The following is a 57,745-nucleotide window of genomic DNA, read 5'->3' on the forward strand; positions in this document are numbered from 1 at the left end:
AATAATAATAATTATTATTATTATTAATTAACCTTGCTTTTTTATTCATCTATCTTGCCACTGATTAATCCACAATTAAATACACATTTTGAAACAAATATTTGGATATTGTCATTTTATGAATTTACATTAATATCTACTAAACAGTTATTTAAAAACAATTATACCTTATTCTAAACCATAGCTAAATATAAATAATTCTAATCAGTATATAATCTTCTTTACTTAATGGGAATTAGTAGATAGAATAATTAGAGATATATATATGTTGAAATGTTATCATTAAAAGCTTAGACTTAATATTAAAAGATAATTTGTTCAGGAAGCAGGTAAATTTTTAAAATTGGGTTGGATATCCTATATTAGAGTACCTTTGACTTATATTGTAAAAAGTAAAAAGTAGAAAATTAAGAAGAGCCTGTTACTTTAGCACTCATTCTCACCCTTACATCAATGAGCATAAACTTAATCCGTAATAAAATTAACGTGGCTAACTCTCTGGTGCTTTAAGTATTGTAATAGTCTAAGTGCGGGTATACACGATCCGGTTTCAACGGATGCGGTAGAAACGGATGCGTTTCTACCGCATAGGATATACGCGATACACACTGCGTTAAAAACGGATAGGTATTAAAAAAAATTCAAAAATTTGATTGCTTCGAGACTTTCATCGGGAAATAATGTTTTCATTGCAAGATTCTTCATCAAGAATTATTTGTGGTCTTGAAGCAAAAGATTTTTTGCGAGAGTCAGTATAACGTGAAAACATTGAAGGCATCCATATTTTGAAAGTGGTTTAGAAAAAAATCGACAAATTTCATACAAATATTCGGCAGTATCATAATAAGTTTTTTAATTATTACAGAATGTCTAAAAAATCATTTGGCGAATTGTTGACTGTGTTAAAACAAGATATATAATGTAATAATTTGGGTGAAAATAACTAAAAACGCGCGTTACAACCGGAACGTATATCGCGATACATTGAAGTACGTGTGTTGCCCAGGATGATCCGGTTATCCGGCGCGCGGTCTTGCCGCAGCAAGCTGCGGCGCTGATCCGTCGATCCGGCATTGACGCATTCATGTATCGTCTTCTATTAAAACCTATGTGTTGTCGTGACGATCCGGCGCCGGACCGTTTTCGCCGGACCGTTCATACCGGATCGTGTATACCCGGCCTAAGAGCTAGCAAAAGGAAACTTTACGTTATCGGGAATGTTGATAAGAGTAATATCCATGTGTAAGTTGCACAATTAATTATACAAACAAATTTGCAAGGAACTTTCGCTGTTTATAACAATTACGGATGTTGGTGATTTTTTTTACGATCTTACCCCAAAAACCAACAAAAAATATGTGTGCAAGTGTATGTCAGACGGGCTTTAATCCAGGGACTTCTTACCATATCTATTAATATTTTATTTTCCGTGTCTTATTATCAATCGCGGATCATGCAAGTAATTTGATATATAATTACGATAAACTGCACAGAATTGCTGTTTTTTCTGTACTGAATTATAAACAATTTTGTGCACTTTAACGTAAATATATTTTTTAATTAAATTGATACGACATTACTGCAATTAACATTTTCCATGTATATTTTATTATTGCAAAATTATATATATTATTTTTTAAATTCGCCATTTGAGAACCATTTTAGTCAAGTTCTTACTTTTCCGATTTAGGGGTCGTTTAGTTTATATTCTCAAATATTATTCTCAATTATTCTTCAATATTAAAATTGAAGTTATATTATTTGTCCTATTATTCAAAATTTCATTTGAACTTCCAAAATAATAGAATTAATGGAACGGCCTCCAAAACAATATTATGACAGAAGTTTAGCTCTAAGGGCATTTGTAATTAAACTCATTTTCAGGAGAACATAATGAATATTATTCTACTACCTTCATTATGACATTCCTATGCACACTACTTTACTGCAAATAGTCAGTTTTGCAAGTTATAGTTATAGAACAGACACATATGTCTCTAGTGAATATCCGTGATGATGCTGGGATAACTACAAGCAACCCTTTAGCATCCTTACGAGGGTGGTTTAGATAAGTTTACATTATTCTTTATTATATTCTAAAATCAGATTTAATTTGTCTTTTTGACAAGCATGCTCCGTTAGATGATATAAAGGATAAATAAAACTAGGCCATACGCACGCTGCACAGAATATTCGCCTCATGATAAAATTACGCAATAAAGCTCTTAATAAATTTAGAGTGACTAAAAATACGAATCATTGTTGATATACGATAAAGAACTTTGTAACCTGACAACCTCTGCTATATTAACTAAAAAAAAAGCTGATCTAAGCACGACTCTTCAACAGGGCAGTACTAAAAAATAACAAAAGCTAAAAAAACTAAATAAAATTAAAAATAAATATTATAGTATTCCTGACAGATGAACTAAATAAACAGTTTTAACACTAACATATTTTCTAAATAACAAGGTAACAGCAAGTTCGTTAAATTCTCTGAACGGTATGGATATTGTAAAGATAAATAAAAATATTAAATCCAATGGAATCGGCCCAGATAAATTAAGTATAATTATGTTTTGTTACCCATTTTTAATCACTGATGTAGTTAATTAATGTTAATTTAGTTTTAGGGTGTTTCGAGAAAGCCTGGAAGTAGTTAATTTTTTTAATTAGTAAATCTCTTAGAGTGTATCCTTCCTAGTTATAATAATAATACTTTAACTGCCTAAGAGTATTTTATATTTTCACCTTTTTTTTCTAGAATAGTTATCCTATAATAGCTATTTTTGCAAGTGCTAGTATTAGGATTCGCTTTAACTTTATTTAAAAAGGCTTCTTAAATTTGAACTATGCGTACAGCTCGATAATAACATGTTTATTTAGTGTCTATTAAAATCTTATGTTGTTGTTACATGCCTAAACGTAGCCACCCGAGAGAATTCAATTCTCTTAGATATATGTCTATGTATTGACTTCTATATTTGTTACAATAATGTTTTACCTAAGAAGAAATCTGGCTTTAGACAGTGGCATAGCTATAAGACTGCATTGCCTGAGGTAACACATGATATTATACAAAATTTGGATGAAAATAGAGGAATTGATACTCGTAATGCTAGATTACTCCAAAGCCTTTGACACCTTAAATCAAGAGATGTTACTTGCTGTTTTAAAATATATTAAGTTGTCTTTCGTATTGGATCTAATAGGATTGTCTTTAACTAATCAGGTGCAACGTGAAGGGAGTCGTATTAAAAATTATTATATTTCGGATAAGGTGAAACTAGCAGCTGCTGTTCTCCAAAGAAGCATTTTATATTCTATACATACCTAATATGTACAAGTATCTTGAGTATCGTGTTTATCACATGTATGCGGACGATATCCAATTAATTTTTAATGTTAATGTTTTTATGTTTTTTTAAATACAAGGAGCCAATATAAATTTAAACAGGAATCTTGGGAGGTTGTCAGGGAAGTGTCAATTTGGGTTTAATACTAGGTGATAAATTATGCTCTAAGTCAGTTTAAGATTCAGAAAAGCTTATTCAACTTAATGATATTATATTGAAACAGATATTAATTAAATCGAAATACGAAAAAAACATTACATGAATCCTTTGTTGTTATCATCCTGCCTCGATACTGTAACTAAGCGACGTTTTTAGGTTATATAAAAATCTTGTCTTATATTTATATTTGGCACCCGTAGACCCATATCTTTTTAATAAAATAAAATACAGAACATCAGAACATACGGTAAACATTAGACATAGATATTTTTTGGATTTCGAAAGCTATAAAGAAATAAAATATAATAAAATTTAAATGTCCATTTTCTTTTAATATGCGTTATGACCAGAAATATATTATTTATAACTAATAATAAAGTATATAATACCTAATAGAATAAATCAAGTGCCTTTTTTCTTTTTTCCTATTTTTTCTTTAATTCACTTATTTTACTTTTATATTTATTACTTTTTAGTCTAGCAGAAAATAGATTAATTTTTAAATTTTGTTTATTTTGTAACCTTAACAGAATCTTAATTTGTTGGCATCCTGAGAAAGTGACCCTTAAATCCGAATAATTTTATTTAATGCTTTACAGTTGTACATGTGGATTAAAAAACGTAACATTAATAATAATAATAATAATAAATATTATTTTCATATATTTTTTATCGTGGTCTGTCGTGACGTCGTGAAGGTTTTACGTCGCTGGCTCTTGGACTATAAAGAAAATTACAAATCGCGACGTTAGTCTTAAGCAAAGCAAAGCTTACAGAGCTTTACTTAAGCAAAGCTTACAGAATATAATATATATAGTATATTCTGTAAACTTCGGTCACAGAGACACCCAACGTAGAAATTCACAGTATTAACAGTTACCACAGTTGTACCACGGGCGCTGTAATGTTTTTTCCTCCGTTGACGTACGGTATTTATTATATCACAGCTACATGCTTGGTTTTTATCAAGCCAATACTTGGTTGTCAAAATATATCCGTGCAACTTTTTTATAGTGCCAGTGGAGAAACTGAAGAACTTACACGGTCGGAATTTTTACTCTAAATGTTCGTTCGTTCTATGTCGACGGTGTTTAAAAATCTGGTAGAATATTAGAAAGTAGTTAAATTAGTTTGTCAATATTTTAAAATAAAAAAAAAATAAATTTATGAGGAGGCTTAGTCTTCTTTGACAGCCACTGTAATTGCTGACTTATTACCTGAGATAAAAAGTTTGTAAACTGTGCTTATACTTAGTGATTTACAACGGTTAACTCTTAAAAATGGGCCACGCCAGATTCTCAAAACCGTTTAAACATGATTGTTAAAATAATGTTAACCATACTTTTTATCATACTAAAAAAATATTCAATTATACCAAATATAACAAAGAAAAAATATTTTTAGTAGCACCTTATAGGAGCCCTTATGTCCTTAGAAAGACAATTTTTTTTCTTTGAAAGATTTCACACCTATTTCACCTTATTAAATTTAATTAATTTAAACTTTATAGAATTTTAATTTAATTGTTATCTAAATATTATTGAACCCTTTTACGGTCTATCTTGGGCCTAATCCAAATCATAACATCTCAAACAGTTTTATGGCTGAAATATATGTCATTGTATAATTTTTGTTAGTTTTTATTAATTTTTATTAAAAATCAAAATATTTAAAATAGGAAAAATTTTATGATGGTAGTTTATGGGTGCTAATTTGATATGAATTTATATAGGGTGTACAGTTTAAATAATTTATTCTTACTTACAGTCAATTCATTACACAAAAAAACTGTTATAACACAAGCTTTAAGTTCATTTAAAATTCACAAAGACCCTTAACGTGCACCGGTACCATGCAAGAGAGCAATTATTTAAAATATGCCAACTTTTTATATATATATATATTTACAAAAACCTGTTCGCACCCCTACTCCTTCCTATATTACTAAAAAGACGGTCTTGTCGCGGGATTTTTTTTGTCAATAAACCATAAATATGTCAAATACTTATTTATCGATTTAATGACCGGTAATAAAATTCAACCGGTTGTTACTTTTTATTTAGCACGATAGTTTAAATAAAATGAGAATTACTACAACCGCGGTTAACCTAAATTAAACTGCCTATATTGCGGTGTTTGGGTGCTTTTATATAAGTCGATAATAAATCGACTATAGTAAAGGACGACCCCTACTAACAGATAATTTCATAATGATAAAATAATAATTATCATTAACATTATGCGTATTTTATGGTCGGCTTGCTTTGTCAACGGTTTATCATCTGCCGTTTGCCGTTTTTCGTTTAATGAAAGTTTGACGTTCGTATTTTTTTCATAAAATCATGACGTTCGACGTTCCTCAATTCGGTTACATTATTACATCATTTTGTTTAAAAAGATTTGAACAGAAAATTAAAAATCATAAAAGTCAATCAAAATTTTTTTTTTGTTTCACGTGAACATGATTTTTTTCATTGAAATTTGTCTCCAATCATGTGATTTCTCATTTTAACTTCCCGACTAGTTAAATGAACAAAAATGAAAACGCTAAGTTGCCAACCCTTCCGTTTTTTCAGTTTATTGCTAAAACTTTTCTTCATACAATTGACGTTCTTTGATTTCGTTAGTAACTGTCATGTTTTCAGTTGGCTCACTTATGACGCTGATGATCGTGTCACGAGAAAGGATTTGCAGAATATCGGGGACATATACCCAGACAGCACAAGTACATTGCATATGCCCAGGATATCTAATTGGCATATTTATATCTGCCAAGAATATCTTATATCTCTCTTGGCATATGCTAGATATATTCAATAGATATCCAAGGTCACCATAAAATATATGCCAAGAATATCTTTTTAACTTCTTTAATATATGGTAGGCATATCTCTCGATAAGAATGATAACAATTGAAAAAATGCTGTATTTAACAATCATAGAGACTGGAAAAACTACCAAATTTTTGTCCAGGGGTGAGTTCACTTTTAAGTATCCCCGGCCCAATATTTTTAAATGGTATATTAAGTGCAAACATGAAATATAATTGACACTACTCTCCATCAACGAAATTTTAAAAATGCAATGCAACTGGAATATTTCGCAGATATGGAAATTGAATACTCTGCATATGTGTTAAACATATGCCAGGAATATTGCTTTTGCTTTTATTCGGATATAAATTAATTTTCTACTTACTTTCTACTTGCTTAGGTTTCCAAACATTTTTGCCGAGAATTGAAATAATTTTCATTTTATTCCAGGGTTTGCTGATTTGTTTTTTGCGTATCTCAAAGAAATTTAAGGAGGTTTTTCACTTTTTCCAGGTATTTGGTTTACATTTTTTCCTGGGTATAAAATATATTTTTTTAAAGAAAAGGACACTTGGAAGAAACACAAAAAAACACCTGAAAAGAATAACGGAATAACGTCAAATTTCTGGAAGATACAAAATTTACTTTAATTAATAACTTAACTTAAATTAACTTAAATTTACTTTCTCAAGTTTCCAAAAATCTAAAATTAACTAAAACTAAAATAAATCCATGTTTTCCAGAAAATTAAAAAAAATATAATTTTATTCCAGGCATTTGTCGTAATTTGTTTTTATAACTTCAACTTGGGTGATTTTTCATTAATTTTTTGCTGGACAAAATTAAAGGTTGGGTTGAGTTGGATTGGAAACATACCAGTCCTTACACTCTTAAATTTTACATATCAAATAAGAGATCCATTTTTATTTTAAAAATAACCATTTTCAAAAAAAATATATATAAACAATTACTGCGTGTTGTTATAGTGTAATTATTTCAATATTTTTATAAAAGTGATACGAACATTGAGCAATAGGAAATTTACTTATAAGAAATTCGAAGTAACAACCAGAATATATCATCGACTTTGTTAGTAACTGCCGACTTTTACCTAAACTTTTTAAGCTTATGAAGTATGGTACCACTAGCGAATATTCTTGTGAAAAATTGACATATTGGATAGTATTTGCATTGCAAAGTTTTGAAAAAGACGTAATTTTTTATGATTTTTTGTTTTTTTTGTCCAAAATATGATTCTTCCAGAAATGTTTATGTTAAAATGTTCTATAGACCATTTCTACTAAATAATTATTTTTTTTGGAAAATCGTTAGATCTTAAATTGCTCAAGCATCTTCTTGATGTATTTAGACTTTTTTATCATACACAGTTTTAATCATAACATACACAAAAAAATGATAATACGAAATAAATCATAATCATACATAATAAAATTCAGAAGCAAAACAGCGAAACGTCATTCACTGTCCAACAAAACAATTACTAAGTTTATACGTGACATTAATGTGAATTAGCGGCTAATGCAAATTAGAGCAAAAACTCTTTGGCTTGTGTTTACGCAAGGGTTTTAAGAGGTTTTCACGTTGACGTTAACCAGCTTAACCATGTTTTTATTGCCAACCTAAATAATTTATTGATAAATTTTAGGGTTTAGGAGATAAAAATATATCTAATAAAAGAATATAATTATTTAAATCTTGCAAAAATATTTTCTCCCCGTCTCGGTTTTCAAATTTTTGTTAATTGGCAGCACTGAAAATAAATGCGAATTTGCATCTTGTGCCATATACACAGATCCTTAATGCGCATTACAGTGAGATCATCCACATATTGAAAACGTTTTAAAATAATGTGAATTAGGAACGCTAAAATGGTTTACGAGTGTCTAAACATGCGTTTTATTTTAATTGGTATTTCTTTAATGCGCACTAAAGGTTGTGTGTAAATATGGTAAATAACAGCAATAAAAAAATGGCTTGATAAAGCACATGACTGACATGCTAATGCAAATTATTGCTTAAAACCTCCATAAAGGACATTTCTCTATTAGTATTTAGTGGTTGCTTTATGGAATTTTGGATCTATGGTAAAACTGGTAAAAGATTGTCGAAGGAGACAATAACTTGGGTCCTCATCCCAAGACGAATCATTGTTTGAAGTCAATAGGTTTTTTAACAAAACAGCCTTTTTTGGAAATAATAAGTATGGATTACTATTCTGCAAATATCGTGTAACCGCTTTGGAAAAAATATCAATTTTTGACGACCTGCCACCCATATTTTTTACATATAATTTAAAATACATCTTGACTTTATTGGACTTGATTTTTACGTAAAATCTGAAAAAATAATAATATAATATAGAGTATTCTATTTAAATTAACGAAGTTGATATCTATTTCTAATATACTCAAAAATGCCAAAACTATCAAAATATTTGAGCTCTCTCCCTTTCTAATATCCCTGCTATATATCCGATTTATTTACTGTCGTTGGCCTGGTGATGCTAATAATCCCTGACTGAGTTAGTAAGCTTTTCACACATTCAATTTTTTTGTTTCACAAATTTGCTATGTCAAATTTTAAAAAAAATATAATCATAAATATTTATTTGGATTAAAAAAAAATCTCCTTAATTAAATAGTAACATTTATAATAATAGTATGTAATAATTCCACGTGCGGTATAAACAAAAAATTAGAGCACTTAGTAATTAGAAACAACATAATTATATATAATGAACAAAATCCGGTTTTAAATATAGAAAACAAATTATTTGTTAACTTTCTTTAAAAACCACAAGTTTTTTAATTTAATGGAAATATAGCCAATACATTTTTTATTAATTCAATTGAAATATAACCTTTTAACTTTATACTTATTTTTTATTTATTTATTTATTATTATAATAATAATTTATTTATATATTTCATATTCGTTAAGTATCTTGATAACCATCATTTACTTTTAAATGCTACCACGCTGAAAAAATATTTACAACTATTACGACTTATAATTATTTTATTAGATTTAAGCTTCTGATTGTCTATACTTTTTAATTTAAAGCTAAATAAAACAATTTTTTGTTACTTATGAGTAATAAGCTTTATTTGGTAATAATGTTTTTTCCTTCTAGTGTGTTTTTTTCTATACTTATTTTTTTAAAATAATTTGTAAAATAGTGGTATAGATACCCTGGTTTTTTTTTTATAATGCTGTTTTTATTTAGGATATAGGGGAAGGTGTCCTAAAATGACATACTTTTTATTTAAATCTAGTTTATGCAAAAACCATTTAAGATAATTAACTCAAAATAAAACACCACGTTGCTTTAAATATACTTTATTGACAAACATAAACAAAAATATTGCAACTCTATTTAAAACTTGTAAGAAAAATGCATTTTAAAAAACGTTACACTATGTCACTTTACAAACATATTATATTGTAAAATGACACAGTCGTGGGGTATAAAATGACATATACTTAAAACAAGTGATAACACAAATAGAACTTATAAAATATAGTTGAAGAAAGTAAGCTAATAAGTAATTAGTCTTGGGAAATCTCGCAAATAAACTTTTTGACTTTTGGAGAAACTCCAGCACATTCGCAATGTGCCCAATTGTGGCACTTCATACAACTAATCCAAGACTCCCTGGATCGAGAATTTTTGAATAGATCGTTGCAATACAGGCATGCCACTTCATCCTCATAATCCTCGGTTGCAAAATGATCTTCTTCACTTTCGCTTCGTGCAACAAAACTTGTCTCACCTGAAAGGTTCTTTTTAAATTGACGCACATTTTTTCGCAATTTCTTTTCTTCCTTTAGCTTTAACTCTTCTAAATTGGGAGTAGTTGTTAAGACTCCGGTTATAAATTGTCTGGTCTTCCTTCTTTTGGTTCCTCTTGCTACAGGCACTGGCGAAATTTCCTGTAGAGAAAACCTTTTCCTTAATGGTTGATTTTGTTTTATATTGCTTTCTGTCTGATCACCTCTCGGTTCATTTTCTTTATCGACACTTTTGTCTTGTTTTTGTCGCATTGCTTCTTCTGTAACACCAATTACTGTTATTTCATTGCTTGTTGATAGTTGTTCTGGGCGATGGGATGCTCCCTCTTCTATGGTCGGTTCTAATAATCTATTTGTTGTCTCAGCCGGCTCAAAAAACTCTTCTGGGAAAATATGTGGATTAAATGGATAAATTCCTGTATTTAAAAATGTACTTGTGGCATTTTTAATTGTAGCTGCTTTCCTGTAAGCGGGCGTAAACAGTTCACCAATTTGATGTAGTGTTATTACTCTCCCTGGATGGTTTTTCAACCAAAATGCACATTCCTGGTTATAAAATGTCTTTAGTGGACCATAGAAGCTGACATCCAGGGGCATACGATGGGTACAGTGGGCAGGAAAGCATAAAGGGATTATTCCATTTCTTCTGGCAAACGTCAAGGCATTTAATGATTTGTGGCTAGTGTGCCCATCCAGAAGTAATAAAACTTTTGAGTCGGGAGAAGCTTTAACAAAAGTCTGAAAATGCTTTAACCACAAAGCAAAGGAATCAGATGTCATCCATCCAGTCTCGTTAAATAATCCCAAAGAACCTGGAGAACCTGGAGGTAAAGCATCTAAGAGTCCCTCCTTTCTATTTTTCCTAGGGAAAATCAAAGCAGGTGGCACAAAATTACCTACACTATTCATGCAGCAAACACATGTTACATGCTGACCTCTTTCAGCACTGGTTAATGATCCTACTTGTTTTCTTCCAGTTTTGGCAAACATTTTTGAAGGCCTTTGCACTGTGGACAAACCACTTTCGTCCATATTGTAAATCCGATGCACTTTAATTTTTTCTTTTCTAGGGTATTTTCCAACGTATTAAAAAAATGTTGCACTTGTGGCCTATTAAATGCCATGGCTCTAGCCGCAGACACAGCTTCAGACTGCCTTAGAGATATTTCAGGATGTCGCATACGAAATCCTCTCAGCCACTCTCGTCCAGCGCTACGATCTATAAATCTATTTGGAATGCCATTTTTAGTGGCAAACTCATACGCAAGTTTCTTTATATCTGTTGTTGTTATCCCGAACAATCTAGACTCAAGTAATAGTATATGCTCAACTAAATCTCTTTCTTCGTTAAATGTGGTTGGAAACCGACCCAAAACTTTCTGACAGCCCTTAGCTCTTTTCTTTGTATTATTTGTTCTTCGCCTTAATGTGGCTTGGGGGACATTGAACAATTTCAATGCTTTCAGCCACCCCATTTGGCCACCTTTTACAGCGTTAATTGCACTTAGCATTGCTTGTTCATCCCACGATGTCCCACGTCTAGTTGATGTTCTTTCACGTTTTCCCACCATAATGTAGCTAAAAATAAACAAAAAATACAATATTCCTTAAATTTAAATTAATTTGATGTTTGTAAAATGACATAGTATGTCATTTTACCTTCATGTCTATCTGTGTCGTTTTACCCGCAGTAACAGATAGTCCTTTGTTAATGCAGAATAATCTTATTTCATATTAAACGACATTTCCGCGCACGTCAATCCGAAGTATACACTTACATTTAAATACTAACCCTGGTTTTACTTTAAAATCAGCACAATTTCGTAATAAAAACAGACTTTCAAAACAGCACATGCAAAATTTCTACACCGGTAAAAATAATTTTTTGAGGTTATCTTCTACATATAATAAACGTAAAACAAATAGAGTACCCACATGATATCTGGTCTTGGTTTGTGACATGCAAGCAAACTATTGACTAGATGGCGCCAGCAGTTAGAGAATAAATACCGCTATGTCGTTTTACATGCTATGTCATTTTAGGACACCTTCCCCTATTTTTTTTCTTTGCTTTTATAGCTTGGTTTAGTGGAGTAGCTATTGAAAGCTAGGGTCCGCCAAGTATCATTATCAATAAAATAAAAGTAATATTTATTTATTTAACAGATTCCCTTATAAGATTCAAAAGTAAAAAGGTTAATGCCATAATACTCCAGAATATTTTCGACCATGATTTTCAATTTTGCTTATTTTTTCCCAAAGCACTGGATCGCAAAAAAAATTCTTAGACGGCTTATTAGATAATATTTTTCGAACAGCTTATTAGAAGGTTTTCTAATTAATTTTGAAAAATTGTAACGAAAAATATGATAGACCTTTAGAAAACTGATATAATAGGCCCTTAACTGATTGTACTAAATTCATTGTTCTATTACCTCTAGAATGAAAGGAAAATTCAATTTTTCTTACCTTTTCATCTACTTATTTACAAATATTATCTGTAATGCAAATATAGATTTAAATTTTACGAATAATATTCTTTTTTAATTTTTTCAATGTATTTAATTAAATATCACGTTTAAATGCCTTTAAAATTTTCTTTTACTTTTGAATCCATCTACATGATCGGGAAATTCCACTTGTCTTACGCAGTAGTTCTCTTTAAATTCAAAAATCGCCATTTAAGTACAATCGTTTAAGACACCTCAGAGTGAAATAGTTCTGAAAAGGCGAAGCATATTTAGCTTTTAATTTATGTCAATTTTATATTACTTCTAACTAAATATTAATTGAAAATTAATCATTTTATAAAAATGCTAGTAACCTCTTCTGCTCCGTTACTCTCCAATGAACCAACTCTAAATAGTGACGTCTTATATATGAATTATGACTGAGTAAGTAAAATTAAAAAAAAACTCTTTATTTGTCTTAAAGAAAGATAGAGAAAGGACTGTCAATGTACGAGTTTTGACAGATGACAAATGACAGATGTGAAGCTCGGTAATCTCTCTATCTCTCTGCCTTAGATATGAAAAAAAGAGAAATTATAACATTCAAGCGATGACAGATGATGAATAAAAGTTGACAGGTGACAGTTACAAAATTCCGCGACCTTTTTCTACCTTAGACAAGGAAAAAGAAAGGTACAGTAACATACGATGTATGGAAGGTGAGAAACCACAACTGACATATATCAAATTCTGCAATTTTTAGTCTTAGATAAGCAAAGAGAGAACACTAGTAATAGTTCTTGAGTTCATTAAGAGATTGAAAACAAATCGCTCTCATACGGATTGAGATAGTGACATTTTATTGGTAAAAATTCCTTCACCAATAAGGTCAATATTTCAATAGATAACCAAGAGTCGCTAAGAATACATAATATATGAATTATGACTGGTAGATCCAGTCGTCTATTTTTATTTAGATATGAAGAAAACTTTTATTTCCCTGGAAAAAAAGATATAGGGAGAGGACTGTCAACATACAAGTTTTAACAGATGATGAAAGAAAGTTGACAGATGACAGCTTCAAAACTCTTCATTCTTTATCTACCTTAAGTAGGCAAATAGAGAGGTGTAATAATATACAGCTGATGACAGACGTCAACTTCTGTCTTAGACAAGTAAAGAGAGAACACTGATAATGTACGAGCTTTACTAGACGAGATTAATAAAATATCCAAAAATCCAAAAGAGAGGGATCCTTATGCATCAATATCTTATCGGCAAATTGACTAATTTGAAATAAGCCGAAAAATGTTAAATTTACGTTAATACAAAAATTTCCATTGATGACGTCTTAAAATATATCTAAATATAAATTTATGAAGACTCCCTCCAACACTGGAAAAGTTATATACGAAACACGAAGGATATCCGCCATAAAGAGAGATCAAGTAGAAGATCAAACCTTAAAATGTGTTTCCGCCTGAATTTATAAGATACTTAAGCCTAAATATGTAATTTACTATATAAGATCCAATATATCACAAAGATTCAATAAAAACAAAGACCAACGATGATAATAACATGATTTCTATGTTCAGGGTAAGTCTCATGCCATATCTCTTTTATTGTATTTTTTTTCTATTTTATCTCTTTATGTTTTCTGGCGATCTGATTCAGATACATTATTACGCAGAAATCAATCAAGAAATATTCTATGTTAAAGTAAAATGTTTATCTTATACTTATTATTATGAAAACAAGATAATTAAATATTATAATCTCTAAATAAAGGCTAAGTGCAAAGTATGCGTACATAATTATGTAAATTGAAATTCGCGTGTAGGTGACGCACATTTTTAACTGCCACACGCCTAAAATGTTTAACCTTTAGGTACTTTACAGTACAAAAATAGACTATAACATAATATATATTTGGTAAACATCGTATTGCTAAATTCTATTATATCGTTTTTTAAGCCCAGTGAATTATGTTTTTTCCTGTTGATGATCCATTTATCAAAATAAAAACAAATGAACAATAAGCCTCGGTGTCATCTTCTATCATAACATGCTTAGCCGGTGCCATTGGCCGAATAACATTGAAATCTAAATATCCGTAAACATATAATTATTAATAATTATTGCATTCTACTGTTTACTACATGTCTGAGATGGAACCTGATGCCAAGGATGTCTGCATGCAATGCAGCACGTGGCAGATAATATTGTGTGCTGGATCGATCGGTTCCGTTATTTTAACATTTTAAAAGATCGTGAGCAATTATTCATATATGTATTATCATAAAGATTAAGCTTCGCTGTATCTTATATCATGGAGTGGCTTAACATATAAATGTGGCATTTCCTAGGCAGTTGATCTGCGTAAAATAATCATTTTAGTACCTTCCTTACACTGTCATGGGGATATAGGTAAAATGTACAGGAAAGCCAATAATTGACCCCTTTAAAATTTACATGGGATTTCCTATGTTCCGCTCGGCGACGCACCACCCGATATAAGAAAATTTTCTTTGCATATATTTTTCTCTCATTTCTTTACCAAATATAAAAGTATTTGGAGTTTGTGTTTTTCTTGCACAATTCATGTAATTTTATTTAAAAATTATCAAATCTTATATACCTTGTGATTTTCTGTTGATCTTTTTGCACTAAAATAATATTATAATTTTAACACCATATTTTGTAATACTTTTGGGCAATATATTATAACGATCTTAACAGCCAAAAATTATTAGCTTCCACAGGTAAATCATCACCGTCGCTTAGACCTGAAGGTGCGACAAGGATGGAGCGAGCGCATCTCGCGACATCTCAGAATTCACATAGAAAGTAGGCGAATGTTCCGGAACAGTGGCGAATGTAGCTAATAAATAAGAAGTTCTTGCCTCTAGGAGACTCTACAACATCTTAAAATGGAAAAACAGTAAATAATTTAATTTCTGTCAATGTATCACCATTTTTCTACAGTCCTATTTAAATTGAAAAAATAATTATTTTAGTAGGTTATTTAGTGATATCTCTAATTGGGATGCTTACAGTTTTAGGTCCGAAAATGGTAACAAAAATCTTCTATCTATTTCAACAATGATTTCTTGTTTATATACATGTATCTTCATTTCACTTCTCAACTAAATTGATAATGTCATGAAAAATTTGTTTTCTTATGTGAGTTCTCAACCGTTACATCATTTGTACAAAAAAAAATAGGAAACTTAAAATAAAAACTAAAAAAAATCATTATAATATAGAATTCTGTCAATTACCCATTGTTTTACTGAAAGTTTCTTATCATAAGATTTCTATATTGTTTATATCAGTATCGAAATATATTGTTTCCATGTCATTCGCTATACAGACAACACATTTGAGAGAGTTATGCTAACCATAATTTCTGTAGAGTGTGTTGGAACATAAAACAGATTAATATTTCCCGTTTGACAAGCAGCTATAAAATGTACACGTGCTAACAATGCATGAAAGTCCATGCCCTAGTTTATGTAAAAATTATGTATTAACTTATGTCGACCTTATGATATGAGATCCAAATTACAGCCGCATTATTCAAAATTAATATATGCACACTAAAGTTTTCGAGATGAGGTATTCCATCCAGCATAAAACATCTATCTTTAAACATATTTTCTAAAAAAATTGAATCACAGTTTCTAGTTCAACAAAGAATACGTTAATTAACATCGAGTTTTATAATTTTTTTTTAGATTTTTATAAAATAGGGTAAAACTTTAAATAAAAATCATTCTTATTTGCAATTAGTTAGTTAGTCTTTACCCTTGTAGACATTTTATAACTCTATTTTATATTTTATTATTTTATATATAAGAAATACAATATTTGATTTTGAATTTGATGTTACTAGCAGATCAATGATGTTTCTAGCAAGGAATGCGATAGGACTAAAAGTGATCGGCAAAAATCAAGAACATGCAATGAAAAATAATTTACTATAGAGAATAATCTACTGTCAATAAAAAGTCAATACAAGTAGAGATTAAATCAGAATTATATCTGGGAAGCATTTTTATTATTTTATCTTCATATATTGTTCGGTTTCTTTGATGTCATCTCGAATCGAGTTGTCTTTCATGGCCCCTTTTCTACCTAGATAATCTGTCCACCCATTTGTATAACTATTATAAACAAGATTATGGTTTATGCTTGACTGGTTCCAGCTTAAGTAAGAGTACAGGGTTCCCACAACAATTTGGACAGAGGAATTCCTTTATTTTGCAGTGTTAGAGGTCCTAAGCAATCTAATTTTCTCCTGCTACCTAAGCTTGATTTTTTCGTTAATCAATTCGTTGTTACCTAATCTGTTTTTGAGCATACAGTCAATCTACCTGCATGCCGTGTTGTTAGACGGTCTCTATGCTCTAAAAGACAGCTAGAACACTTATTTGTATTCCAGGGTGTCCTCTACCTTGGATAACAGTCTAATTATATGTAGCGTTTTCTTTGTTAAACTTCCTACTGTATAAATAAACTCATTGGTCTTAACCGGAGAGGATGATGAATTAAAGATTGATCCTTAATGTGTCTGTCTAGCAGTTTCTTGAGAGTATCCATCCTAGCCTGATTGGTCTGAAGAGTTTTGCCTGAGAATGTTTTATGAAATGTAATTATAAGCTAGGCTGACCCTCGTCGTCTTACTCAGCTGTAATACATAGAGTTTCTGAAACTTGTTGCATCATTGCTGGAATTATACGGTGGAATGAACCAGCAGATTTGTTAGGCTGGGATGTATTTATGAGTCATTTAATCTGCTCAAATGTTACACTCAATGAATAATGGTTCTAGGATTACCTTGCTGTCAGCTATTTGGTTTTTACAATGTTTCTGGGAATTATTCGGAAAATCATTATTTTGGTACCATATTTTGTGATACCTTCGATAATTTTTTTGGGTTATATCTACATTTGATTTCTATGCTACTTCGAGAATGTTTTGAAATTGTTTCCTTATGATGTTTACCTACTCGCATTGGAAAATCATCATTTTAGTACCTACCATTATTTATGACAATACTGACGAAGGTGACACTATAGGTATGAAGATAGTAAAAATATTTAATTTCGCATTGTTTCTTGGACGAATAAAAATTTAATTTCTCTATAAATTTACCACCTGCCTCTACGTATCCACTCTAACTACCTCTAAAATTTTTGAAAATTGTGCTGTTGGAAATGTTCATGTGTGTACCATCCTTTATGATACTTCATACTGAGTAGTGGATAAACGGGAAGATATTTAAAAGTTAGATCATGCTAAAAAAGGAAAGTTGTCATAAGAAGAAAAAACTGCAAAATGCTAAGGAAAGAATAGATATTAAAAGAAATATCTGAAATAGTTTAATGATGGTAACCTGAAATCTATATGTAAAGAGTGATGAAAAAGAAAATAGTTGCTGCAAAAATTTCAAACCAGTTAATAACTCATGAAACTTTCCATTAACCATAAGTATGAATAAAGTAAATGTTCTTGTAGGAATTGAAATTTATCATGAATTAGTTAGCATAGAGAAATTTAATGATGTAAAAAAAAACAATTTTAAAATAAAGAAAATAAGACATGGAAGAAACGATGGAGTTACAAATCTCACTACTTCGATCTATCGATTTTTTTTATATATGAGACCGAAGTATCAATAGCAATTGCAATGAAAGGAGATGATGAATAGTGCAGCGAGATAAAAATATGTTCTGAAAAATATAGTTTTAAGATTGGCATATTTATGTTATTATTGTAGTTATAAGAGCCCTATCACATTCCTTTTATTTAAAAAAAAACGCAATTCAAAAATAGATTTTTTATTCACACACACCCTTCCGTCATAGAATTTTTTGTATGATAGTAAAATGTAAATGCTATATCCACACTTTTACTGACACTCCATTCCTAATATATAAGACAAGCCATTCCTAATATAAATATTGCTATTTACTCATTTATTTATTTGGCATTGGACAATAGCAATTCGACTGCTCCAGAGCCGCTCTAAATGGATGCTTAACACCCATTTCCAATTCTCCTGAAAGCATTTGTTTGGTGATTTCTCTATATTTTTCTTCTTCTCTTAATCCTTCTGCAAGCTGCCTTTCTAGCTCCTCTCTTTCCCTTTGCTAAAACAACTCATAGATAGAAGATATCATGCATGGAACAATGGTTACAAATGTTACCCTTAACACATTATTGTATGCAATTTGTCTGGATAAATCATCTCTATATTGCATAGAAGCTTGTTTTTCCAGTCTATCGCTCTCTGCTTGTAGGCGTTCGTTTGTTTCAAAGGCCATTCTAAGTAGCTCATTTTCGGCTTCTTTCAGCTTCAGCTGCTGTTCAGCTTCTTGTTTTTTATATCTTAGCTGCTCCGCCCGTTCGGCCAGTACATCCTAAAATTATTAAAAATGTGCATATTTAACATTTTCGTTGTATAAGTGTTTACTCTTTGTAGTTTTCGTTTCGCCTCGACAATTTTACACTTTGCCTCATCCTGCTTTCGTTCAATTTCTTTTCGATGTATTTCAAGAAGCTCATTTAGTTTCTTCTCTTCGTGTTTTCGTTCGGCTTCTAGTTCTTTTAGATGTTTTCTATACATTGCGGTTTCTTTTCTCGCTTGACCTGAAGCATTTACAATTGCAGCTTTTTCTCGCTCGAGCTCCAACTGAAACGAATTGAGTAAATGTACAGTAAACCTGGTTTAAGTTAGGATATACCTGAGCGAGAGTATTGAAAGCCTGGTCCAAAGCGTTTTCTTCTTTCTTCCTTTGCTCCTCTAATTTTTTTTGGATCGCCATTTGTTCAATTATTTGTTGAGCTGCTGAATCTTTTTTCCGTATTTTGGCATCTAAGGCTATTTTAAAGAAACACAGTAATTAGGCAATAAAATGTGGATATCATGATGGTGTCTATATTTAAAACGATTTTAGTGAAACCCGTTAGTTAGTAATTAATCCTGTTCTACATAAATATCATTCGTAGGACCTAAGAATTGTATATACGAGTATATTAAGAATTAAAGAGTTATATACTTTTAAAGTGCCATTTTTCTAAATGTCCTGTATAAAACTGAAGTTATAGATTAATATTTAAAATGCTACATAGTAAAGTTCTAAGGGTCTTATAGAAGATGGAAAACAAAATGCGAATCTGGTTATAGGTTGGGGAGTTATTGATAGTTATACATTATGTTGAATGCGCCAAAGAAATTAAAGTTTTCCAATAAAATCTTTAATTGTTAGAATATATTTTTCTGCAATTTTTTTTAACTTTCTTTAATAATATTTAAGCAATGGTGAAAGCACTGAGCAAATTAAAAATGCTAATAACTCAATTAGTTTTCTATGTCTCTCATTGTTCTGTCTTAGATAATAATATAATAATTATATAAATAAGTTAAATATAGAATGTATTACAGAACATGGTGAAAGAAATTTGAAAATTCGATAATTGGCAGGGGAGTTATTGATTTTTATATATTATGGTGAAGGCACTTGGCAAATAAAAAATGCTAATTCCAGTAGGTTTCTATTTATTTCATTTTTTTTTCTTAAACACCAATTTTATTATGATTACTTCCAAAAAGCGCCTTAAACAAAAATTAAGGGCGCCAACATAAAGTAGAAAAATTAGTATTTTTGTTTTTTATTTACTTCTAAAGCTTTAAAGAAAGTCTGGATTTTTTTCTCTTTTTTGTCTTAAAAATTCTGTTGAAGGTCATCCCATGAAAAGTGAATATCTATTTAACCTTCAAAATGTATATGAAATATTGGCGAAAGCGCCAGGCAAACAACGATTTTAGTTTTCAGGTTTTTAGTAGAAATCTCTCATTCTTTGGGTATTCAACTTTGTACTTTTTTATGCCTGCACTTTAAAAGAAAATTTAATTGACGTCGGGTTAAGTTTTCAAATAAAATGTAAATTTAAAATTAACAAAGTAATGGTGAAAATACTAGGTCATAGTTTTCTGAAATTTATATACAGTGCGAGTCTTTAACTTGGATCAAATTCACTAAACCAAAGGTGTTCTTTTCTTCGGAAATACACTTGGATACGACAAGTATTTAAATGGCAATCCTATTTTTTTAATGACTGTTATTAAAAGGTTTAACATTACCATGCGTGCCCAATTTCAATTTTTTTACTCCTTGTCTTTTAAAAGATATTTCACAAACATTATCTAATTCTAAAAATGAGTTCAATTAAATAGTCTTTCTTTTATAAATGCTTGGAATATCAGGTATAATAATACCTCACATTGACATTGTGATAACAAATAAGTTATAAAAACATGTAAGGAGGGTAGTATCTCATTCGATTCATATTTGTGCGACGAAACTGTTAGTCGTTTCACAGTTTGCTGTTCGCCATTTGTAAAATCTCAAACCTAACTGAAACACACAAGACTGAAACTCTAATGATGATTGGCTCCGGAGATAGGACAAGAAAACAAAATGAAGTCATCCATTTACTCAGAGAGAAGTATCCTGATTTACCACCCATATCACAAAATACCGTAAGCAAGATCGAAAAATAGTTCCGGTAAAATGGGCATTTACGATAAATGACAAATCATCCTCGGAGTGCTTCAGCGAAGAACTCAAAATCAATGTTATCTCTCTCAAAGCTTGAGAACTTGAAATTAGCCAAATTTTAGTGGCAAGAGTTCTTAAGGCTCTCCAGGAACTCACCAAAGATGATATATTTATATGATATATATATTTTCTGATGAAGAAACGTTTATAGTGAATGGTGAGGTAAATTGTCAAAATTGTCGTTATTGGGCATAAAAATCTACACTGGATGAGCTAAGGCTACACTCAATATCCAGAAAAAATTTTTGGGCAGGGATATTGGTGATCGAGTTATAAGATCAATTTTCATCCAAGAGAATTTTAATGAAGCAAGATATTTACAATTCTTGCAGGAGGACCTAGTTTTGAATTTTGTTTCCTTGCCGTATAGAAGCTGACCTCCCGAATAGAAACCTCTGGTTTCAAGCAGCAGTGAACTCTTTAAATGGCCACCGAGTTCTCTGGATTTAATACCTTTGGATTTTTTCTTATGGGATTAATTAAAGAGCTAAGTTTTAAGACCAAACCCGCAAATGTTGAAGATTTGAAAGAACGAATAAAACAGGATTGTAGGCTAATTTCCAGCCAAGTAATTAAAAATGTTCAAAAAGAGTTTCAAATTAGTTTAGATACCCTAAATTTAGATACCCTGTTAGACAGCATTTTGAACACGTATTAAAGAAAGGCTATTAATAATGTTTGCTAAGTATCTTTTAAGAAACCAAAAATTAAAATTTGGCACACATGTGTTACTTGTTAAACTCTTTAAGAATAATCATTTAAAAACCAGAGTTGCCATTTAAAAAATTAACGATGTCGTCATATCTCACATTTAAGACACCCTATATGAAACTTTTCTACGTTAAAATAAAGCTAATTTAAAAGACTAATCGATGTATTCAATTTCCGAACAAAGAATACCTTTGATTTAGTGAACTAAACATTTGAATAAGTATTTTAAATTTAAATGAAAATATTGTGAAAATAGTTGAACAAGGGAAAGTGATTAGCAAAAAATCTGAGAATCTGTCAAGATAAAAAAAAAATCTTTATTACCTTAAATCAAATTCTATTATATGACCATTAATATTACCTAAGTATTTTGGCAAGAAAAGTCAAACTTAATTATTCGGAGTAAGAACAAATATTTAAATGATATCAACATTACATCTCATATTTTATCTTGAATAAAAAATAAGTACCTTCAATTTCTTCCCTACGAAGCTGCTCACTCAGCTTTTGCATTTCAAGTCTATCCTCTTGTGCAACCTTATCCATTTCTTCTTTAAGCAATTCTTTGCCTTTAATTTGCATGTCCCATACCTTAAGCATTTCTTTCTCCTTGTTTCGCCTTTCTAGTAACTCTTGAACTTCTCTTTCTTTCTAGAAAATTAAAAGATAAATTGACTTACCTGTAAGCAAGATTAATCGTAATTTTCCGAGCTTGTCCGAATATATAATTACTTCATTTAAATAATTTTTGTTGGTATATTGTCATACCTTGGCTTCTGCTTCTTTTACAGTCAGCTCGTACCACATTTTGTCCAACTCTCGATCAACTTCACGTTTTGCTTCGTTTTCCCTTATTTGCTGAAGCTGAGAGTACTTTGATTCCATGAGGTTCTTTTTTGCTAAATGAGGTCTGAGGTCTTGACATCGTTCTCTGCAAGAAAATTTCTGTGATTGATGGTAATACGGACTTACTTATACAAGTTACTGATATTGTTCAATTCTTTTTTTATGAACTAGTTCCAATCGTTCTTCTTCTCTTCGGGCTTTTAGGGCTTCTGCTTTCTGCTTCATTTCCTCCATTTTTCTTTCAGCTCCTTTCTGAGCTTGATCAACAGTTTGATAATAAAATGCTCTTTCTTCTTTGCATAGAAGTTCTTGCAATCTTTAAAAATTTGTAAAAATTCAAGTAGCTTGGTGCTTTTTCTTTTCAGCTTACCTTCTTCGTCTTGCTTCAACAGTTTCTTCGTAGGCCTTAAGTTTTTCATCAACCCTATCCTGTATGGATCTCTGTAGTCGCTTTTTTACAGCGTGATTTTCATATTTAGTGGTAATAGCATCTTGTAAATATTTCTTTTTCTTCTCAGCTTGCTTCATGTCATCAAATGAGTCCCTCTTTTGTTGGTAATGTAAGTATTTGACATGGTAGTCTGTGTTGGGCTCCCGTCCAAACTATAAAATATTTTAATGAATAACATATATCCATTCTACAAAGATTGTTAACTTACATGTCCATAACTTCCTGGAGTTGTACCAGGAATAAGTATATCTTGTCGGTTATAATTTCTTTTCAAGTGTTTATGAGGTCTTTTCGGAGGAACGTTATCTCCTCCAAACATGTCTGTTTAATAAAATCGTCTTGTAAAATGTAAAAATAAATAAGGGATATTTATAAAGTCATAGAAATACTGTGCTTGACATAACCCTGACCACCAATTAAAATATGAAAATTATTATGTCGATATTGCCAAGGGAATGGCGACAGGTGGTGAGTTCGTCGTTTTTTATGTAATAAGAGTGTTCCAAATGGTTAAATGGAATTTAATGGGTAACGTTGTTCTTTATTCTACCCTTTTTTTCTGCCCTAGGGTTATTTTAACCCTACCACGTAATAACGCCAAAATATATCGAGTTATTACGTTAATATACCTTAATGTATATGTACGTACATAACAGCCAGGCAAAATCGATAGTTTATTTTAAACTATATTTTTATAGAGATTAGTAATGTAGAGGGTGACCTCTTGTATTTATTTTCTTATGCTTGATGAATGGCCATTTATAAATATAAATATGATAAAAAAACTGGGTCACTCTTAAATGCAAAATAAAACATCATTCTCATAGTTTTTTATTTAATTGCAAAAAATTATGGTAAAAATTACATTTTTAAAAATTAAGGTGTTTACAGAGCAATAATATCCTGACTTTTTCTGGGAAAAAATTAGCAATAAAAGATGACCTTGTCGGTGGGTTTATAATGATGTTTTTTAAAATATTTTTTCTTTATTTTAGAAAAGCTAATAATGATATTAAAAATTTGATATAACAATCGAATTAAGTAACTAACTAATTACGAAAAAACGGGTTCAATTCTTATTTTTTTTTAAATAAATCATTGATGGCATTAATATGATTTTACGAATAAATTTGCTGCAAAAAATTAGCAAGGTAAGAGTACCGTGTCTTTGGATTTCTTTAATTTTTCAAGAAAGTTTAGTATTTTGGGTAAACCCTTAATGGTACCAAAAATTTGATTTTATCAATAAATTTGGTGAAAGAAATTAGCTAGAAAAGAGTATCTTACTTCTAGATTTATTACAATTTCAAGGTTTTTTAATTCTTGTTGATACCAAAAATTAAAATTAAATTGTAATCTCACAATTCAATATGCTGCAAAAAATTTCCTCAAAAAGAGTAACACGTCGATGTATTTATTTCAATTTTTAGGAAAGTTTTTTTTTTAATTTTGGGTTGGGTTGTACTCTGGTTTATTTTGTACATTAATGGTACAAGATAAATGAGATTTGCTGTAAAAAAACTGACACAAAAAGGGTACTACATCAATGGATTTATTTTGATCCTTAAGAAAGTTTTTGAATTTTGAGAAAACCATTGATTTTACCATTAAATTTGGTGGAAAAGATTAGCTAGAAAAAAATCGAACAAAAAGAAAAAAAGAGAGAACCATTGATGGTACCAAATATCTGATTTAATTTGATGGAAGAAATTAGATAAAAAATAGTACTATGTTAATGGATTTACTTAAACTTTTTAAGAAAGTTTTTTATTTTAAGTGAACCATATATATCGTATTTACTTTACGGTACTAAAATCGTATTTTAATTTTAAAACTATTTAAATTGGGATAAATCATTAGTGGTACCAAAAATCTAAATTGTAATTGAATGGTAATCTCATAATTCAATTTCCTGCAAAAAGTCTATTTTAATTTTATTTATTTTAATTAAGTCTTGTGATTTTGAGAAAACCATTAATGGTACCAAAAACCTGATTTTACCATTAAGTTTGGTGACAAAAATTAGTTACAAAAAAGTGCCATTCGATAGATTTATTTTCAATTTTGGAACGTTTTTTGATTTTCAGTGAACTGTTGATGGTACCAAAAATCTGAAATTACGGTTGGATTTACTAGGAAAAAATTAACATGAAAAGGATATCATGTCGATGGATTTAATTTAATTTTTAAGATAGTTGGTAATTTTCGTCGAACCACTCATGGTACCAAAAATCGATTTAATCAGTCAATTAACTGATTAAATCGACTTTAGGTACCATGAGCGGTTTGATTACCATTAAATTTGCTGTAAAAACTTGGCACAAAAATAGTACCATGTCAATGGATTTTTTCAATTTTAAGAAAAATTTTTTGATTTTAAGTTAACCATTGATGATACCAAAAATCTGATTTCACCATTAAATTTGCGATTTACTTGAAATTCAAATTGAAAATTTAAAATAAATTTATTTAATATTAAAATAAAAAACATAATTACTATTTTAAATAACATAAATATAAATAATTAAATAAATAAGGCATTATAAAAAATAGGACCTCAGTTACGAAACCGTTAACACAGGCGCAAACCTGTGTGGCAAGGCCCTTTCAAAAACGAATAATAATAAAGAATAGTAATAACTATTTGGCTTAGTATTAACAACTTAGCCAATATAACTACATTTTTCAACACGAATTTATGATAATACAATTTTTTATAATAAGCAGTGAACAAAATTCTAAAACGAGGTATACTTGGGTTACCGAATAGATGGAGTGGTCACGTGATCGTTCTGCGCTGGAGGTGTGGCCTAGAGCCTCGATAGGGTTCATGACTTGGGGTTTTATTTAATTTTATTAGTCGAGCGGCTTTAGATCGATTGAATTCTCTGCCTATAAGTAGGCATAATTCTCCTCGTCTATAGTCGGATTACCGAACAGATGGAGTAAATGATGTGCGCGCAATATAGGCCCGCCCATCGATGCAACCTTGGCAGATTTAGACGAGGAGAATTATGCCTACTTATTTTAAATTATTTAACCGTATAGCTTTGCTTTGTAAGCAGGTTTTTTTAAAATATAATACGGTAGCCTGTAAAATGGGTCCAAACCGATTTTGAGGTTGTGCCAGGTAATGATATAATAATCCCTTTTAAGTATTTTGTTATGCAAAGTTATGTTAATATATTGGGGTTTACCGAAAAGGGATAGGTAATCCTTTTAAGTAATCGTGCCAGGTCAAACATTAATTGGTCAGGTTCATCAGAACCGAGCCCTACCTGAGCGCTGGAAGTTTTGCCTATAATAGTAAGGACCAATAAAAATTGTCATACCTGAGCAACAATCGAGCGCTCAGGGAGCCTCGATAGGGTTCATGACTTGGGGTTTTATTTATTTTATTAGTCGAGCGGCTTTAGATCGGTTGAATTCTCTGCCTATAAGTAGGCATAATTCTCCTCGTCTATAGTCGGATTACCGAACAGATGGAGTAAATGATGTGCGCGCAATATAGGCCCGCCCATCGATCCAACCTTGGCAGATTTAGACGAGGAGAATTATGCCTACTTATTTTAAATTATTTTACCGTATAGCTTTGCTTTGTAAGCAGGTTTTTTTTTAATATAATACGGTCGCCTGTAAAATGGGTCCAAACCGATTTTGAGGTTGTGCCAGGTAATGATATAATAATCCCTTTTAAGTATTTTGTTATGCAAAGTTATGTTAATATATTGGGGTTTACCGAAAAGGGATAGGTAATCCTTTTAAGTAATCGTGCCAGGTCAAACATTTAGGGTGTAATTGGCCCGGTTCATCAGAACCGAGCGCTTCCTGAGCGCTGGAAGTTTTGCCTATAATAGTAAGGACCAATAAAAATTGTCATACCTGAGCAACAATCGAGCGCTCAGGGAGCGCCTTTTTCTGATGAACCCGGCCATTATAAAATATAATTTTATGATCATAATCTGGTTTTGAGAATTACTTAAGTAGCTTTTATCTTTTTTTAAATATGTGTTTTAAAATTAAAGAAGGAATAACAAGTTAGGGGCTGCGCTGGTAAACCTGTGATATTTAAATTTATAGATTGAATCTAAGTATATATTTGTTCCTTATTTAAAAAAGGAACAAATACTACATTTATTTTAATACATTTTTTACACATTATGTTTATAATTATGTAAAAAATTAAAATTATTTTTTACCTAGGTAACATTATTTAAAAAAAACAACATTTTTGTTTTTCTTTTTGATGAATGGAAAATCCAATAAATTAATTTAATATGTTAATTTGATTGATTATTAAATAATCCAATTTGGTAATTTGTTTACAAACAAATTAACAAAAAAATAAACACAATCTCAATTTTTCAATACTGCGAAGATTCAAATATTCGAATAGCAGAAAATTCAACCAAAACGATCTAAAGCCGCTCGACTAATAAAATTAAATAAAACCCCAAGTCATGAACCCTATCGACGCTCTAGGCCACACCTCCGACGCAGAACGATCACGTGACCACTCCATCTGTTCGGTAACCCAAGTATAAATCTGCCAATATTTCGCGCACATCATTTACTCCATCTGTTCGGTAATCCGACTATAGGTTCGAAGGACACACAAGGGATGCAAATAAAAAACGTGACATTTAAATAAATGCTACTACTAGTACTTGTAAACAACAAGTTTTAAATAGAGGCAAGCAAATACTAAACCCCTTTCGTTTTTTCGGATTTCGATAGGAAGGTTAACCAAACTGGTAGTAGTACTAAAGTTACTTCTAAAACCTGCCTGACATTCAGGAATTAAAGAATGTAATTTAATAAATTCAAATTTTTGGTGAATAAATTTTTCCAAGATTTTAAATACTAACTGGCCTGGGGTTTTTAAAATCCTTTGGATTACTGATTTTACAATTCCGATATTACAGCTTGTAGCATAAACATTTTGTAAAATGCAACTGTTAATAATAATGGATTTAAACAAAAAGGCATAGAGAGATGTAAATCTTTTAAAGAATCAACTAATTGCATCAGAGTGAATGGTTTTTATAATTTTTAGTAAAGTTGACTAATCCAGTAGTGTAAATTTTAATTCAGATTTGATCTTATCATGTTTAGGTGATATGTCTTATAAAATTATATTTTCTTATTAGATACTGTATTAGCTGTATTACTCAAATTTTCTATGTAGATATTAAGAGCTGTTGAATTAGAAAACGTATTGGGAAGATCAAAATCACTCCAGAATTCTTTGCTGTATGTTTGTCACGAGTTTAAGTGCTTCAGTTTTTTGTTTTAAATTATTACGGTGAGCTTTATTTCTTTTCTTCGGAAATAATTTGATATTATTGGTAATCTATGGCGTCAAAGGTTTATCCTTTATATTCCTGATTAAAACAAGCTTATACTTGTATATTAGACAATATATTTTATTGAAAATTCAATTTTTTTAACAGTACATATCTGTTATTTATCAGTCAACTGATTTAAATCTATAATTTCGTCATTTCTCTATTGAATTAATTTAATGCTATTATAATCATAGGAAAATTTTATAATGACAAAGCCATATTATAATCAGTTATATTTATAGAATCCGATATTTTTCATATGGAGTGTTGCTTGGTCATTATTAGATCAATAGGACTTGCACTGTTTGTGGTCAAACTATGTCATGTAGGCTCGATAATGACTTGCTTTAAATAAAAAATATCAAGTAATGTTTTGAAGTTTAATTTAACCTGTATTTTGTCTTTAAAAAATCAATAGTGAAATCTCCCAGAAATATGACCTGGTCATAGAAGAGAATAGTTAAACCAAATATTTCCAAACTAAAAATAGTTCCAACTGCAACGAATCAATAACATGAATAATATTAGAAGAGGGTAGATGATAAACAGTGATGAATGAACTTAACTTTTTGTTTATTTTAAATTCATTTTACAAAATGTTAAAATCAATAGTTGTAAACTTTAATTTATGTTAAAATTTTACTTATAAGGCCAACATTCAGTTCTAATAAAATTAAGGTGCACTTCATAACAAGGTTTTTACGACTCCTCAAATACTGTAAAAATGCTCAGAAAAAAAGTCAATCAAAACCCGAGCTTTTCAAAACTTTTTTTCTTTTAATGTTACCGCTTGGGCATATATTAGGTCTTCTGCAAGGCGTTAAAAAATTGAAAACTGTCTATAATTGTTTTTTGCTATGTTTCTTTTTAATTTTGCGGCGCCCTTAATAGGGTCTAATATAGGCCGAACGTTGATATTAATAAACAAAAAGTTTTGAAGAGCTTGGATTTTAATTGACCCCTTATTTAACTTGATCCTTAAAAGTTAACAACAGTCATAAGTCATGGTGTTATGTATGTAGATATGTATCAGTGGGTCAGCTTAATTAAAAAATATGTTTATCTATAAATAAGCCTTAATTTATATATCACAATAACTACAAATTTTCAAAATATTTTAATTTCTAAAATAAACGATTCAATTTTTAAAAAATAATTTTGAATTTTGAGTAAACCATTGATGGTACCATAAATCTGATTTTAACAATATAGTATAAAAATTAAATATACCATGTATATATTTTTCTACAATTTTTAAGATTTTTTTAATTGTTATCAAACCAAAATTTAATTTTAGCTAGTGACATGTCGATGAATTTACTTAAATTTAAAAAAAAAATTTTATATTTAAAAAAAATACAAAAAAACGAAATTGCTTAAAATCCTTTTAATAGCTTAAAATCACTGTCAATATACCCCCGCCGATGAGAAATAAATTTATTAGGAACAAATATCTCTTTTATTTATTTATACCCCTTAAACTCATAGCTAAATTAAATGTATACTGTGAATTCTACAAAAACCAAAAAAAAATACACCCAAAATGAACTATTTCAAATAATTGCTATGATAAATAAGTTATTGCAACCCAGCCATAAAGATATAATTTTCTTTAATGATAAAACTTAGCAGTGGTTCTCAAAAGAAATAAATTATAGTTTCCGTTTATGAACATCCAAGCCAATACTGACAGGAGCCAATAAAAAATTTTTAATTACTGCTAAAATAATGATCTTCTTGCACCGAAATTTGATTTTTTTTTAAATTCTAGGTTGATGAACTACTGAAAATATGCAAGAGCCATCAAATATGTAAACCAATCAGATAAAAATTTTTTTGTCCAGTCATTTAAACTAATCACTGATGAAATAAATTATTGTTACAATATGTTTTCGCATCCAAGCCAATAAAATCACTGCTGGGATGAAAAACTCATTACCTACATAATTTTGAGAAAATATTTTTAATCGATTTTTATTGTTGCACTTCCTCCAATTGTTATATTTTTGATAGTCTTTATCAAGTTTCTATTTTTGTCTCTGCCTGCTTTTTATATTGCAAGATGTTTTATAATAAATTTACTTGGTCCTTACTAAAATTATTAACTTTGTTGACTTGTAGGAGTTTATAAAGCCCAATCATTTGATAAATAAAAAAATCTTTTCTATCTCAATTTTTCGAAAGACCTGATGATATACATTTTAATTAAATCCAACATTTTTGGCATTTCCCAAATAAGCTATTTGACAGGTTTCTGTGTAGAATCTAGGTGGATTAGACCTATTATTAAGGGGGAAAAATAGGAAACTATAATAATAAAGGAAAAATGTTTCAAGTATATTACGCAAAATATAATATATATATATTCATTAAATAATTAAAATCTTGATATTTATAAACTATTCTAAAATAAATCTTTGTACTATAGCGTAAGTATTTCTTTAACCAATGTCCACGTTGATCACAGTCACATTTGAATTCACTTCACCATTGGGCTCCAAGAAACTATGTTTCTCATATCGGCACTCGGAGTATTGCAGTAGGGCCATAAGTAGGAACCCTCCCATAATGCATAAGCTTCTTTTCAACCTATAAACTCTACGTTCTTTTTCCCTATTAAGAACCTCAAAAAATGTTATATATAATATAGTTCCAGCTGAAAGGCCTTCCAAAACCACTGTTATAATCGACATTGTTGTGGTCCTCAGAGATGTCTTTATTGTAACTAATAGTCCGAGAAGAATACCCAGCGGTGACGCCATCGCAAGAGCTGCCATCTGTATTACGATGAATTTTGTTCTGGTTTGCGCAAGTATAAGCTCTACCCCCATGCAAAATAATATAGAAGCAGAATGGATGCTCATCGCTACAAATAGATACCAGATTTCATATTTAAACTTTTGAATTCCAATAGATAAACCTTCGAGAAGCGAGTGTAGAGATAATGCGGCTATAGTCAAGACGCATCTCATAAGATTCTCCTGACCTTTGATGTTTTCTTCTTCTTCTGGACGCAATTTTTCTTCTTCAATGATCGCGTTGTTTGCTCTATCTATTTCTTCTTGAATAGAATGTCTACTTTTTGCACTAATTGTTCTTTGTAGACTGTTTCTACCCTTCCTTTGTACGGTGGGTGTCTCTTTGTTTTGTTTTTCTGGTGTATTAATGTTGCTTTCATAGTTGTATTCTATAAGTTGTTGATTTTTTTGATTCAATTCCCATTCTTCTATTGTGGCCACTGCTTTAACTGGTGATATTTTTGCTTTTGAGGTGGGTTTAAAGCTCCTATTTGATCTTGCAGAGTCAGGTTGCGACTTAGGAGTTCTTGAAGTTGATGAAGATACCTGAAAAAGAGAGTCAAGTTAAATCAAAAACAATATCATTAAAACAGATGTTATACTAAAAGAAAAAAAAGCATTTGCTGGCAAAACTGAAAATAAGAAAAATCTTAATAGAAGAGAGATAGTGTCAAATATTTGAATTTACAAGTAATTATTTTAGATAGAGACTAGATTTTCATTTTGGAAATATAGAGATAAATAGAACATTATCAAAATCTTAAGATATAAAACATGTCTTTATTAATTAGAAACTTCTTTTTTGTGACACACAAAAAATCCTAAAGAACAAATAACAGTTTCTGCAATGACTTTATAATAGAAAACGGAAAAAATTAATAACATCGTAATCATCCAGACTTAGGTAAATGTTATAGTAAGTAATAAATGTTGTAGTAAGCCAGAGGTCTTTGGCGTTCCAATTAGTATTGTCAACTCTAAAAAAAACCTATAAAGGCAACACAGAAGAATGTCAAGTTCGGCATTTGGATCTTAAAATCTAACCAGACCCAATGGAGGTTTTCAGTCATAAAACATGGTTTCCTAAAATATTTGAGGAGAATCTCGGTAGAAAAAAAAATTTACTTATGAAATTTTTTTCTCGAATAGTTTCATAACTTGTGATAAATGCGTTTTATCCAATGTGGTCAAAAACTAGACCAGAAGACAATATGCATTCACTTGGTGTGTTCTTTGAACAAAATGTCATCGACGTCCAGTTATTTTTCTTACTAATAGTGGTCCGAGGTTTACCTGATTAAGCTACGAATCTGTCCGAGCAGTAGAGTAATCTAAAACCATGACTTTATAATGAGGTGTTAAGTTACCTGACTGAGAGAGTTGTAAAAAGTTTGAAACAACAGATAGTCGCAGTGGCCAAGTGTATTTCCAGAACAGAAATATATGTTCTGGAATGAATTGAAACAAAGATGTTTGAGATTCATGTATAATAATATGTTACAGTGATTAAGGATTACAGAAATGGCCAATGTTAGTCAGATATGCAGATTTGATGTCTGTATCTAGAAGAGCAATATTAGATTAAGAAGAAATTTTTGAGAAATAGCAAAAACAAAAACTTCAGAATTTGTGCCTAAGACTTGTATTTGGCGTAAGGAGAGGGGAGCATATTTCTCATAAGCTAAAGGATGCGGACTGGTTAAATATGTTCAATCGACAAATATTATTTCTTATTTGTTTTTTTTTTATAAATTATATTTGCTGACTATTCCGGCGCACAATAAGAAATTATTCAAAAAGTCATTCTCATACTTGATTGCACACTATATAAATAGGTTTAAAATAAATTATTTTACATTGACAAAAAAACTTTTAAAATTAACATTAAGCTGCTTCTCCTTGGTTAATTATGTGTATGACTATATTTCCTCATCTTCCCTTTCCCTGATATTTTCTTTCATATCCTGATCCTCTTCCCATGCTCCCGTTAGGTATGTTCTTTCTTTTTTCAGTAAAATATTTATTATTAAATTTTTAAATTATTGTCTTTTTTTTTATTTTTTTTGGCCTTAACAGAATTTAGGGACCCTTTGGTGTAAGGGATATCTCTGTAAATCTGCATATTATAGCCTGTGGTTACCTTACATTATTAGATTTTTTATTTAGTTACAAATTCTTCTATTTTTTTTTTATTGGTAAATGATGAAATTCTCAATATTTAGTGGAATTTTATAATATTTGAAATTTTGTAAAAGTTAATACACCTACCCTTATTATTATTATTATTATTATTATTATTATTATTATTATTATTATTATTATTATTATTATTATTATTATTGTTATCATTATTAATATTATTATTATTATTATTATTATTATTATAACTGACCAATAAGCGCTTCCAATAAGAAAATATATAAAGAAATTTGAATTATCGACAGTTGCAGTACTTGAAGTCTGTAATGATTTGATTTTCCAACACAATGTATTTTGATCAATGATCTTTGAGTTAATGAGAACCTGCTTAAGTTTAAGTCCCAAAATTAACTATTATTGATTTTGGAAATTTTCTTTAACTGTATCCACTGATCACGTTTTTTAGGCTCGAATAAATTTGGCAGTTAAGATAATTGGATCCTTAGTGACTACAAAACATACATATTTTTATTTCCTTCATTTTAAAACATTAGAACTTAATAACCCTGTTAGAAATTTTTTTAATAATGATAAAGTTTCAGACAGGTTTTGAGGTCGGTTTAAAACTTCTATTTGACCTTGCTCAGTACGGTTGAGATTTATGAGTTTAGGAAGTTGATAATGATACCTGAAAAAGAAGTTAACTAAGAACCACAATTACGAAAAACATGCCATTTTATATTAAAAGAGAAAAAATCATTTACCGGTAAAACTGAAGATAAGAAGGAACTAAATAGAACGGAGATGGTGTCTAATAGTTTAATTTAAAATAATTATTTTACATTAGGAACTAGCTTTTCATTTCAGAAATATAGAGATAAATAGAACATTACCAAAACTTAAAAATGTACAACACTTCTTCATCAATCAGAAACTTCTTTCTTCATGACATACCTTAACAAAAACTTAAGACTAATCATGGTTCCTTAAAATTGCTGTTTTACGTTGTAGAATTAAGAGCAAATAACAGTTTCTACAATGACTTCTTATAATAGAAAACGGAGAAAACGAATAACATCGTAATTATCCAAACTATCTAAAAGGAAATTGCTATAGTATCAGTGTAAGCGAGATGTCTTTGACATTCCAATTATTATTGTCAGCTGAAGAGAAAAGTCAATAAAGGCAAGACCGAACAATGTCATAATATATTGTTATGATTATCATTGATATTGCTGTTCAATATTTGGATCCTAAAATCCTATTTGGCCCAATGTTTTTAGTCATAAAATATGATTTCCTAAGGGAATCTAATTGAGGGGAATCTCGGTTGAGAGGAAATTACTTACTTATGAAAATTTTTCCCTAAAAAGTTGCAGACATTGTGATAAATGCGTTTTATCCGATGGACTAAAAAATTGGAGTGGAAGATTATATTCATTCAGTTGGTGTGTTGTTTGAACAGTTATTTTTCTTTCCGGTCCGAGGTTTACCTGATTAAGTGATTGTTCATAGCTTAGCTACAAATCTTTCCGAAAAATAGAGTAATCTGCAACCATGACTTTCCAATGAATTGTTAAGTTTCCTGACTGAAAAAGTTGTAAAAAATTTAGACAACAACGGATAGTTGCAGTAACTCAAGTATATTTCCAGAACAGAAACATGAGTTACATCATATCCAGTTCTGGAAGGAATTATTATATAACTAACACATCAAAGGTTTGAGACACAAGTATTATAATATGCTTTACAATGATTGAGGATTAAAGAAATGCCCAATGGAATATCAATCAATAGAGAAATAGCTTATAAATAACCAATAAGCGCTTTCAATAAGAAAATTTGCAACGAAATTTAAATTACAGACAATTGCCGTGGCTGAACCCTGTATTGGTTTGATGTTCCAAAAAAATGTATTTTGATTAAAGATCTTTGAGTTACAAATGCTATCATAGGTTTTGCAGTTAGAATCAACAAAATATCTAATATAAACTCAGTGGAAGCAATTGTTAAAACACTACATGGGACTTACGTTACGATTAAATTTAAGTATTTATGCAGGTTTATTTTTTGATTAAATCCTTTGTAGAAAATCGGTATACATATTTTTTACAGTTTTATGAGAAATACCATCCAAATGTCCAAATAATAATAAATAATGAGAGGGGTTCAAGTTTAAGTCCTAAAAACAACTTATCATTTTTTTAATTGTATCCACTGATCATGTTCTCTAAGCTCGAATAAAATTGGCAGTTGAGATAATTAGATTCTTAGTGACTACAAAACATGAATATTTTTGTTTCCTTCTTTCTACAACATTAAAATTTAATAACCCTTTTAAACAATTTCTAAATAATGCTGAAGTTTTAGGCAGCAGAGTCTGAAAAAATTCAAGCTGTAACAATAATGATGATGTTGATAATAATAATCAAAAATGTAATGATGATGAACCATCAATGAAAAATATAAAATATATTAGGTTATTGTTCGTTATTTTCTAGATAATTTATGGCAGCAGTGTCGGTTAATAGTGTCGATTTTCCGTCTGATTTAAATTTGTTATCATTAGGTTTTCATCGAGACAAGAAATATCGTCTCGAAGGCGATTTCTCGTCTCGTCTCGATATTTTTCTCGAAGACAATTTCTCGATCTCGATTCGAGATTCTCGAGTCTCGAAATTGTTAAAAACAATTACATACAATTTAAACAAACAATCGATTATTATTAAAAAATATCATGTTGTATATAAAGTCTATACTAGATTTTTTTTCTGTAAAAAAATACTTAAAAAAAAAAACAGAACTATAGATATAGTATGAACTAAATACTAAATGCCACGTGTAACCAAAAAAAACTCAAAATTTGACCCGAAAATAAAAACATATTGTTTAAAAAAGTACAAATCCAAACGAATCGTTTATTTTTTAATAATAATATTTTATCTATGGATTTAAAATTATTTAAAATTAAAATTTAGTTGGTTAATTACACAGACTGCGCACTGCGCTACTTGTTCTTCATTGATTAACATGACATGACTTTGATAATTATTATTTTATTAATGTAGGTATTTATTATAATAATGTAGGTATTATTATTTTAATAGGCGTGGTAAAAAAATCCATTTTAGTCACAGAACACTTAAATCTATTAAACAATAAAACGCTTTTAATTGATTATGCTTGATATTGATATGCTTGCTTGATAATGGATTATTTTTTATAAAGAGGTTATGTTTTCATTTATAATAATGTATTTTGCCCTGATCGTTTTGGTTTAGTGCAGAAATAAACATTTATGTGCGTACCTTTCCAAATACTTATATTGGTACAACTTCTTTTCTTTTGAACACAAGATCTACTAAATTATAGAGAATAGCATGTTTTTTTAATGGATCTTAAAGAGAACGGACAAATGATGATGTTGGTTGTTTTATTTTTTTTAAAAACACCTCATAATGGCATCTACATGGCAATAAAAAAAGGCAAATTTTCATAATCTTTAGAAGGTGATATTTTCATTATTTTTTTTTATTTCAAAAAATTAAAACAACCAGTATAAAGAGTAATCCTTGATGTATCCAAAATGGTTTATACATTTAAAAATTTGTACATATTAGCCGAGTTTGAAAGTATGAAAAATGCCCTGTTTTTCACGCGATTTTCGAACTGAGCGGAGCGGAGCTCTTATCTTAATTATGGTTGTGTCTTTTGCAACAATAATTAATAGGTTTTATAACTGACACCTGCAGAAGCGGCGGCGGCGCGCTTTCGTATGGCAATTTAAAAGTTTTTAAAACATTATTGATCCATTTCAAGGCGAACAATACTGCACATTACCTATGGTCGTCTTAGGAGTCAATATGCTTCTAGATAAATTGGAAACCTGGGCTTTTGGACTGGATAATTGTCCAAATAGGAATACAGCCGACGAAAAAGTTATAGAAGCTCTTCAAGCAGCAAGGGATAAAATCGTCAAACACTATTCAAAAACCAATTGGATATATTGTGTTGCATTAATATTGGATCCACGACATAAGACTGAGACATTTAACTTTACAAACTGGGGAAAAAACTTAAAACAAGAAGCCATAACTAAATTCGAAAACTTGTATAAAGAAATGTATTAAGTTAGTTCTAATCTTGATATTCCTTTAGCATCTCAACCTTTCACCGATAATATTGATGACAATACTGATGACCTTAATCTGCAAAGTTTGTTTGAAAAAAGCAATGGCGACAGAGAGAACTGGAGAAAAGAAATTGATGAATATTGTTTATCTAAGAGAGCTGAAGGCAATCAAGAGTGGTGGAAAAAGAACGAAGCCATTTATCCAAATTTATCAAAAATGGCTCGTGATTTTTTAGGTATACAAGCTGACAATTAGAAAAGAACGAAGCCGATTTACTGGAGAATCGGCTCAATTTTTACTATGTTTAAATTCTTGGCTATGCAACAAAGATATATTTATGAGCACATAAGCAATAATTTTATTATCTATACTTTTCGTATTTCTATTAATCTTTATTTTATGTTTTGTTCATTTTTAAATGTTTAGAATTTATGTTGTAATTTAGAAGTTTTTTTCCTTTAAAAATATAAAATTATTTGAGTTTTTACCTTTGTTATGTTTCTTTTGCTTTGTTAATTTTCTTATGTTTAAAATGAATTAAATTCGAAAATGAGACGAGAAATCTCGAATTTCGAGAATCTCGTGAAACCCTAGTTGTCATACAGAAACAGAATATTTTAATAATCAGCCTATGGGCCATCATCAGAAACAACCCTTTTCTATCTTACTGCCAAGGAATGGATTCCTTTCCAAAAGAAGGGTTTGTTTTTGGAAGCCAATAACCATCCATCAATACAAATTTCCACCTGTCCGAAAGATTCGAAATGTTGTTCTAAAAGTCTGTGCTGCATTGGTCGAAATAAGTGATATTCAGAACGAGTCAAGTCTAATGAATACGGCGAGTGGGAAAGGATGCCACATTTGATGTTTTTCAAATTAATACACTTTGCACAATGAGGTCGAGCATTTTCATATTGAGATGTATTCTTGCAGTGTCTTTGAGCATACTTTGGACGATTGTTCTTCAATACTCGATTCATTTTGATCAACTGTTGATGGTATCATTCATCAGTAATTGTTTCATAAGGTTTTAGGAATTCATAATAAGCAGCAACCTTACCCACTACATACTACCCACTACATCCCACTACATACATAAAAAGATGCAAAAAAATCTTTTGTTTTTTGACTAGAGAGCAAAATTTCAAAAATGGTTTTTCGGATTTCAACGCGTCTCTCCTTTAATTCATAAGGAACCCACTTTCCTTCTTTTTGAATCTTACTCAATGCATGCAGACATTCGAAAATAGTCGATTGGGCAATACATCCAATACATAATGCTAGCAAATCTGCAACTTCAAATTTTTTTGGCTGATCTGAGCGAACCTTGTCTTATACATCGAAATCACCACTTTTGAAGTATTGAAACCATCGTTTACAAGTTTTTTGATTGAAGCATGATTACCATAAGCTTCCACTAACAATCGATAACTCGCAGCAGCTTTTCTATTTAAATGAAAGAAAATGATTTCTCTTGGTGTAAATTTTGATGCAAAAAAGAACAGTGTTGTCGACACATGAACAAAATAAAACAAAGTGGCTTTAAATTGCATCTCCAAAGAAAACCGACATTATTAACCAAAACACCTATTTGTTAAATAAATTAATGATATTCTACTTCTGGCAAATATATCATTCACGCATAAAATAGACAATGAAACTGGCCAAAATAAAATAATGTGTTATATAATCTTAAAATCTAAGTAGAAATAAAATACAATCGTCTTACCTTTTTGGAATTGTGCTTCAGATCCAATTTTTTCTTTCCATTATTTACCATCCAATGCGTGAACTCCTCCAAAAAGTAAATAAAAAAGAATCCAAAAGCGATAATAAGTTGAGATACCGGATAGTCCGTCATGACCCCCCAATTACTTTTAACCTCTTCCACTGATAAAAACAGTTCTTTCATAATGTGAAGGAAACAAGTCGCGAAAAGCACACCTCCACCAAAAGACTGTGTTAGTGCCACATAGCAGGTAATCTGCTGATGTCGTTTCTCGTTTATAAAAGTTCTTGAATCCGTACTGCTGCCCTCCCATTTTCTAAGAAAACGATCTAGTTTTACTGGAAGTATTCCCCAAAAAAACCGCCACAACCCAAATATGAGAGCAACGAAGACTTTTGTCGAAGAAAGATCCATAATTAAAATGTACGATAATAATTTTCAATAATAAAATGCATGGCTTAAAAAGAAACGCTTTTAAATCATCGTACACGAGCTACGAACTTTTAAAGTTACATCAAAACAGCGAAACTGGCGAAACTCGAAGTAATTTTTTCCTCCGATTTTATCGTACTCGAGATCGTTAACGAAACATGAAAGCAACTAAAGTATGACGTTCAGCGGCCACGTTTATTTCGATTTAAGGGCACGGACCAATATATAAAATGGAAAACTTAACGGAAAAATTAAAACAGTGGTGGAGAGTTTTCAGACTGAAAAATTACTAGAAATTTATAAATAGTGAAAAAAGTTAGTTGAATGATACAGTATTCTGGTAGTTGATAAGAGATAAATTAAAACTGAAGATATTATGGGAAAGACCTAAATGTAAAAAACATCAAGTGAAAAGAATAGTTAGTAGTTAAGTTACTTTCTTTTTATTAGAGAAAAGAACTAGGAAAATGTCAACAAGAGGGATAGTAATTAGAGAGATCCTAAAGGAATATCGATTTAGGTAGATTAAAGAGGACATAGATCCTGAAAAATGAAAGAAACATCCTAGATGGGAGAGGACAGAAAAATAATTAAAAATAAACAAAAACAAGCTTGAAGAAGACATCACGAATAGAAGTAAATCAATTTAATTGCAAAAATGAAACAAATAAAGAACACATCCGCAAAATAATTAAAGTAAGGCGTAAATTTAAAAGTAAGGCAAACGAAACTATTACAATTAATTCATCTTAATTTTATGTAACAATACAATTAAGAAGAACAAGAATCAGTAGAAGAAGCCGAGACTGCCAAAACTAAAAAATCAGGACAAATACATACGGGAAAAGAATCCATTAGATGTCACAACACAGATGTACAAAAAGAGAACTGCAAACCTAAAATTACACGATTGCTTAATAGGAATTTTTGATGAAGTATAGAGAGGAGAGTTCCTTTCGTTTTCTCTCTCTATTAGCGCATTTACACATTCGTACGAACGACGAGTCGAATCGCAAGGCAAGCGGCGAGGCAAATGTGTAGTCGGTTCACTCGTTATTCGCCTCGTTATTTGCCTTGTCGTTTGTAGCGATCGCGTCAAAAGCGGTTTTTTAGACACGAATCAAAGGAATCGTATCCACGAGGCGAACTTGTGTTTACACAATCGCTGTTCTGTTCGCAAAGAGTGCGTTTATTATCAACACATTATATTATTTTCAGTTGGTAGTAGTTAGTAAAAATGGAGTGGAGTAATACTGAAGTGTTTAAGTTTCTGGAACTGTACCATGGTGAACCGGCTATTTGGAATCCGAAGCATCCATTGCATAAAAACAAGAAAAAAGTGTACGTTGCATGGACTCGAATATCGTCCAGTTTGCATGTATCTGTTAATGAGTTGAAGGCAAAAAAATCGTTAATAATCGGCTACGTTTCGCAGTCACCGCCGTAAGAACGATGCTTCTAGTAAATCGGGTGCTGGACAAGACGAAATATATGAACCAATATGGTTTGCTTATCAAAAAATGGCGGAATTTTTGACTACAAGTACCTTGGACGCTGATGATGTAAGTAATTTGTTTTATTATATCAGTAATAAAAATAATAATAAGACAAGATTGTTGTTCACTGTAGTTTTATATTTCTATTTGCGACTTAACTACCTATATCCTTGTACATATACATAATTTGAGAACCTAGGACCTATTATTATAAAAGTAGTCAGCGAGTTCTTCTCTTAGCTGTAAGGCGCTTATTCTTGAACGTCTAGCTCTACTTCAGAGAGGTCTTATAGCAGACCTCTCTGAAGCATTTTGCCTCCAAGATCCTTCCTGAACTATTTCGCCATTGGTTATCGTGTCAAAGCTTCCTAAAGGCGTGTAGATATTTGCGAATGTCTCTCTTCTCGTTAACACATTATGTGATATGACGCAGGACATTGTAATTAGGGTAGCCTGTTGGTTGAAGTTCCATAGGTTTTTTAAAGATCCTGAATACTGATGTCAATACACCAAAAACATTTTCCACAATGATACGTGAACTTGATAGTCGATAGTTAAAAGTTCGTTGTAATGAATCACTGTCGTGATTCCCTGGATAAAGCTTCATTACAAACGTACTTAAGGCAAATGCTCCATCACCAAGGAATACATAAGGAACATTTCTTGTTTTCCAGGAAGTGGACAGTACGGCGGTAATTTGAAATCTTTTCTCACAATTTTTTTCTAAAGAAGACTATTTTGAAATATTCCTCCGTCACTAATTCGTCCTGGAGCACCGATATCGGCATATATAAAATTGTAATTGCTATCAACTAAAGCTAATAGAACAATGCTGAATGTATTCTTGTAATTGTAGTATTGGGAGCCACTACCAATTGGATTGTGTAGGACGATGTGTTTACTGTCGATTGCGCCAATACAATGTGGAAAGTTTTCTCTGAATACTTCTTCTATTGTTATCCATTCTTCTGGTGTCTGTGGCATCTAGAATACAATAAAAATCCCTATTAACATTTCTTTTAATCCGCTGTCCATAAATAATTAATTTCATCATCTCAGGCGATAGAACGTCAGCCTGAAGAGGAACAGCAGAATGAAACAGAAGAGCCTAGAATTACTGATAATGAAAGTGATGAGTCAAGACAAGCGGATGAAGAACGCCAACTTAATACAGATTCATACTCAAAGAAATTTCCTGTGCCTTCTACGCAACGTGCAAAGCGACGCCGGCTAGCGTCCCAAATTGATGACGGAAGAAATGACATGAAGCAAACATTTACGACAATCAAAAACGTGCTCCAAAAAAATGAGAGAAAAAAGAATTAGACGATTGCGATTTGTATGGCCAACTACTGGCGAAAAAACTAAGAAATTATTCCACCAAGGAAAAATATCTTCTGATGCACGAGATGGATTGCTTTTGCAAAAACTACCTCACAGTAGCATTATATCACCTTTCACTTCCTATTCTTCTTCTCCTGCACATTCTCCTATCCCTCAACATGTCCCAAATTCTCGTATTTCCCTGAATGACCATCTACCAGCGCTTCCTATAACGTTTTGTCATCACGTTCACCACTACAAGTTAATATCTTTAGCCGACCATCTTACGCTACATAGTTGCAGGCTGGATCACAGCAATTCCCAATATCCGCTGAGACCTCAACGCATGAAGCCACAGAATTACGTTTTCTGTCTTATGTGTCTTTTCCACAAAATACAAGACCAATTTTTAATGAAGGAATTCTGAAGGCAGTCTGGATAAGTACTGAACTAGATGAAAATTAAAATAGTAAAAAACTATTACATATATTTTTATACTGGACTTAATATTAAATAAAATGTCAAGGTTATCATGTTATATGTAATTATTGTTTACGTACTTTAATTTCATCCTTGAAAGCGATGTTTATTGCTTGACATACCTCTGTGATAATTTTGGATATTATTGAACTTGAAATCTTGATCAACAAATGAAGACTTCTGTAGCTAAAAATCGTAAAGCTACAGCTAGGCGGACTTTGGCAGGTACCTATAGGTATTCTCAATTTAGTTTCTTTTTTTTCAATTATTGGTTTAATTTTACTCAATATATAATTATAATCATATATAATTAAAATCATCGGCGACATTCTGCAAAAGTTTGAGAATTCTCCAGAATCTTCACACATTATTTCTAGAAACATATTTTCCATACTTTGTCTGAAAAGAAACCTCTAATATAATACTTAACTGGTAGTTAATACTTTGGCTGTAACTGAATAAATGAAAACAAACTGCACTATTATTTTCCGTTAATAAATGTCTAAATAGATTTACAAAATTGTTTATACTTACATAGATCTGTTGCGATGAACGGCTATCATCCACCATCGTCTACGACGACGTCTTTTTTCAAGTTTTTTACGAATAATATGAAGATATCTATCGATACTTGCTAGATGCAGGACACATGCGGTAACTACTTCTAAGTCATCCATCATACACTTACTTCTACGCACTAAATTTTCGTACTCCGCAGCGAATGTGGAAACGGTCATTTCGCGTTGGGGATCTGATGTGCGAATCTGGTGGCGAATATCGGTGAGTTGCGAGGCGAAACACGAATGCGAATGTGTAAATGCGATATCTGACATATGCAACAGTCGAATATAAGTGTTTAGTAACCCATATGGCAGACAGAGAAAAATTACTATCATGTAGGTCAATCTGATACACGAATGGCTCCAGAATAATCTAGAAAAACTACAGAAGAAGTGCTGCAGGGTTCAAATTGTTTGGGTGCTGGTCAATCAGGTAATACTGATAACACGGACCTTAATAGACTAGGACTTGCAAAACTGATGGTAGGCCTGAATCTATATTCTGTTTAATAGCAAGGCACTTTCAGACATGGACCAGCAGTTGGCATGACAGGCATATATAGTCTATAAGCATATACAGTCCTATCAGACAATTACTGCTCCTTTAGAGAAATTCGTTCATAGTGATGGATGTTTTAACTGGACACTGCCATTTAAGACGCCATCCCTAAGTACTAAGTGCCCTAAGTACTGCGAACAATCCAGAGGGCCCTTGGTTGGTATCGAAAGAAGGAAAAAATTGCAAACCATATCATTAGAGAGTTTCTAGCATTGGCGCATATTCGGTTTAAATATCTGGCAATACTTACAGTTTGCCTAGCAACACAAAATTTCTCCAGACCAACGCCAACCCAGCTCTCGATGGGTTATGTTGTTCATACGTTCATCAACAGACTTCAACCTCCTTGGCTGCCTATTATTTACCCAATTCAATTCAAATACAACGGAGACAATTGGTAAAGAGAGAAAATTAAGATCGACGCAATAGATTTTGATTTTAATGGAATTTTTCGGTTGTTTTGATTGACATTTCCACCTAGAAAACATGGGTATCATACAATTAGAAAGAAGAGAAACTAGATGATGTGATGAGGAACTTCTAAGTGATAAATGTTTTATAACTCTCAAGATAAAAATGGGCATCAGAAGAAGAAGATAAAAAAAATTTAAGTTTGAGAAAATGACGAAGAAAGCGAAAATTCAACGAGCTTGTTAAGAGTTTTGAGGTTTTTAAAAGCAAAACGACCAATTAAAGTTAAAGAGTAAATATGGGAGAAAGAAAAGGTTAGAGACGATTATAAGATTAAAAAGCTGAGTTTAAAGAATATGCAATTTATATTCTGGACTAAAAGGATGGAGAAAGAATGAGAAATTGGAAATAACAAACTAAAATAAGCAACTACATAATACTTGCAATATATTTGGCAACAATCACTATGTATATTCAAGTAACTTAAGTAAAAAAACTTGAACAGTTAATATGATTGTTGAAATATTAGATGCTCTACAACTGGCACTAAACAACTTGCTGCTGGTTGTTTCAAAACTTGTTGTTGTTCCTAACGCGAGGCAGCAGCAACGTCAGTACCGAACTGAAGCTGAAGATGAATGACATTAAAAAGGTTTAAAAGTTGGACAACTTTGAGCAGAGTTAGAGTAATCGTATGGTCAAAATCCTGTGATACGGAAGGCAAAGGAAAACCACTTTATTAGTTTTTCCGTAAAATCGTTATGGCTGAAAATTTAAGAAACAAGTAGACCTTCCAGTCTTCGGCAGACTTTAGATAGTCAGGGGTGCTGAGAATCCCCGGGTCAGCCATCAAGATTGCTACGTGGAATGTGAGAAGCATATTTCAAGTTGAGAAACTGGTACGCTACTAGAGAAATCACAAGATTGTAAATTGACATCTTGGGAGTCAACGAAACACAATGTCGAGGATTGGGACAAGCAACAACCATGGGGTTTTATTATTTTCAATAAACTCAAAAAATCAGTTATTGAGTTTATACCGCTACGACTGATAAAGATGAGATGAAAGGATTCGTTATCGAAAAGATATCGCGAGTTACACACCTAGTTAAAATCTTGCAAAAATCATGAAATAAATCTTCCATCATGATAATGAATAAGTAGTTATGAATACCTTTTTTAAATTACCGCACAGACGACTTTACACCTGGAAATCGCCCCAGGATTCTGAGCGTTAGAAATCAAATTGATTTTATCTTAATCAACAACCGATTCCAAAATCAGGAAAAGCAAGCTAATATTGTCCGATCACAGTCTTCTGGTTACTCTGGTTAAAGAGAAGAATTATACCCAGGTATGATCTAACAGGACTTAATGATCCAGTTATTAGAACAACGATCTCAGAACAACTAAAACAAAAGCTCATGGAAACTAACACGTTAGAAGAAACAAATAAAACATGGCTGCATCTTAGGCAGACTGTCGCAAATATTATAGATCAACATCTTTCCAGTGCCCAATGCAGATCAAAGAAACTGAAATAGATAACACACAATATTTCAAACTTAATCGACCAACGCAGAGAATATAAACTTCATAATCATAAAAAGTGCATAATTGCAAGGGAAGAATATTTGAATGGTAAGTGTTAGAACATGGAAGAATTACAGAGAAAGCATGACTTGTCCCACCTACACAAAAAATTAAAAGAAACATTGGGAATGAACCGGAAACTTCTAAATTGTAAGTTAATCAGAGATCACTACCGTTTAACAGATATAAAGCAGAAATTACTAACCGGAAAACAGCATCTATTTCAGCATGACAGCCTGAACAACATGAATTTGAAGAGGCAAGTACTGGTCTAAATACTTTAAAAAGAGAAAGTCATACAGGCCAACCATCAGTGAAAAAACGGTGAAGCAGCAGGCCCTGACTATAACTATGTTGATATTCTTAAACTAGGAGGAGATAGTGTTGCCAAGGTTCTCACTAATTTGTTCAACACCATATACATCTCAAGAAGAATACCATAGAACTGGTTGAAGCCAACATTTATCACGCTGCCAGAAAAAGGCATTATGTATTAAAACTATTGCTAAAAGTCATTCCCAAGAGAATATATAAAAAGTTTGACAAAACTGACTTAGATACACAGTTTGGTTTTAGAAACAATCTTGGAAGAAGAGATGCTCTCTTCAGCATGCAAGTTCTAGTTCAGAGATGCTTAGATTAGATATGAATAGATCAGTATACATGTGTTTTATGTTTTATAGAATATTAGAAGGCTCTTGATAAAGTACAACATTCTAAAATGATATAAAATCTTCAAAACATCGGGTTGCATCAGCTGGATCGCTAATCTATATTGGAATTATGTATTATATACAGTATTATTGAGCAGTTATTCTGAGGATCTGGAATGGTCACTAAAAAAAAATACCCAGGCTAGTAAATGTAAAAGTAATGCCAGGGGTTGAATAATAAATTTAAAGAACACCGAATTTATGATAGTTAGCAAGCAAAATATTGGAAATGTACAACTCTCAGTTGGCCAAGAAATTATAGAGCGAAGTCATCATTATAAATACCTCGAATTTTACCTAAACAGTGAATGGGACGGTGGACAGGAAATACGGATGCGTTTGTTTTTTTACTCATTCTGCTTTACTGCTGTTCAAAACATTTAAGCTAATCGCATTTTAATGATACGCCTCTGAAATAAAGTTTCTATATTTCGCGCAGAAAGAAGGTGTATGTACTAACATATTAATATGTAACCCTATCCTTACTTATTTAATAACGATCTAGAGCTTCTTAGTAATTAATTATCCTGAGTGGTTTTGAGCTTTTGTTTGAGTAGGTATCTATCGCTTTCTCATATTGATCGCTGTCATCAATTATTTCGAAGATAATCCCATTTTTTATGAAAAATTAATGTAATAAGCTTATTATTAGAGGTTTAGAAGTAGGAGCCGATTTTAATTAAATCATCCATCATCATGGGATTAAATCATGCAGCAATGAAATTAACGTAAAGTTTCAAAGATTGCCATGCCCTATCCTTTTTTTATGAGGATATTACCTTCATTATATTGAGTATATAATGTATATTAAGTATATTATAATAATGTGCGATGTTGTATTAATAAAAACTTTAAAGTCAGAAAGTCGAGATAAAGGGACCAAAACAGAGCAAAATTTCTGATATTATGGCGAAGGTTTACAGTAAATTTCACAAAGCACCATGCAAATCAATAAGAAAACAGAATTAAAATCAATAATAAAAGTATTGCTGGAATTTACATGCTAGGTGGTATTGTGTGTAATGGATAGAATTATTTAAAGCGCAGAATCCACGCCTTTAGCGTAATATTATGTAACTTAATATACTTTACAGCTTTGGTAAAATACCCTAGATGTGACAAAGTGCAATTTGCTAATTTACTAGTAGTTGCAAGCTGCATCTTCTTAATGATATTGATTTATTTTAATTTACGATAGTGAATTTATTTATTTAATTCCTATTAGTTGAGCCTTGAATTTCATTTAGAAAGTTACAGTTGATCATAAAGTTCGTAATTAAATATGAATTAAATTTCTTTTTCTTAACAGTTTATTATTTTTATTAATTCTCGGTAATTAACATTCAACAACTCAATCTAATTCTACATGTCAGGAATTTAAAAAAATTATTATTATAGTTAACTTCTAAGAAAATAAATCAATTTATTCCTTAATGGCCAAACTTAGACTGCCTGGAAGCAAAATTTTATGCTATTCAAAGAAAACATCCATGGTTAACTACCTGGAATTAACAGATTGTTTCCCAACTTCTAAAAAAAAAATTAGTTGAAAAACTCACTGAGTTGCAAATTATAATGAAACTTTTTCAAAAAAATTCATAACTGAACTGACTGGTTTTAAAAAAATCTATTCAAATCTCAACTTTTAGAAAAACAAATCAATTTACCATTTAAGGCGTTTTGTGGGCATTGCTAAAGACCTGTGTTAGAAATAGTTCCATTTACATAATTTACATTACTTCATAAATGGAATTATTTCTAATACATTTTCCTGAATTATGTTATTTTGGACTCTTATTCTTTGCCATCCAAACCAATGATATTTCTCAATGTTTTCATCACTGTAAATCAATAAAAAATTATATAGACTTCTAAAAAATGCACATAAATGCTATTGTATATTTTCTGCACGAAATAGAAACAACATTAATGATAATTATTTCATTATCAACTCAATTGTAAAGAGAGTGCAGGATGTGACAGATCGATATAATCTTCGACGATAAATTGATATTCGATAAACATGTTAATTACTTCGTTCTAAAATGCTAACAAATGCTGGTAGATTCAATTTTGACTTAATTATATGGAGTTCTATTTACTCCACTTACAATACGATAGAATTAACAGAGTGCAAATACATTTTTGAAAATTTTATCTTGTATGCAACTAATAATCAAGAAAACATAAAATTTATTTTTAAATATTAACTCTCAAAAACAAGAGAAAACTAGCGGATATATTTACATAAAATATTAAATAATAGGGTTGATTCTCCTTTTTCAATTCCAATAGGGTTGAGTAGGTGAAATATGTATTATTCAACGTTTTACCTGGACAGTTTAGGTACAGATATATTTTCCAAACCAACAGTTCACAATGTTTACTACTCTACAGTTCTGGTAATACTTACAGTACTGAGCATAATAGATTTCTTTTTTCATTTTTTAAATTACTTGAACATACCTTTCAAGTAATTATAGATGATTTTTAGAATATAAGAAGCCGAAAACCAAAATAAATCCGCCAAACGTGATTTTGAGAAAATTCTAAGCTTAATAACGCTAAAAGTATTATCTTTTTCTTTTGGTAGAATATACTATTGGAGACGTCATTAATAACACATCCTTCCTAAATATATTTTGCACAAAATATGAATATTTACCAGCAATAAAATATTGTTTTAAAAAAGAGAAAGCTTTGTTTCCCATAATATTAAAAAAATAATAAAAAAGTAAAAAAAAAACAAAGAAAAATATATTCAACGACCTGTTGGTACCTACTTGCAACATTAAAAACATATCGATAACGATATCTTTTTACTAGATAAAAAGCAAAACTTTGATCTTCAAAAAACAAAATATTAAAAAAAAAACAAATAAATGTTTAAAAAGCTTTACTTGGTTAAATTAAAAAATGTGTAATTAAAATTTAAATTAAAGAAAAAATTAAAACATGATGCACTTTGTAGATCAAAAATTTTATATAAAGTAACTCTTTTTTTTCCTACAACACTGGTGCCATCTGTTATTACATACAAATAATTAATCATCTGAATTTTTTCGGTTTTGTTCGATAACATCGATTTCCATAATAGGGTTTTGCTCGCATCGGATAATTAATAAAGTGTAATTTAACAAAGTCAGTTGAAATCCGTCGCTAACTTAATTTTCATAAAAAGTGGATTTATTCGGTTTTTCTCGAAAGTTCTTTAATTGTAAAACTGAATTGTAGTTTCTGTTTAGTTAATTGTTGCTGCTTTGATATTGTGATTGACAAGAAAAAATCTTTATTTTTAATTTTTTTTATGATGTAAAATGCAGTAGTTGGATTGTTAAATAGTAGATATTCTAGTGGATTTATCTGTTTGTGTTTCAAATAAATAAAATATAATAAATAAATAAATTATGTACAGAGATTTGTAAATTAAGAAATATTAAACAATTTTAATTATTAATATTACATTATGAGCAAACATCTCAGAATATTCTGTACGCCTCTGCTACAAAACCCTCAAACAAACAGAAACGTTACGTAACACCACTCCCATACGGAATAGAGGCTGAGAGGATGATCTCGCTTCAGGTCTGTTGTATCTTTTTAATGAAAACTGCCATTTTTCTCAACGAGTAAAATAAATCGCTAAAACTATTTTAGGTTTGTGTGGTATGTTTCGTTCTTCTAGTTCCGGAGGGTCATTCTGGAGAGCTGTTAAAGCAAACTGTAAAAGCTACAGACAGTTCGATTGAAGGATATCTCACAGAGGTTAGTAGAGAAAAAGGATGCGTTGACTGTTGAGCCAAGCGATGTCGATATTGGTGGCTTAAGCATAAACTAAACCAAAAAAAACAACTGCACTATATTAAAAAATAGCAGCATTTTTCCAAGAATATGCTAGTCATTTAAAAAAAAATCAAAATTAAAACACTAGCCAAAAAAGTGCTAAAGTTGTATTAGATAGTGGACGATAATTATCCAGTGTAAACTGTTATGTAAGTAATCTAAGTACAATTACATCTAATTTAAGTATGCAGGTATATATTTATTTAAAAAAATATAGTTTAGCGTTTATTTTTCGATTATATAGTGTATATAGAAAAAGTAACTTTAAATCAGAAGAAAGCGTTTCTTTAATTAAGTGAAATATGTTTATGGAAAAGCAGCTAAGTCCTGAATATTCGTGTAAGCATACTATAGATGCAAAAGTTCACTTGCCTTTATGAGTATATTATCGACATATTTAATCACAATATATACTAACAAAAATTATTTTAAACTTATTTCAGAGGTGATTCGGCTTGAATATTAATAATAATTATGTGTGACACCAGATGCATCTTTAAAGACCAATTGTTTAAAAAGTTACATTTTTTGTTTTATCATTTTTGTACTTTAATTTATTTTCTGATTTTCTATTTTTATTTATTTTCTTACCAGTTTTTTTTGAAGCCTGTACAGCCAGTTGAAATTTATTTTTAATATTATTTATATTTTTGTCAACTGATTCGAGGCATTAAACGGCATTAGACTTACGTCAAAAGTTAAAAAAAAAAGGTTTTTATATATACAAATCAGAATTATTAATGTATAGAATTAAGTATATTTTGGAATTAAAAACAATAATTGCTCTAGTAGCATAGATTATTTGCTAAGAAAAAAATAATAATTATGCAATTACATTTGAGACAAATTTTTTGGAAAATTCGTGAAAGTCCATGACTATTTATTAACTGCCAATAATTGGAAGAAAATATACATTAACTGTTATAAATAAAAAAAGAAACTAAAGCCAACTGCTAGTAGCAAATTAATAAATACTTATTATTATTATTATATTATGATGAAATATGATGAAAAAAAACGTGGCTTAACCCTCTGAAATTAAATAAACATTTAATTGAGTTTTTTATTACTAAAACAGTAAAATTTAGGCATAAATTTTGTACTGATTGAAGCCTTTAAAAATCAGAAATTTTCTGTTTTAGATATAACTCTATCTGCTAAATTAACAACCTTTTTTATAAAATCATTATTATTTATATTCAACAGTTCTTATGATTAAAATTTAACTTACATGAATTTGAATTCATTCTACTAATAATGCTTTATTTGCTTTTTTGAAGGGTCTATATATTTTATTAAGAACGTGTAGGGCTCCTTTTTACAGCATTAGATTTTCAATATTTCATTCAATGATAATCTGATGGCAACAAGCTAGTTTAACAAAGACTTTGCAATTCATTCTAATATTGCCACCACAATCTTTTACATTTTTTTATTCTAACAATGTTAACCAACACATGTCACACGTTAGTTATCCTCAATAGTTATTTATGTCTCTATAAATTTTAAAGGTGAAAATACTATTTGTCAATCTACAAGGGCTGGATTATCTGAACATGAGGCAATATTGACCAGTGTATTAAAACCCCAAATATACTTCATAATTTTATGACATAACCTTAGAAAATTGTGTTGGTCTAAGGACGTAGCCTTTTTACAAGACAGAACTCTGAAAGTTAACAGCATTTGTAAGAAAACAACACGGAGTGACCGATGCAATTAATGAATCTTTTATGGATGTTCCATTTCTAAATATCTTAAACAGAAAATGGTTATTTCACTAGATAAGGGTGGTGATCTTAAGAGTCTCTTTAATTTTTAGCCTATAGCTCTTCTGTCTACTTTATCCATGATCATAGAGAGGTTGTTAAAGGAGAGAATAATTTTTTTATTAAATAGATTCAACCTTCTCCAGGGAATTTGGTCTTCAAAATACCATAAACAGAATAGATGCCATTTTTGATGATCTGCAGATGTTTTATGAAAAACTCAACTCGGGCGACCTGTAGCAGGTTCTGTGATATCTTAAAGGCTTTTGACTAAATAGATCAAAGAATACTGAGTATGTCGAATACTGCTATCGGATTGGTTTAGACCCTGCTTGTTGGGTTGTATTTAGAGATCATAGAGGGGGAGGGTGCCTTAGGGCTCTGTTCTGAGGCCCTTCTCTTCGTCCTAATCATAACATCTTTACAGATGTATTGTGGTTCATATTAACACGACTCAATATTTTAGGTGACTCTCTTAACTGCATCTCGCCATTTATCTCGATCCGATGACATATGAATCGTTTGAGGAAGAGTGGCATGAAATAATTTTTTAGTAACTTCAACTCATCGATTTGGTGGTTGGTTCGAAAAATGCAAAAATGCGAGAGTACACGATAGTGGATAAACATTTTAATGGACGTATTTTTTGTAAAAGGAAGCATTTGATCAATGTGCGATCTACAACACTCTTAACATTCATCATCATGCCCACATCTCAAACGCATCAATCGGACGACGATCTACTTCTTTGACAATCCATGTTTCTGAAGCATATAGAAAGACCCAAAAGACCAAGGTACTCACTAGATTGAATTTAATTTGTTCCTTTTTTTTCTTTTTAGCACATTCCCGGGTATTTTTTATTATTGCTCCAAGATAGACGAAATTGTTGGCAACTTCACAATGTCCAATAGTCCGAGTTTCAGGGTAATTGTTATGTTCTCTATCAATGATAATAATTTTGATTTTATTATAATTTATGCTTAGTCCCTAAAGAACACCGATATCTCCAAGTCTCCCTTAGTTTATTATTATATATGAATAGCTCAGCTGCCAATAAAGGGAGAGATAATACTGTTTGCTGATGATACTGATTTCGAGGCATTACAAGAGAGTTAAGACTGGCCTGGGATAACGTGTTATGCAAATTCGCTTCTTTTTTTAAGTGAAAGCCATCTCATTCAATCCTAAATTAAAAAATAAACTATTTTAGTTTGTTTGTTCTTCAGTTTCCATAATATCACTTTACTATTAAATCCAAAGTATTAATTTGAAGATGATTTTATTTCTTATTTATTTTAGAGAACCTGCTGGTGGAACGAAATTTGCAAAGAAGAGTTCCGAAGCCTATTCCGTTGTAAATGTCCAGAGTGGTCCTACTGTAGAGCACCAGGACGATATTATAATGCCTTCTGCTCCATGGCGAATACCGGATTTATCTGGCTACAGCCTGGACTTAAAGTACAACCAAAGTAAAGCCGTATCATAGTATATACTAAAATGGAACTTTTAGGGAATTTTAAGCAATTTATTCGGCCTAATTCTATATTTTATTCCAAAATAGGGTACTTTTTAGATTCCAAAAGAATGAAAGTTTGAACATTTCTCAAAAAAAAAACAAATGTCTTTCATTGAGTTGGTCCTGTACTTCAATACAAAATTTCTAATTTATGATTCGAGAATTAGCAAATTTATTATTAAATATTTTGAACGAAAATTTACTTTTTGTTAATGTATAATAAATCTATTGTAAGTTGTTAAAGTAAACTAAAAGCAGTATGTATATCTTTCATTTTAATATACCAGTGAGAGTAAGAAAGAAATAATGCTCAATTTGAATGAGCGAAGAAGAAGGTACACAAGATCATAAGAAGGTACACAAACTCAAAGTCTGCACCTGAAAGCTCTAAAAAAACTACATAGTGACTACCATAAGCTCTAAAGGTCTTCCAGATATCCCCGCTTCTGATTCTTTTCTATTTAGATATAAAGTTAAATATAAGTTGTACTCCGAGATAAAGTAGGCCAAAGTTTATAACATTAAGAAAATAAAGTTCACATAATAGAAAAAAATGTCCCATTCGAATGTCAAGTACATGATGTGATCTACGTAGCGTATGTCCTGTGAAGAGGACAACGATATCTATCACCATCAACTGGTTCTTTTAAATATACAGAATGATGTGAAATTCATTACTCAGTGAACGTAAAAGAGTTGAGAAAAAAAAATTTTCCTTACATTCCCATATAAGAATGTTTCTTACTTCAATAACAGAACCAATAAATTTGAAAATTTCCTGAATGCTCCTGGAACGTATTAGTAGCATTTGCAGATGTTTTATAGCATTCAAAGAATTTGTGAAAGAAGTAAACGCTTTTTATGCTATAATAACCGACCCTAATGAGTTCGCCTAGTTTTTCTCATTCGATTAAAAATGTTGCTGGGGAGGATAAAAAATGTTGCTAAGAAGAAGCAGACATTTTTCATCTAGACCTCTCGCTGAGGTAGATCACCTCTAATCTACGAACTACCTAGAAATCCAAACATTGTGAATAACCGTTATCGTTAATAAAATTTTTTTATAGTAATTATAAAACAAATACCATCACGATGTTTTAAATTTGCCGGAACTCATCCGCCTAATAGTCCACTAGTATTTCACCAGGAGGATAAGAAATTTAGAAAAAATGTTGAGTCGTCTACTACAATTCCAGCAAATTAGTTTATATTCCGAGACAGCTAGCAGCTATTGGAATTAAATCTTACAGCGTTTTACTATAAAAGTTTTACCTCCAAGATGATCCACTATGAATATAAAACAACATCCAAGTACAAACATTATGCATAAAAGCGATCCCGTCAGCAAATACTATGAAGATGAAACCGTCAACGATGTTTTATCCTATACTGATATGTCTAAGGATGAGTTCATTGCTTATAAAAAATCAGTCACATCATTTCAATGCCAAGAACTATAATAACTAGAATTATATATATATAATTATATAAATAACAAGAATTATAATAACTTATATTATAGAGTGCAACCACATTCAGAATCGTCTTATTAATACTTGGTGTTACATGTAAACGATTCAGGACTTATATAGGATCAGTTTGTGTAGGTGTTCACAACAAGAACTTTTACCATATTGCCTTTACTAATTTATGATTTTTATCTATAGGAACGTTATCACCATTTAATGAACCTCCGAAACATAATTACTTGTTATCAGTGGAAAGCTCTCGATATCTCTTGTTTGCTCTTTGCGTTTGGCTCACTTGAGCTTTAATAAAGATCCTTTTGACATAATCACACATGATGAGGTGATAAGAAAACAATGTTATAGCAATGATTTTTTATAGTTTATTAAAAAATAATTTGTTAAATAAAATGTGAATTATATAATATACAACTAACTTAAAGTTAATAAATACTGAATGAGGAAAAATAAATTTGAATTAAAATAAAATTAGGTTTACATGAAGAATTTTTATTAATTTATATACAAATTGTGTTAAGGGAGTATAGCAATGGAATGAACGCAGATTAAAAATTAAAAACTTTCTATTATTAGACCTGAAGCATAAAATATATTTAAAAAACTTTAATTGTAAACATTTACCACTAAAAATTTGTACAAACAGAAAATTTACAAATGATAATTGAGTTTAAATGTACCACCCCGTATATTTTTAATAAAAATTCAAAGCAACATCATATATACACAACTGGGTCATTTTACCGCAAGCTTTTTTATCTAATAAATATTTTCAATGACGCTTTTTTCATACACATGAAGCTGATTTTATTACTAAAAATAGTCATTGATTAAACACTGCTTAAACGAAAATAATATGAAATTCACTTAAGTTATTATTAAATAAATTTATATTTTTGTATAGGATGTGTCCAAAACTATTCGCATTTTTTACTAAAAATGCACTTCCGATTACTTAATAACATTCATTACAGACGACTAGTGTTAGGTTTACCTTTTTTGCTATGCAAAATATAGTTAGGTTCATACCAAGTTCAACTCATTCATATGCCACTAAAGAAAACACTTAAGATCTCATTAGATTTCATTACATTTTAATCAATAATAGATTATTTGCTACGGTTTTAACCTGCCCTTCGATATTCCGAAAGTAGATATAAATAATATAATTTATATTTTATACGTTTGTGAGTGTGTATTAATATATTTTCAAATTTTATCTAAAATTTCAAAAATAGCATTTAAGTGTATACCTTTAGAGGTTGTAGAGGTTACAAATATGAGAGACAGAGTTGCAAATATTTTTAACATAGGAAAATATTAATACATACTTCCTAAATGGTTCCGCAGATATATACAGGGTGTTTGGCTCACCAATTTATATCAAAAGCCCTAATAACAATCTATCTCGGATATCCTATTAATGCACCATAAAGATTTTAATGTTTGGTACATTTCTGGTACTTTCTTAGAACGTAAATATATTTTTGGTCTTTAAAAAAATGCTCTTTTATGGTTATGATTTGTTTTTAGAGATTTTTGAATTAAGTTAAAAAGTGAGTTATTAGTGAAAAAAAGTTTAAGATTTTTTTCTAAATTTTGAATTAACTTTAAATTGGAAATAGATTTTTTGTTTAATTTAAATTAGAGAAATACTTGTGAAAATTAAAAAATTAAATACTAAAAGAAAATTAAAAATATTTAAATGTCATTGAAATATGTGAATTTCACTAAAATGTAAAAACATTGCACGGGATCATTTATCTTCATATATAGGATATCCCAGTAATGTTTTAGGCTTCTAAAATGCAGATGATAAAATTATCCTACAAGTCTTAATATTAAAACGGGCTTAGAACATTAAAAGGCTAGAATTCGGATTGGCATGGAGCTATGGGCAGTTCTTGCATCAGAGATTTTTGCTTGCAACATCTCTGATGCAATGATGCTAAATGCTTATGTAGAAATGTTAAAAAATATATTTTATAATATCATACACATTTGTCATTTATTTCACAGTTAAGCCTTGTCAATACTACCGTTGACAATACTACCGTTCCCTTTTAATAAAATATGATAAGATGCTCTATAAAGAAGTCAATACTCAAAGTTAAATAAATGTAGATAACGTATATTAGAGAAAAGAGCAATAACATAGCAACGCCGCTCGATCGCATTCTTGATGGA

The 57,745-nt window shown here is 30.5% G+C and overlaps 4 protein-coding genes across 5 annotated transcripts in view; 1 reads left to right on the forward strand and 3 right to left on the reverse strand.

Annotated features, from left to right (window-relative positions):
- LOC126742870 (juvenile hormone esterase-like) overlaps window positions 1-5,634 on the reverse strand; it is a 13,221-nt gene extending 7,587 nt beyond the window's left edge. The window contains exon 1 of one of the 2 annotated variants that reach the window (XM_050449713.1): window positions 5,440-5,634. The gene's annotated coding sequence lies outside the window, so the exon portion shown is untranslated. Of the gene's footprint in view, window positions 1-5,280 lie in introns of both variants that reach the window. The other variant, XM_050449712.1, reaches the window with a different exon arrangement.
- Window positions 5,635-18,560: 12,926 nt separating this feature from the next.
- LOC126742990 (cilia- and flagella-associated protein 53-like) lies at window positions 18,561-23,657 on the reverse strand. The gene is made up of 9 exons (XM_050449885.1): window positions 23,438-23,657; window positions 23,149-23,381; window positions 22,918-23,094; window positions 22,701-22,863; window positions 22,403-22,583; window positions 19,344-19,480; window positions 19,073-19,291; window positions 18,807-19,019; window positions 18,561-18,749 (listed from the first exon to the last, which is right to left on the reverse strand). Exons 1-9 carry the CDS (start codon window positions 23,546-23,548, stop codon window positions 18,576-18,578), a joined length of 1,608 nt encoding a protein of 535 aa, XP_050305842.1. The 5' UTR covers window positions 23,549-23,657; the 3' UTR covers window positions 18,561-18,575.
- A 7,236-nt stretch (window positions 23,658-30,893) lies between these two features.
- LOC126742932 (uncharacterized) lies at window positions 30,894-40,079 on the reverse strand. Its single transcript, XM_050449814.1, has 2 exons — window positions 39,377-40,079; window positions 30,894-31,921 (listed from the first exon to the last, which is right to left on the reverse strand). The coding sequence occupies exons 1-2, from the start codon at window positions 39,788-39,790 to the stop codon at window positions 31,019-31,021; spliced, it is 1,317 nt and encodes a 438-aa protein (XP_050305771.1). The 5' UTR covers window positions 39,791-40,079; the 3' UTR covers window positions 30,894-31,018.
- A 10,336-nt stretch (window positions 40,080-50,415) lies between these two features.
- Window positions 50,416-54,334, forward strand: LOC126742933 (uncharacterized). Its single transcript, XM_050449815.1, has 3 exons — window positions 50,416-50,528; window positions 50,601-50,708; window positions 53,858-54,334. The coding sequence occupies exons 1-3, from the start codon at window positions 50,514-50,516 to the stop codon at window positions 54,029-54,031; spliced, it is 297 nt and encodes a 98-aa protein (XP_050305772.1). The 5' UTR covers window positions 50,416-50,513; the 3' UTR covers window positions 54,032-54,334.
- Window positions 54,335-57,745: the final 3,411 nt, after the last annotated feature.

This window comes from Anthonomus grandis, chromosome 12 (genome assembly GCF_022605725.1).
Source record: "Anthonomus grandis grandis chromosome 12, icAntGran1.3, whole genome shotgun sequence".
Lineage (NCBI taxonomy): Eukaryota > Metazoa > Arthropoda > Insecta > Coleoptera > Curculionidae > Anthonomus > Anthonomus grandis.

Coding starts and splice junctions, on each gene's coding strand:
- LOC126742933 (XM_050449815.1), top strand. Junction 50,709..53,857: donor TTGAAGGATATCTCACAGAG/GTTAGTAGAGAA, acceptor TATTTATTTTAG/AGAACCTGCTGGTGGAACGA.
- LOC126742932 (XM_050449814.1), bottom strand. CDS start 39,790: ATGGATCTTTCTTCGACAAAAGTCTTCGTTGCTCTCATATTTGGGTTG. Junction 31,922..39,376: donor TGAAGCACAATTCCAAAAAG/GTAAGACGATTG, acceptor TCTCTTTTTCAG/GTATCTTCATCAACTTCAAG.
- LOC126742990 (XM_050449885.1), bottom strand. CDS start 23,548: ATGTTTGGAGGAGATAACGTTCCTCCGAAAAGACCTCATAAACACTTG. Junction 22,864..22,917: donor AAAAGAATTGAACAATATCA/GTAACTTGTATA, acceptor ATTTTCTTGCAG/AGAACGATGTCAAGACCTCA. Junction 22,584..22,700: donor TAAAAGAAGCAGAAGCCAAG/GTATGACAATAT, acceptor TTAATTTTCTAG/AAAGAAAGAGAAGTTCAAGA.